The 72,089-nt window shown below is 42.9% G+C and overlaps 4 protein-coding genes across 4 annotated transcripts; 2 read left to right on the forward strand and 2 right to left on the reverse strand.

Annotated features, from left to right (window-relative positions):
- Positions 1–2,247: 2,247 nt before the first annotated feature.
- SCRN2 (secernin 2) lies at positions 2,248–15,229 on the forward strand. Its single transcript, XM_083147109.1, has 8 exons — positions 2,248–2,437; positions 3,051–3,222; positions 3,332–3,513; positions 7,328–7,522; positions 8,701–8,921; positions 10,351–10,516; positions 10,886–11,066; positions 12,966–15,229. Exons 2-8 carry the CDS (start codon positions 3,055–3,057, stop codon positions 13,134–13,136), a joined length of 1,284 nt encoding a protein of 427 aa, XP_083003235.1. The 5' UTR covers positions 2,248–2,437; positions 3,051–3,054; the 3' UTR covers positions 13,137–15,229.
- Positions 12,761–17,874, reverse strand: LRRC46 (leucine rich repeat containing 46). The gene is made up of 8 exons (XM_083147107.1): positions 17,634–17,874; positions 17,461–17,557; positions 16,291–16,399; positions 15,767–15,813; positions 15,047–15,156; positions 14,849–14,918; positions 14,591–14,736; positions 12,761–14,159 (listed from the first exon to the last, which is right to left on the reverse strand). Exons 1-8 carry the CDS (start codon positions 17,641–17,643, stop codon positions 13,474–13,476), a joined length of 1,275 nt encoding a protein of 424 aa, XP_083003233.1. The 5' UTR covers positions 17,644–17,874; the 3' UTR covers positions 12,761–13,473.
- MRPL10 (mitochondrial ribosomal protein L10) lies at positions 17,644–29,229 on the forward strand. Its single transcript, XM_083147108.1, has 5 exons — positions 17,644–17,800; positions 24,415–24,590; positions 26,839–27,003; positions 27,084–27,228; positions 28,952–29,229. Exons 1-5 carry the CDS (start codon positions 17,716–17,718, stop codon positions 29,152–29,154), a joined length of 774 nt encoding a protein of 257 aa, XP_083003234.1. The 5' UTR covers positions 17,644–17,715; the 3' UTR covers positions 29,155–29,229.
- A 14-nt stretch (positions 29,230–29,243) lies between these two features.
- TBX21 (T-box transcription factor 21) lies at positions 29,244–52,394 on the reverse strand. Its single transcript, XM_083147106.1, has 6 exons — positions 51,255–52,394; positions 35,710–35,864; positions 34,788–34,909; positions 33,557–33,703; positions 30,760–30,845; positions 29,244–29,919 (listed from the first exon to the last, which is right to left on the reverse strand). The coding sequence occupies exons 1-6, from the start codon at positions 51,905–51,907 to the stop codon at positions 29,418–29,420; spliced, it is 1,665 nt and encodes a 554-aa protein (XP_083003232.1). The 5' UTR covers positions 51,908–52,394; the 3' UTR covers positions 29,244–29,417.
- Positions 52,395–72,089: the final 19,695 nt, after the last annotated feature.

Consider the following 72,089-nt stretch of genomic DNA (forward strand, 5'->3'; position numbering starts at 1 on the left):
AAGGTATAGCTGGCATTGCTAGTGGCAGGGAGGTGTTAATAAAGGGGGCACAGCATTAGGGGGTGCCTGTGCACACCTAACACTCAATGTGCGCACACCAATGTTATGCACATTGTTTAACACTTAAGTTCACATTTATTATATTACAGTGCAGTCCCTGCGCTGTCTTCTGTGACCCAGCACTTAGCAGGAGATGAGCCAATAGAGAGAGAAGCATTGGTCTCCTAAGTAACGCTTAGCTTGAGTTCCATCCATTCAGCATCATGCATCCAGGGACGACTTCTGTTTGTAAGTCACTTCCTTTTTCTGTCAGTGGTGCCCAGATTAAGGGGGGGGGGGGGGCTCAGGGGGTCAGTACCCCTAGGTTCCACTATATCTAGGGGCCCCCTGTGGTTGGCATGTATTGTAAAAAAAAAAAAACAATTGTTTTTATTTATTTATTTTTACCAAAGGTTTTGTCCTTGATAGAGGGGTAGTGCTGCAGCTTCACTTATCTGCCAATGTGACAATGATTAATGGTGCTGTCCATTAGGAGCCAAGGCACACTGATTGCACAATTGTGCATTGCATTACTGGGAGTTGAGTAAGTCCCAGGAGACTTTGCACAAGAGGTCAGAGGATGAGAGGCTTGTGCTGAGGTCTACTTGTTGGAGGTCATTATATGTTTCTCTATAGAGGACAACAGCAGCAGCGGCCTCATCATGGGAGAGTTTTTAATCAGAGGCAGCGCAAGTGGGAGGGGGTTGCAATGTATGTGTGTGTTTGTTTGTGTGTGTGTGTGTGCCCGTGCCCAAACTGTGCTACTTCGGGCTTTCTCCAGTAGCTGCTGGTGGCACCACAGAGGTAAAGACCAGACAGCCATGTATTATTATTATTATGGTTATTTATATGACGCCACAAGTGTTCTGCAGCACCTTACAATACATAAATGAGTAAAAACAACGACTTAGGCAATTAAGTACAACTACATGGAAAGTAAAGACAGTTTCATCAGTGAACAGGATACTGAAGTAATTATTAGGTTGGCAGAGACCTAGGGTTAGGCTGTGCTGGACTGGCCCACAGGGGACAAACTACCCACTTGAATTATCACTTGTGAACCAATCGGAGCTCGCTGCCCAGCAGCCACGGTTATTGGCTGCTGGGCAGCGAGCTCCGATTGGCTCACAAGTTGTCACCATATTTCAAATGGTCGAAAGCTGCCAGAGGGGTGAGGGAAGCCTGCAGGGCTGCACTCTGTCTCATACTCTCAGCGGCAGCAACAAAAGAGGAGGCTGGCCCGGGACTACCGGGGAGAGTCATCACTACGGGGTACATTAAGCAGCCGCACTACAGTGGGCATGATTAAGCAGCACTACCAGAGGCATTATGAAGTGACACTACAGGGGGCTTTATGTAGTGGCTTTACAGGGGATATTATTTATTGGCACTACAGTGGGCATTATGAATAATCGGCACTGCAGGGGGAATTATACATGTAAGCGGCACCTCAGGGGGCATTATATGTGTAAGCGGCACCCCAAATGCATGGAGGGGTGCAAAATTTAAAATTCTGCCACTGCATCATGTTAAGCGTTACCCACCGGGAGAAGATGCAGAAAGCTGCATCTTTTGCCATGAAACCCCTAGCAGCGAGTAATTAAAAGTCTTACTGTGAGTCCTAATATTTAATGGGCATTAGGGTGTGTGGGCATAATGTGTAATTGGCATTACGGTGTGTGACATAATGTGTAATGGACATGCTGCTGTGTGGTATAATGTATAATGAGCATTACAGTGTGTGGCATAATGTGTAATGGGCATTATGGTGTGCGGTATAATATGTAATGAGCATTGTGGTGTGTGGCATAATATGTAATTGCTACTAAGGTGTGCGGCATAATGTGGTCACGCCCCTATCACCATGTAGTCAGTCCCCCAGTTTAGCATGACCACACCCCCTCACGACACGTGGTCATCACATTTCACTATCAGTACCACTAAGAAAAAATCTCTACTTGCACCACTGCACTGACCACATTCTGGCCTCAGAGCAGTTCTTGTTTGTTAATGCTGCAAAGAAGCCTACATTTTGGAGTTCGAAAACAGAACATACTAAATTAACATTAAGTTCTGTTTAATAATGCAAAAAGCCATTTACTAGAGGATGTTAAAATAAAATTATTACTAAATCAGTAAATGAGTTCTAAATGAACCATTGCACTTCCAGCTGTCGCCTCTGGGGGCACTAACTCCCAGTGCGGCCTTACTTGTCCTCTCTCTTCACAGGACAGCAGCAGCTGCAGACCCCAGAACAAGAGAGTTGGTGCTTGCTGTGCGGGGCAGTGCTGCAGACTGCAGCCTGCAGTATTGTGCTCGGTTCGGTTGTTATAAGGAGTAATCGCAGGACAGTGTCTGAAGTAACGACTTGATCTAATCTGCAAGGACTGTATATAACGTGAGTAGCGCTGTCAGCGCGTTTTATTTTATAAACTTATTGATCTAAAACACGCATAACAATTATTGTAATGTGCACGCATAACAATTATTGTAATGTGATCTAGTTTAGTAGTGTTCACTCACCTTAAAATGAGGAATCTGAAGAAAGAGATAGGGTTATGTATACATGAAACTAAACATGCATATGCTACAGTATATTGAAATAACGCTAAATACAGTTGAAAGTGTAGAAAGCAATCTGCTGTATGCATGTGGTGTTTAGAACGAGATAAACCTTAAGAATCTGTCGCTGACAAAGGGGCAAAGGTATAAAAGTGCAGGACGCACTAGTTGCAGGACTAGTTACTATGGATTTGGTTTTCCTGTTTATACTTTGACCAGAGTCAGCTAATCTTAAACTGGAAATGTTTGTTGTTCATTAATTAATTTAGCCTGATACAATACAGTAGTTTGCTAACTGGCACATATGCCGTAATTTATATTTGTTTGGTATTACCTGAAGGGTGTATATCTAGTGTTTCATACTGCTATGCCATTACATTTTTATCATTTAAGAAAAACAAAACATTAGTCCATAATGTGACATGAAACCTCCTTTTCTACATCTGCAGCAACATGTCTGTGCCATTGTACCCCAGCTCATGTGACTGCTTTGTGTCACTTCCCCCGGCCTCGTTGTCCCCTGTTGTTGTGTTTGCAAAGAATTCAGACCGACCTAGGATGGAGGTCCAGGAGGTTGTGTACTACACCGCCACCACACATCCACCAGGCTCAACAGTCATGGTAAGGACAGTGAGCCCTCAGCTAAGCTATTTTGTTGCATATTCCTAGTTCTGGTAGTATGTGATACACTGTTCTGTAAATGATGTTAGTTGCCTTATTCACTGCTTAGTGCACGTTTATGGAAGTTGAGCAGGCGCCAAAGACCCTCGCTGTACTGCTGAGTCGCCCAGCTTGGTTGTGGGGGGCAGAGATGGGAGCTAATGAGATGGGGGTTTGCATTGGGAATGAAGCTGTGTGGACCAAGGAACCAGTTGAAGAGTATGAAGCACTGCTGGGCATGGACCTAGTCAGGTAAGATGGGACCTCCGCAGTTCACACAACTGAGTACGTAAGTTACATTGGTATCTCATAACATATATATAATTAGGAATGCCAATCCCGAGGTTTTTTTTTAATACCGGGATTAGGAATTAAACATGCCTAGTTCTGGGATTGAGTTAGTCAATATAATGACAAATTTTAATCACCCCCTCCCAACCCAGTGTCACTTACCCAGTCGGGAGCTGGGTAGTGGTCGTGAGCCCAGCAGCGGTGGTTGGGTGCCGTGTGGTGATGTGGAGGGCCAGGCAGAATGCGCAATGTGACCAGACATCCGGTCATGCTGCGCACAGCCGTAGAGCAGCACTCTGTGGTCAGGAGCAGCTGGGCAGTGTCTGAGCAGGTTCCCAACGCTGCCCGGCATCAGATTTGCGCATTCGCAGGCCAATCCCGGAATTCCAGAATTGGAAGCTCCAAATCCTGGGATCCTGCCAATCCCGATACAGGTTGAGTATCCCGTATCCGTGCATCCCTCATCCGAAAAAAAAAATTTTTAACCCCCCCCCTAACCCTCTTTTCATACTTACCAAGTCCCAGGGCGTCCACAGCAGGCCTCTGGCATCTTCTCCAGGGTCTCCAGCGGTCCCAGGAATGCATTGCGCGAGTGTGCGCCGGTGACGTCACCGGTGCGCGCGCACACTCGCGCTATGCATTCCTGGGACCGCTGTGGATGCCCGGGGACTGCGTGGACGCCGAGGGACCACCGGCCATCAGGGGACAGGTAAGTATGGCTAAAAAAATTTATTCCAAAAACCGAAAAATTCCCCTATCCGGAATGCTCGTGGTCCCGAGCATTTCGGCTAGGGGATACTCAACCTGTATAATATATATATATATATATGTTATACGATTATATATAGGGTGGCCAATCGCGATTGGCCACCCTATATATAATCGTATAACATATATATATATATATTATACAGGTTGAGTATCCCTTATCCGAAATGCTCGGGACCACAAGCATTCCGGATAGGGGATTTTTCCTTTTTTTAGAATAATTTTTTTTAGGCTTGCTTACCTGTCCCCTGATGGTGTCCGGTGGTCCCTCGGCATCCACACAGTCCCCGGGCGTCCACAGCAGGCCTCCGGCATGTTCTCTGGGTCTCCAGCGGTCCCAGGAATGCATTGCACGGGTGTGGATTCCTGGGACCGCTGGAGGCCCTGGGGGTAAAAAAAAAATAATTCAAATTATTCCAAAAACCACGGTTTTTGGAATAATTTGGATAATGGATACGGGATACTCAACCTGTACATAATGTCATCTCTTTAATAAAGTTTTTTTCTTTACAGATGTTGTACAGTTTGCACAAAATATAACCATTGTAGTTTATGGAGTTGACCATATATAGAACAAGGGACATTCAACATTGGGATGCTCACCACTCATAATTCAATAATGTAAAAAACAAACAAACATGCCACTCGGACATTAGGCCCCATACACACTACAAGATTAGCGGCATAGCTACATAAAATGAGAGCGTGCATACACACTGAACGATACCAGCTAACGCTCAGTGATGTCACCGGGTCCCCCCTCTCCATGCATGCAGTTGCAGATGATATAGGGAGTATTCAATTATTCCTGTCTTATCACCTAGGCAAAAAATGTACTGTTTAATTAACTGCCTTTGTATTCAATTGCGAGTGCTTTCATCATTTGTTTAGCCATTTTTCGCCTATGCCTTTTTGTCCTTGTCTAAAAACTGGGTGAAAACACCCACAATTTCCGCTGAAAATAGGCGAACGCTTGTGGATTTGAAGCTTGTGGATTTACAAATTTTTTCCCTTGGTGAAAAATTGTCACTTCAATTGAATAGGCCGAATTCGAATTTTTGCTACCACATGAATACCCCCCCATAGTCCTATTGAGCTGCAGGCACAGACGACTAAAGGTGACCAGGAGCACGTATCATTAACAATATAGTTTTTTGTCACAATTTTTTTGTTTATTGAACCTTCAACAAGTGACAACATTATTGATAGAGATACACTGCTCATTAAAGCTATTGAGCATACACACTACACGTTTTTTTTTAAAGATATTGCTCAAAGGGGCCCTTCTGAGAGATACCTTTTAAAAATCGTGTAATGTGTATATGGGTATTAACACTTGCTCCAAAATAACTCCACATGCCCTGAGGGGATGCAGTTATAATCCCGGCGGTCGGAATCCCGACACTTTCTCCCTCTGTGGGTGTCCACGACACCCATAGAGGGAGAATAATTTGGTGGGCCGAGCGCAGCGAGGCACCAGGCCTGCTGCGTAGTGAGCCCACAAGGGGGGGGGGGGGCGATCCACACCCCGCCCCCCCCTTGTCGGGATTTTGGCGGTCAGGAATTTGAACGCCGGGATTCCGACCGCCGAGATTTCATATAAATCCCGCCGTGAGACCCCCACTTATCACAAATTTCAAATTGCTATATAATGCAAACATAAGCCCTGCATCCCACTAGCGCCTTGAAAATTCCTGGGATACGGTCATTAGGTCGACATGGATCTTGGTCGACACAAGCATTAGATCAGCATGGGCAAGGTTGACAGTCAGAAAGTCGACGTGGGGTTTTTCACTTGTTTTTTTGAGCCGGCATGTGCAGTATTTCATGCCCTACCCTCCACTAGGGCATGGTGGGAGAATAAAATAGCGTGCCGAGCGTAGCAGTCCATATTGACTGCGTCGACATTCGGGTTAAAAAACTGTGAAAAACCCCTATGTTGACCTTTTGACTGTCGACCTAATGCTTGTATCGACCTAAACCCATGTCTACCTACACCCATGTTGACCTTTCTGCATGTCGAACTAATGGTGTTGACCCAATGCATGTCGATCTAATGCTTAGAGACCTAATGATTATACCCAAATCCCCACATGACAGACCTGTCCGCATGGATATCTGAGGCCCATATGCTCCTCACACCTTGACCATGTAGCTAATCTGCCTACAGAATCTTCCTACATTAGCAGTTGTGGTCTCACTTGGTACTGGAGAGCAGCACAACCTGCGTGTCTACACAGGCACTCAGATTCTGCAACATAACGCGGTTTGCGACAATGGTAACGATGCATTAGAAATGATGCACTGTTGGATGCAAATAAAGAGACAGCAGTGGGCATCTCACACTCAGGTTAGCTTCTGTCCATATTAGCATATAATCGCCATTGCTCACGGCAAAATATAGCAACAGCAGTAGCAAGAACAACATCATCTGAATAAGGCCCATAGTGCAGAATGCAATACACTCTTGTCATACTCCTCCAATTGGGTGCAGATGTGAAATGATACACCCAAATTTGTCTGTGCTGGCCCCTCTGAAGATGATGCCATAAGCTATTGTTTATATACAGTCTCTAGTGTATACAGCTAATGGTTGCAGATAGGATATTCTATTTATTTGCTTTTATAACACCCTGAAAAGCAGACTCTCTTTTTCAAAACACAACTATTACTTCCTATTACTGTCACAGACTAAAGCTGTGTACACATGGTGCAATATATTGCTCAGTGTCCCATTTTCATCAGTAACCAGAGATGGTCGCTGATGAAAAGGAGACTCTGTGGGAGGAGCCACAGATGGAACAGATGGTCGCAGGAGGACCATTAGGGGGCTGAACACGGCAGAGTGCACCCAGTGATCTAGAAATATGGTAGCTCAGCCATGCATATTGCCAGTGATATTGCATCGTGTGTACACAGCTTAACTTTATATTATTTAATTGAAGCCACTGGTATACCTATGCTTTTTCTATTTTCACTTGGCTTATGTACCTCCCTGTCTCTGTAGGCTGGCTCTAGAGCGTGCACCTTCCGCTAAAGCTGCAGTGCAAGTTATTACTGAACTGTTGTCAAAGTACGGGCAAGGAGGCAGCTGCCGAGAAGACCCACAACCCTTCATGTACCACAACACGTTCCTGATATGTGACCGCCTAGAGGCATATGTGCTTGAGACAGCTGGACCATATTGGGCAGTTGAGAGAATCACCGGGAAGTTACAGTATATTGAAAAATATTCTGAAATTAAAAACAAAAAATTATGTATACAATAATGTGCAAAAAGTTTAGGCAGATGTGGAAAGAAATACTTTTTTTTTTTATTAATGAACAAAATGCTAAATGAATGAGCAGAAGAGAAATCTGAATCTACCAACAAGACTCAAGGTAGTTATACTGGATCAGCAAGGTCACTCTCAGGCAAAGATTTCAAAGCAGACTGGAGTTTCAAGATATGCGGTTTAAGTTTTTTTTTTTTTTAGGTAGCGCAAAGAAGCAGGCAACGTTGAAGACCATAGATGTAGTGGTTGGCAAAGGAAATGTTGCATCGCATGAAAGATAACAAGGTCAAGTGACTCAACTATGCAAGAAAGCATAGGAGCTGGGGTGTAGAAAAATGGCAGCAGGTACTCTGGATTGGGGACTAAAAATGTTTGGCTAGAAAACATTTGTTTTCTAGCCAAACAGTTTGATCACTGCAGGGCTAAAGAATGGTACAATAATGAGTGTATGCAGGTAACAGTGAAGCATGGTGGAGGCTCTGTACAAGTTTGGGACTACATTTCAGGGAATGGGGTTTTTGGTCAGGATTGTTGGTGTCCTCAATGATGAAAAATACAGGCATATATTTATCCAATTATGCAATACCATCAGGGAAGCATTGGATTGGCTCCAAAATTGTTTTGCAGCATAACAATGACCCCAGTGCCATAAAGAACGCTCTATAGTGTAAAGAAGAACAATGAGTCCTGGAAGTGACAATATGGCCCACAGAGACCGGATTTCAAAATTGTCGAGGCTCTCAGAGATTCCATCAAGATACAGAAGGATTTGAGCCAGATTACATCCATAGAAGATATGTGGCTATTTCTCCAATATGTTTGGAACAAGCTCTATGTTGAGTTCCTTTAAAAACTGTGTGCAAGTGTACCTATAAAAATGTATGCTGTTTTGGAGACAAAGGGTGGTCACACCAAATATTGATATCATTTAGATTTTACTTGCACTGTGTATTTTGTTGATAAAAATAAACTAACATTTCTATGTTTGAAAGCATTTTTCCCCACACCTGCCTAAAATTTTTACAGTTCTGTATTTTCTTAATTTAATTCTTTCTTCTGTATTTTCCTGTACTTGTCATAGAAACCTGTTACTCTTTCCTTCCTATACAGAGGGCGCACGGAACATCTCTAACCAACTGAGTGTTGGGACAGTTATATGGAAAGAGCACCCTGAGCTTCGCTCCCATGCCCTGGCAAAGGGTTGGTGGGATGGGGTAGAAGAGTTTAATTTCAGGGCTGTCTATTCTTTAGAAAAGCAGCCTGTGCGTATGGAGGCTGCAAAAGCAAGATACAGAGCTGGCCAGGAACTGCTGCAAGGACAAAAAGGTGGGGATGTATTCGTATATAATATATATTTAAAAAGAAATGGGGCTCAACATTCACCATAATAAATTAACTCACATTAATACACGCATAATGAAATAAATAGTGGGGTTTTAGTTAATAAATTAGTCAATACATTTATGCTTACAGCTCATCGCCAAGGAACCCCATTTCTCTGTAAGTCTTCTATGGGGCGGCGGGTGCAGGGAGGCTGAGCCACATGCTTAAGCGTGATCGCTCGGCACACATTGCAGTACACCCGCAATGCACACCGTGATCTGTGCAGAGTGGGGCATTGCCTATTGTTTCTAGGCAAAGCCCCACCATCTAGCAGGAATAACAGTGCAAGCACAGTCTTTCCCTGCAGGCCATAGCGACGCGCGGGCTATACACTATGCTCCATTTCTATGGCTTGATATCTAGTTAGAGTGCTTAGAAATGGGGTGTAAATTGCCCCGTGTGTATGCCCCTTTATGCTAACAACCAGTCTCATAAAGAACCTGGCAACTGCTGACACATTTTAGTTAGACTGAACATGCGCTTGTTTCCTGGTTTAAGGCTCATCTGCCAAACAACTTACGGCTTTTAAAGGTGAGACAATAACCAACACACCCTCCGAATTAGCACTAAATGATCAGCTTTCACAGATTTAGGATAAATGAGCTTTCCTGGGGTGCATGAGAAAGCTATGATCACAGAATGGTTCATTCAAAATTAACCTAAATACATACAGCAAACCACCGCACTCGCCATTCCCAAATATGAGGTGCAAACTGCACCTGCCATTTCCAGGTTGGGGTGCAGTGGCCTGTGACCACATGCTCAAATAAAGAAACAGGGGGATCAACACCTTAATTTACAAATAATCCAATAAATAATGGGGTTTTGATTCATGAATTGATCACTGCATTTAAGCGTGCAGCCCATCACAAAGGACACAATTTCCCTTTTATCTCTAACAACCAGTCTCATAAAGAACCTGGCATCCCTTGGTGATGGGCTTTATTCGAGCCTGTGGTCACAGGCCACTGCACCTCAACCTGGGAATGGCGGGTGTGGTGGTCTACTGTATGTGTGTGTGTGTGTGTGTGTGTGTGTGTGTGTATACCCTTTGAGTGCCAATGTTAGAGATGTGCAAAATATCTGCTAAAAATTCCAGCCTCGCTCACAGCGCCTGTTTTTTTTTTTCGGGTGCAATGTTTAACTAAACTTCAAATAATTGACTTCCGATCATTTTCCGGCAATATCTAAAGTTATTCATATTTCGACTATGCCCTGGCATTTTTAGCGGATATTCTGCACACCTCTTACAGCAACTTTGACACTCAAAGGGTTACTTTCAGAAGGAAATTAGAAAAAAAAAAAGGTCACAGGGTACATGGGAATGAGGATGTATAACTTTATTATTAAACTATATCCAATTGTGTCCTAGGGCACATTACAATAGAGTCAATCCTGCAGATACTGCGTGATAAGAACAGTGGCATTTGTATGGACTCTGGAGGCTTTCGTACTACATCAAGTATGGTGTCTGTGCTTCCTCGCTGTCAACATTTGCCTTGCATCCATCTAATGACTGCCACTCCTGACCCATCCAAGTGAGAGACCATTGCTGGGTGTATATCATGATTATTAAGGTGCCCACACACTAGAACGATTTTTTTGTCCGATTGCCCGATTTACGATAAATCGTCCGATGTTTACCGATAATCTGTCACAAATCGTCCGATTTCGGTCCGATGCGCGCTCCCGTGGATATATCTGCCTTCAGCACAGCTGAAGGCAGATATAACTACAGATATATTGCCACATCGTGCTGTGTGTATGGGCAATCTAGTAATATATAGATATAGATATAAATTAATGAGTCATTATTTTAGGTAATACATTTAAAAGGAGTACTGAGTAGTGTCTCTTTTCAATCATTGACTTTATCTGTGGTCTTGGCTGCCTATGTTTTGTTGCAGGTCTGTATTTAAACCTTTCCTGTTTGGTTCCCGAGTGACACAAGTGCCCTGGGTGTTGTCACCTGGTTTTGGAGATAATGACCCTGCCAGGCAGATTCCTCGCTTTCAGACTCAGGTGGACAGGAGACATGAGCTTTATAAGTACCACCAGGGGGCATTGGAGGCCTGTGAAGGCAATGAGGTATACAGATGATGATTATGTTACTGTGAAGGACTACATGCAAAGCATTTACAGTAAATAGCCAATATTGGGTGTGGTGACTTACAATATGCTTGTGGCGAAACAGTAAATTTGCTTAATTTATTGTGTGATTGGATTTTTCTTACGACTTAAAGGGACTGTAAAGATCAATCCTCTTTCCTCCTGTTAGTCTGCCCTATGTTACATATATTCAGGTATGAAACTCTGCCTCTATCCTATTATGCATTTCTGGAGTCCTCCTTCAGATACAGATACATTGTAACGAAGGGCCTTATTCTAGTTCACTCTTTCTGACAAAATCCTTCTTAGATGGACAAAACCATGTGCACTGCAGGTGGGGCAGATGTAAAATGTGCAGAGAGAATTACATTTGGGTGGGGTTTAACTTCAAACTGAGATCTATATTGCAGTGTAAAAATAAAGCAGTCAGTATTTACCCTGCCCAGAAACAAAATAACTCACCCAAATCTAATTCTCTCTGCACATTTTACATCTGCCCCCCTGCAGTGCACATGGTTTTGTCCATCTAAGAAGGTTTTTGTCAGAAAGAGTGAACTATAATAAGGCCCTAAGTACCAATCTAAAAGTACGTGTGTGCTTTCCGCTGAACAATGGTTAGCATTACTTCTAAAGGTGCCCATACACGGTACAATTATTGTATACAATATAGCATCTCATCGCATTGCGTAGGTTTTGCAGTGCAATGAGATGAGATCTAGTACAAAAAGTATATGCAGCACATACTTGTTGAGCTGTGCGATGAGATGTGTGACGGGAGTTCGCGTCTCATTGCACCCAGTAATTGTACCGCTTATGGGCACCTTTACAGTGATGGGTTCAGTTCTAACTAGGGCCCTGAAGACTATTGACTGGTTAAAGTCCAGTGTGTTTTTTCTAGAGTATGCACAGATGTGCATATTGCGGAAAATGTTAGAAGAGCAATGCAGACATTTCTTGCACCTTTATTGGCTACAGAGGAAATCAGTATTGTATGTGTATGCAAGTTGCTGGGGAAATCATCTGAATGCTGAAATCAATTGATTTGTCCATTTAATGTAACTTAAGCTCCACAAGGTCAGAGAGTAATGCAAACAATTAAATGTCGATAAAAGGCATAACATGGAGTCACTATGAAAAAAATGGGTACTTGTTTCCTAGCACGGCGCCCCCAATTTTGATCAAAGTGCATCTTATACAATCGCATCGCATGCAATATAGCAGCTTGCGATGCGATTCGATTCTTAATAGTACAAGCACCCTGATGGGTGCTTACAATGTTAAATGCACCCCCATTGTCAACACCACCCCCACTATCAACGCCAACCCGAAGCGTGGCGAGCGCAGCGGGGCGGCGGTACGCTTCCTCCGTCCTTTTCATACCCCCACTATCCACGTCGGCATGGAGTTGATTTTAGATAGTGTAGCGAGCCACCGAGCCCGAAGCGTGGCGAGCAGACACGGATTACTTTACATGTATTCCGCGTCCGCTCGCCACGCTTTGGGCTCCGTGGCTCGCCACACTATCTAAAATCAACTCCACGCCGGCGTGAATAGTGGGGGTATGAAAAGGTCGGAGTATGCTTACCGCTGCGCTCGCCACGCTTCGGGTTGCCGGTGATAGTGGGGGTGGTGTTGACAATGGGGGTGCATTTAACATTGTAAGCACCCATCAGGGTGCTTGTACAATTAAAATTCGCATCGCATGCAATGCTGTGCGTTATTTCATTGTACAAGCACTCCTGTTAATTTAACGGGAATATCGTATCGCATCGCATACCACTAAGTACGGTATGCGATGGTTGCCGTGCTAGGAAACAAGTACCAAAATTTTTTATTAAATATTATAGGTCAGAATAACTGTCCTTTTCCTTCGGGCAGGCTGCTCAACAGAGACTACAAGAAAAGCAAAGAAAAATGGAAACTGAAAACCTTCTGTTGGTCAATAGTATGTTGGATGGAACTGAGATCCCTGACCTAATGGACCAGTCTGATCTATTTCTGCTCTGTGTGGAGAAGGAACTTGCATTGTACAGAGAAGAAAACCATTGATAGCACAGTTCACTGTACCCTTTACTATGCTACTATCTGATTACAACATTGCCCTAAACCAGTGATGGCTAACCTTGACACTCCAGCTGTTGTTGAACTACACATTCCAGCAATGCCCTACATCAGTTTTAGCATGGTCAAATAGTAAAAATGTAGCAGGGCATGCTGGGATGTGTAGTTCAACAACAGCTGGAGTGTCAAGGTTAGCCATCACTGCCCTAAACTGTAACAACAATCATTTATATAATTTAATATACATGTTTCTTAAACATCACCAAACTTTTTGTACTAACTTAATTGTTCCTCTTCTCTTTAAACTGCCCTGTGCTCTGTATGTTTAGTGGTTGCTGTTTTTTTTTTGTTGAGAGGATCCATGCTGTAGTTTCCTGTAAAAAGGCGCAGACACAGTCTCTCGCGCATCATGGTTGTTTGAAGAAGAGACAGAGGTAGCAAGTGAGGTTTTTTTTGTGGGGACAGACAGTAATTTTGTGGTAGATGGAGCAGATCTAGTGTGTCTTTCACTCTGTGCAGATGTAGCTGTGCCACCTATTCTTCCTGAAGAATTGCTATTTGTTTGCAAAACTTTTGGATTCAGATCAGAAATTGGCATTTTTCTAGCAGAGCTCCTATTAAATGTTAATACTGACTTTCTAGAATCAGACTGGGTGGGTTGGACTGCCCCCTGTTTTTTAGGGATAGGTTTGGGGGTTAATACAGAGGTGCCAATGCTCCGGTTCGCACTAGTCTTTTTTTCAGTTGAAACAGGAGTCTGAGCATCTTTCTTAGAAATAATAGGGTTGACTGTCTTGCTCTTATAGGGGGGACGCTGTGGGATTATATCATGAGGAGAAGATCTGATAGAAAGTTCTGGGAGGTCTGCCTTGCAGGAATCATTCGTGGCTGAGGCAAGGGGCTGAGTGTCAGTATTACTCAGCTCCGATAGACGCTCTTCATGTTCTCTGAGTGCTCTGCTTCTCCTCTGATAAGACCTTTGGAGCATGTCCTGAGTTGTAGATGATAGACCTGACAAGAAGAGATTACATAATAAATACATGTATTCATTATGCTCAAATGGGAAATATTTTCAAATTTTATTAAACTAATATATATTTGTGGCATTTTATTCCTAGTCTAAACTGTATAGAAATATCAAGAAAAAAACCTTACTTCATGGAAAAACAGGCTTCTATATAGTTCATAATTATTTACTTAGACATGCCATTAAGCAGTTTTTCCTTACTGAACGATGGTTATCGACCATCAAATGAGCGTACACATACATTTGTATTCTGCTGTGTATATTCGCAGGCAGGGCCGTTCGTTCACCCGGCGGGTGGCATCAACACACTCACTAAGCACCGAGTGGCCACTGCTTAGCGAGCCAATGGGAATTAGACCCAATGATAGTAAATGTACCCTAGAAAGTGCTGAAGTCCAAACGCAGCACTCCCTACCTGAGTGATCAAATGATAAGCTGGTGTCATCACTATCATTGCCATCCTCCTCTTCGCTGTCACTGGGAAGCCCCTGGCTAGCAGCATCTCTCACAGCCTCTAAGTCCAGTTCCTGCAGGATGGGTAGGGCCTCCAACACTTGCTGCCTAAAGAAAAAGTAACCAACAAATGATTTTAAGACAAGTGAGCTGTCAAGTTTTCTGTCAGCTGCTTCAGGGCCTACTTTTAGGTGCATGTTTGTGAACCTTGGTATCTCACCTGTAACCTTGAGCTTTAGTGCATGGATTCCCAGTCAGATCCAAAATGAGGACTGTCTTAGGTAATTCTCCTGTCAATATACAAAGGACAACTAAGTGATAGTAAGGTCACGAATACACGTGTCATTTATAGGCTATTCATTGTTTCCATACAATTCTAGTATCCAAGGAACTGGTAAGATATTGGTGAGTAACTCACCTATATCCAATCTGTGAATTAAATTATGGGATAAATCCAAAAACTTAAGCTTCTGCAAATAGAGAAGGTTTTTGATTTCTTCAATTCGGTTCCCAGAAAGACTAAGGAACCTATGAGGTAAATATAAACAGAATTATTATGTATTAATAAAATATATAAAGTTTTTCATTGTGTAATATATAACCCAGAGTGCATTCATTTGTGTTGTAACGCAGGTGCTTTAATACCATTAGAACCACCTAGGAAGTATGAATGTCTTTGTGCAAGCTGCAAGTTCTATGCCATATGGTGCTCAAATGCTGCCAGTCAAATGCCAGGTGGCATTCATATTTCCAGATGCTGCCATTTATTTGTCAGGAAGCGCTCAGATCCTGTCAGGGTAGTGGCAAGCACCCCAGTCCTATGCAAGGTGCTGCTGAAATGCTACCAGATTAGTATCACATAGTGCTTATACTATCAAGACATGACATAGAAGCCACCAGCGTCTAATCTTATTCTTGTATCATGCAGTGTGTAACCCTGCCAATGTGGCAGAAAGCAGTACTTAGGTGGTTATGGGAAGAGAATGATACTATCTAACTAAGAAATAGGCATGTTTGTGGTGAGTACTGTCAGATAAATATCAGGTAATGCTATGTACTGGACAGGCTGGTATAGGCAGATAAGAATCACTAACCTATCTCGCACTACACGGACACTGAGGTTACCCATTTCACTCACCGCAGATTCTTAAGAATATCTAAGTTTTCAATCTTTTTTATTTGATTCTAAAAAAAATGAAAGGACAAATCAATTTTAAAGGCAAAACGTTCAATTTAATAATGTTACAGGTTAATACAATGCAACCTACAGTCTATATTACAATAAGTGTAAGTAGGCTTACTCAGCAGAAGAAAAAAACACACCATAGAACACATTATGGAAATTAGGACTTTTCCAACAATGTTTCTTTATATAAAATGATAGTAATACTTGGGCTGTGACCCAGGTACATATCTTACTGCAGTACGGGCTATAACTTGTATGTTGGCTTCTTAACTCCCACAAGCAATTGATGAGAACTTGGTACAGTATGTTATCTACTGTAGCTAAAAGTACATGGGTGTAAAAACAAAACAAAGGACTGAACCATGAGACCGTATCACTTGAACATCAGAAATCATACTGTAATATGGCACGATACAGCCTGGGCAGTAAGCATTTCCTATTGTTCAATATTCTTTTGTGTTAAAGTAATAGGTTACCTTTTGCAGATATAGACTGTGTATCTGATTTACCATCTCCAGATCCTTTAGGATTGTGATACCTTCTCTGTCCAGTCTCACAGTGCGCAGGTGGAGTAATGCCTGGGACCTGTGTGGGAAGAAATAATGACAGACACGCCTTTAGCCTAAGATCCATGAAAGATACCTACTGTATGACTTCATACAAACGTGTACTAACTTATTAGCCTCTCCGGTTCTTTTAGGACGCTTGGTATTTTCAACTATTATTCCTGTAGATGCCAAACACCCACTATTTAACTGTTAGGTTGATGCTGCTCATGCTTGCCAGAATGAAGTTGTGACTCAGGCTCTATGTTGCACATATGTGTAATGACATACAATGCCTTGCGAAAGTATTCACACCCTTGACATTTTCTGTATGAAATCTGCAAAAAAAACAGCCTCACAAAGTGGACATTGCCTTCTAGGAGACAGATGCTAGAGGTCCTACTCGACCTCTAGTGACTGGTAGGGAAAGGCAGCATGCCCAGCGATACCGGAAGTGCTGGTGCACTCTGAGCAGTAACCCCCCTGTCAACAAGCACATAAGTAAAAAAAATATCTATAATTAATGCAGGGTTAGGCGGCTACATCTGTATTAGCCTATGGTGTCTGGATCCCTTTATTAGGCCCTGGTCTGCGATTTCACTATGCACTATGTGTGAAATGAGCAGACCAATGTCATATATATCTGCATTGATGACTGTAACAGGTCGCAAAGTACTGAGTGGTACAATACAGCTCATTTTCATAAGAATCTTATGGGGGTCCATTCATTTTAAGAAGTCGAAGAGTCAGCATTGGGGGGAGGGGGGCAACATCTATCTTATCTCTGGGCAAAAGGCAAGAAACTGTGCCACTGCATGTTAATTGAGTCATAGTAGCCTTGTTTGGATGTTTTTGCATATACTGTGATTATTGCAATTATTATTTTCATACTGCAACCGCATGGTTTAAACAACTTAAATAATAGGATCAAGCCTCCTATCACATTTAAAACTGTAGTATGGCCTATGCTACAGGCATAGGTGTTGATTTTTCAATAGTAGATACGTTTAATTTGCCAATTATGATCTGATTAGGGAAAAAAAAGACATTATAAAGCAGAAAACAACACAGACACTGTCATTTTATCAACAATTTACTTACAATGACTCCTGTGTACTCCATTGTAAAGAAGGGTCTAAATTCCTCCTCACTATGGCAGCCTGTACGGATCCTGGGAGCGGGGTGTCCTCCTTGTCCCCTGCAGCACACGAACACAGAGTAAGACAAGTGGGACAGCATCTGCGCGAGGGCATTGATAATCGTGTCATACTCACCTCCTGCCATCTTCTTTACACAAGACAAGAGTTCTTCCACTTCTCTCCGCGTCACCTGGTTGCTAGGATACCACCGGTTCCCATGATGCTGCGCGGCGCCTCCAGTGTGACCTTCACTTCCGGGAGCATGACGGCGGCCCTGGTGAGAGGAGCTGCCCGGGAGCTAGGTGAGAGCATGTTGTAGCCTACCGGAACAACCCGGGAACACAGTGGCCAGAAACGCTGGCACAAGTATGGCTTCATATGTGACGGCCATGACAGTGCGGCTATGTGATGCAGCACATTGCGTTCACGGCAGCGATGTCATTTATTTGCGCTTCTAGAATCTCACAATGCGTCCACATTGTAGCTTACCGGTGCTGCACACACTGAACACCATAACAGCAGAACTGTAGTAGGGCAAGCTGGGATGAGTAGTACTACCGCAGCTGGAGTAGCACATATTGCCTGCTTCTGGGGTAGACTCACACATCAACTGCGATGGTGTATTTTTGGCAACGATTTGAAATATATACTCATTCGTGCTGATCAGAGGTCAGCAATGGTCTTCCTCAGACTTTATAGTGTTATGTGCTGCTCCAAGTTATAAATGTCCACCTGTGACATTGAAGCCATATCCTAGTAGTGTTCATTCTAGCACTCGCTATCTTTAAAAACCTATGCAGTTTCTCTTCCCTGCCTGGGGTGTTGCTGTCTGCTGTAGTGCTTCTAGCACAGGAGCAGATTTATTAAGCTCGGTGAAGTGACAAAGGGCGGTATTCAATTAGGCTGATTCGCCAGGTTTTTATGGCGATTTTGTGCTGCAAGGCGAATTTCTGACTAAAACGGTGAATCACCCTATTTAATGACCAGATGGCGAATACATTTCAAGGTTTTTTTCGCCATGATTCACCGAGTAGCAATCGCTATCTTTTTATGGTGAAGTGGAAGGTGAACTTTTAAAATTGGTGTAAAAAAATCTGGAATTTTATTCTGAGGAGGGGCATGCTATTTTTATTCATGTGCTGTAAGCACATGAATATATATTTAATTAAAAAAATTGTTTTTTTTTTTGTTTTTTTACACAGACCAGCCAGCAGGGGGCCGGAGCCGAGCCGCTCATTAGATATTCATATATTCACTTCACCCGATCATTACATATTCATGATCGGGTGTAGTGAATATGCCCGGTCCCCTGCTGGCACCCCCGGGGGGCAGCCTGTGCTGCCTGGCACCCGGGGAGCCCACCTCCCCCCCACAAACGTTCTGGGGCAGGCAGGGAGACTTCCATCTCCCTGTCTGCCACCGTCCTCAGGCTTTCTGCGGCGTTCGCCGCAGGAGCTCATATTCGCCGGTCAGGGGCAGCGAGCCCCTGACTCGTTGAATACCGGAGCCGGCGAGGCTCCGGAATGCGGCGACCAGTGGCGAATGTGCAGCGAATCCTAAACAGGATTCGCTGCACGTCGCCGGTATTCACATTGAATACCGCCCAAAGTGTGTGGTTTTTATCACCGGCCAATCCGCTCCTAAAGGCCCCCATACATTAGTCCAACGACCTGATTTCCCCTGCAGCTCCCCGGGAGGGGGAGACACACGATTAGGCACTTGATGTGCCAAGTTTTGCATATGATAAATTGCATGGATTTATCATTTGCAGTCCCCAGGGAGCTGTAAGAGGAGGGAGCCGGGTGGGGGATGCCGGCTAATAGAGAGCCAGGCAGGGGGAAGCTGGGCAGGAGGAAGCGGGAGCAGGGCGCCGGGCAGGGATAACTTGAAGACGCTGGCTGCTGGGCAGGGGCGGGAGCCTGGAGAAGCAGAGCACTTAAAAAAAAAAAAAAACAAACACTGCCCATACAGATGACTAGGAAGCCATTGATTGGCTGAGAACTCTCAGCCAATCAGCGATTCATCCGAATCGGGTGAAATCATGCCTAAATCGCATAGTGCAGGGGGACTTTTATCCGGCCCGTCTGGTTTGCCGCTGCCCAAGCGGCAATCACTCTCACTTGCTGGGAGGATGGACGCCGGGCAGGCTGGCTGGCAAATGGACGGGCGGGGGAGTGGCCTGGGACGTCTGGGAAAGCAGCAGTGTCTGCTGGTCCGTCCTGTCTCCCTGCATAAGCTTCTCCTATGCGTGTGACGTCATCACGTCACACGCTGCGGCTAGAGAGAGGAGAGTAGCTTACAGAATCCGGAGAGAGGAGCCGGACGAGAAGCCAGCAGGGAGGGAGCAGTGGCACTGACTGAGCAGACACTGACAGTGTCCCAGTCCGCACACAGTCTACTCTTGACTGTGTTCTTATTGTTAGAGGTGCGTTTTTTTTTTATACTAACATATTTAAAATTATATATTACAATTGTACACAGTAACGGCAGCCACCACAACAGACAGGGGCGGGGGATGTACAGTGCATGCTGCGCAGTGTATGTATGTATGTATGTATATATATATATATATTATTGATTCGATACAACCCTCCTGCGTTCGCCTTTCTGTTTGAAAAAAATGGCCATACACACCCAAGTCCGGCCCTCCAACAGTCTCAGGGACCCCTGGCATAGTGTATGGGGGCCCTTACTGGTAAGTTACAGGCTTGGTTTGAAAAATGACAGGTAGGAACAGATTTGCCGGTGATAAAAACCAGACACTTTATCACTTCACTGAGCTTAATAAATCTGCCCCTCTGTCACTTCACCGAGCTTAATAAATATACCTGACAGTGTGGTCTGTATATCAGCACTGATATGTAAACCAGACCTGTGCTATAAACACCACAGCAGACAGCGACACCCCAGGCAGGGAACAGGAACTGCATGGGTTTTCAAAGATGGCTGTTGCTAGATTGAACACTATCCTAGTGCATGATAGTGTTGGTGTACTTTACATTGAGATTTTCCATGGGTTGCTTTCTGTATCCATGCTTATGTTTTATTTCTTTTTGTATCTGCTTGCAGCTGAAGGTTCCGTAAACAGCTGTGCAATATCTACCCCTTTTTTTTTTCTGCCACCACTCCCCCCAAACAGTCCCTTACTGTCAATAACTATGCATTTAAATGATTACTGCAAGTGGTATCTCAGACCTACATTAGCTTTTGTATAGTTGATCAGGGGCGGATTGGCCTGCTGGGAATCCGGGCATTTTCCTGGTGGGCCGGCTCATTTAGGGTAAATTGTGGCCACTCACCCTCCCTACTGGGCTGCGGACCACCATCTACACGGTTAGCAGTTGCAGCACTAGGCCCTTTTTCGACATGGCCGCGGCCAGCCCCGGGTCGCCCAAACGTAAAATGCCCATGGGAGGGCTGGTGTGTATGCGCGGCTGCACACAGCTTCTCCTGCAGTACTTGGAGGAGGATGGATGATGCCGGCTGGTGGCTGCGCCTGGTCATGTGATCCCCCAGCAGGCAGCACGCAGCGCACTGGACTGGGCAGCTGGGGATCAATCGGATGGGTGGCAGAGAGTGAGCAGCAGCAGCAGCCTGGCCTGGGTTACAACAGTACAGTGAGTCAGTATTAAGCCAGGCTGGGCTGTGTGTCTATATGTGTACAGTGTATGTGTATATATATATATATATATATATATATATATATATATAAACACACATACGCCACCCTGCTTCCCCCCTCCTTACCTGAATCCTCCACCACCCCACATCCTATGCCACTCTGCGTCTCCCCTCTGTCACCCCACATCCTATGCCACCCTGCGTCCCCCCTCCCTGTATCCTCTGCCACCCTGCATCTCCCCTCCCTGCATCCTCCACCACTTTGCGACTCCCCTCCCTGCTTCCTCTGCCACTCTGCATTCCCCCTCCTACCCTGCATCCTGTGCCACCATGCCCCCCTCACACTCAGCCACCCTGCATCTCCCCTCCTATTATTCTACGCCACCCTGCATCCGCCCTCCCTCCCTGCATCCTCTGCCACTCTACTCTCATCCCTTGTCACCCCCTTTTCACCCTTCATCACCAACCCTCTCTCACCCTGTGTCTTCTCATTCCGTTGTATAATGTGAACTTTAGCTCATACTGTTTGGCATAATGTGATTTTTGTCTCATAGGGTGCTGCATAATGTTATTTATTTTAACTCATTCTGTGTGGCATTTTGTGAATTTTGGATCATTCCATGTGTCATAATGTGAATATTGGCTCAAACTGTGTGGCATAAGGTGTACAGGTTTTTCGATAGAAGAAAAGGCCCTCTTGTTATGGTGCATAATGAGTTTAATGGAGGTGTCCCATACTCCGTGTCCCACAGTGGTGGTGGGGGGTGCAGTTGGGAGACCCCCTGTCTCTATCTTCCCAGTTCCACAGGCTGCAGAATAGACAATGTGCGCCTGAGGGGCTGGGGACATAGCCAGCTGCTCAGAGAGCCAGTAGCCATGCCCCGAACAGGGACGAAAATGGGGCGTGGCCTTGTTAAAATAGGCCATGCCCCCATCTCGCTAGGCCACCCCCCCCCCCCCCCCCCCAAAAAAAAAAAATTGCACGCACAACAGGTCCACCCCCATTAGGGCTGCTTCAAGATATTTCCTGGCCTGGTTTTAATTCCCAATCCGCCCCTGCAGTTGATCATGGCTCCAGGGCATGCTACTGATAATCGTTCAGTTGCTTGAACATCGTCATTGAGGCCCTTATTCAGATCTGATCGAAGCACAAATTTGTTCTCAAAATGGACAAAACCATGTAAACTGCAGGTGTAACATGTGCAGAGAGAGTTATGGTCCATACACACTGGGCGACTATGCCCAGCGTGTATGGACAGCGATGATGACAATTATCACTGGGGGAGCGCTATGCAAAGCCGTCCTGAAAGCCGCTCATCTGCTGGTATAACCATATAAGGCATTACCGGCGATGTTGCGAGAGCACTCAGCATCGCTCATCGCCGTGCCATGCACACTGGGCGGCTTTGAGATGAAAACCGCTCAAACCTCCTGTTTTGAGCGACTTTCAGCTCAAAGTCACCCAGTGTGTATGGGCCTTTAGATTTGTGTGAGTTATTTTTTTCTGTGCAGGGTAAATATTGGCTGCATTATTTTTACAATGCAATTTAGATTTCAGTTTCAACACACCTCACCCAAATCTAACTTTATCTGCACATGTTACATCTGCCCCACCTGCAGTGCACATGGTTTTGCCCATTTTGAGAAAAAATTTCTACTGCGATCAGATCTGAATAATGGCCTGAGTACAAACATGAATTAGGCCCAGAGTGCTTGTTGCAAGGCCTCACACATGCTGGTGTGTTGGGTTATGATTTATTATTGAGTGGTAAAGTTTGCTATTGGCAGACTACACATAGGTTAGCACTGTGTTAGTGAAAAGCCACACACAGATAGGCATGGTGTGCAAGGAGTAGGCTGCACACCCAGGTTGATACAATTTGCTTGCTGAAGCAAACTGGGGGCCGCAGCCGGATGTTTATAAAGCACTTTAATGTTTAGTTAGTACATGGTTGCCTACCTGACCCACTCCTTCAGGGAGAAAATGCTCTGTTCCTGTCCTTCCCTGGTAATGTATGATTGTCATCACCTGTGGGGAGCTAGTACGTAATTGATAAGAAAGGTGTTTCACCACAGGTGAGGATAATCATACATTACCAGGGAAGTCCAGGAACAGAGAATTTTCTCCCTCATGGAGAGGGTCAGGTAGGCAACCATGGTTTAGTATATTGAGTAATGCTGGAAATTATTAGGTATAAAGTTATGTTTCTACTGAATTTAATGTGTTTGAGGGGGTCTATTTTTAGATGATTGCCATTCTGACTTTCATCTGTTATCTTTGCTTAGTGCAGCCAGCGATACAAGATGTTAATTTATTATTGTAGTAGTATTTTCCATTCTACAATTTGAAAATGCCACCTTTGCGGTGATGACACCATTCCTGATATTATATTTTTTTCCCAGATATCATTGCTTAATAATAAGACGCATTTTTCCTAGCACCTAAAACACTTCTGGATAATTCAGTTATGAGCCATGCACCATCAAACATCACTGTGACGTCCAGCTGCGTACATTAGTATTCAGTATCTTTGCTCATTTTCTGTCCACCTCTTTGCAGTCATGGCGATGAGCGATGATCATTTGAGTAGTACTCCACGTACATAACTCCACCTTCCTTCCATGTGGCACAGCAAATTGTTACTACAACCTTTCTGGTTACTAACCTGTAACTTTTAAATACATTATCCAGGGCTGCTGTGAGTATATCAGTGAAGAACAGCAGGTGGCGCTATATATTATCAAACTATTCAATTCTTAGACCTCTTTGTCTAGCTTTCATTTAACTTTTTTCTGTTCCATATGACCTTACTTTGTAATGTCTTTATTGTTATACTTGTCTTTTGCAACTCTACCATTTGTATTAGGGTCCATGTATTTTCTGTTTATATCTCTTCACTCTTTATTTACATTAGTACATTTATTTCGCACACTGGTTCTCATACTTGGTCCTCAGGACCCCACACAGTGCATGTTTTGCAGGTCTCCCCACAGAATCGCAAGTGAAATAATTAGCTCCATCTGTGGATCTTTCAAAATGTGTCAATGAGTAATGAGTGCACCTGCCAGGTGACCTGGAAAATGTGCACTGTGTGGGGTCCTGAGGGACGAGTTTGAGAACCGCTCATTTAGCAGTTACTCCATCAGTTCTGTTCCAACCATTATAATCCTTTGTTTAGCACACAGCTGAAACCCATTCCCTCTTGGTTGCCATTAGTAACCTTGCATAACGTGTACAGCATGATAGGTCTGTTGTGCCTCCCCTCATTGCTGTGCTGCTTATACCCTCTTTCAGCTTGGCTTCCATCTCTGCAATGTGTCCGTCATGGCTCCAAAGCTGTCACTCGTCACAAAAAGGCCATACACTTCGAGAGGCAAAAGATTTTGGCGCTCACAGAATACATTGCACCTAAACCAGCTTTTGATGAAGCCTGTTTGAAACCCAAGGCCCCAGCTGCTGACACAGAAAAGGTAACATTGATGGGATACGGTCGGTTGGTCAACCTAAAGATGGTCGACATACTGCAAGGTCGACATGGGACAAGGTTGACAGGTCATTAGGTCAACATGGTCTAGGTCGAGTCGACATGGGGTTCTTCACTATTTTTAGAGCTGACATGTGCCGACAGGCCGTATTTTATGCCCTACCATCCTCTAGGGCGTGGTGGGAGAGGGATGCACTTAAACCTGTGTCCATGTCGACCTAGACCATGACGACTTAATGCTTGTGTTGACCTAGTGACCTGTTGACCTTGTCGACCTAGACCCATGATATATACTCTCTAATAAGCTTCCCCAAGGTACTGCAAAGAGCTACAGTAGCTATCTCTGGGAACAAATGCAATAAAAATGGAATAAGTTAAATAATTTGCTTGTGCAAGTGGCTGATGCTTAACTGTATTCAATTAGTTGCTGGGGTTTGTACTTCGCTTCAGCTAGGAGGGGGAGAGGTATTGAGGGGTAGGCGGGGGTGGAGATGGGAAAGTGCTGCTGATTCTAGGGTTGTGCTAACCTCTTGGTGATATGTAGAAATTGATTTGAATAGCGCACTTGGTGAAAGGGCTGTGTGCCAGTTGGTGGTGTCTAAATGATTAGATGCAATGAGATGTCAAAAATCGAGTTAAACATAAAATGATGCTTTATTAATAATTGGGCGTTGTAATGGTGACAGAGGTGTCAGTTTTGTCCAGTTGCTGTCCTTGGATAACTTTCTCAACAGGAGGATCAGCACAGCGGGATGCTGCACAAGCACACTTTTAGGCCCAGAAACATACCAGGGTTTGTAAGAGACATTGACATTATCTGTACAACTTGAAATATTGACTTGCCACCACCCCTTACTGCAGCAAGGTCATCTGCAATTACCTGGAGGGGAGCATAAGTTCCAGGTTAGCAACCTTTGTTTAAGGGGATCCCTAAAGATCACCTTATGCCTAACAGAGGTCTCCACAGTGTAACACTGCCCTGACCCTCCTCTTTAGAAAGAGATTCAGTGATAGCAACTGGACCAAACTGACTATCGTAATTATCTGTGTGCAGAATCACTGAATTCCCCTCTTAGAGGATTGATACAAACTGTTGGCTGGAAATCAGAGAAGGAAATGTATTGCGGAGGCCATATACTGTAGCTATCATGGAAAGTTAAATCTGTACAGAACAGCTGCAGGCGGCCCCAAAGCCACCTGTTTTCCGCCACCCAGTAAAAGGATATAAACCAGAGCCAGTTACATAATGTATAACTAGTTTAAGAAACTGAGCTGAAACTGTGCCAGACAACAGTGGTACAAGTCTGTCATTGGCTAGCTTTGATATATGAGGAGGAGGAGGGAGGGGGGGGGGGATAGTGGGGACAGTGTATTTTTGCCATATATGTTAATAACTGATTTCTGATATAGTGTTCCTTCTTTATAGGGTCAGCTTGAAACATTTGTCAAAGCTGGTGTTATAGTGAGCGTGGCATTAGAAATCGGATGTATAATACATTTTGCCAATTATTTCCTCTTTTAATTGGCAAAATGTATTATACATCCGTAGTAAGTATTGCAGACTTTTCCCACAGTGATGAGTCAAAACTTCCCATGGATTTACAGAATGAGCAACATTCTAATATAGATGGATTGCTAGTTTAAATTATTGAGATGTTTTTGATCAAACATTGCATGTTCCAAAGTTGAATTTAACATTAATATGAAAAGATATTTCCTAATTTTAAGGGTTGGTCCAAAGTAGATTTCCCGAAGTAGAGAGACCCACTCACTACCTCTAAACCACCATATACTGGCTAAGGGTGAGAAGAGAGGTTTGGAGGAGCGCTCACTACCTGGCAGCTGGTGCGGGGGTTGTCAGCCCCAACTGGAAGTTAGTAGGAGAGGGTTCTACATTGGCCATCAGGCAATAGGCTCTGCGTTATACCTTGGCCACTATGGAGAGGTCTTTGCCCTGCACATTGGTCACCAGGCAGTGGGCCCCGCCTTACATACTGGTCACCAGGCAATGGGCCCCGCATTATACATTGGCCACTATGCAGAGGTCTTTGTCTTGCACATTGGTCACCTAGCATATTGTAAGGGACATGACATTGTGCCGAGATAATGTGTGAGGCGTGGGGTCACAGTTTGGTTTAGTTTGTAAAGGTACAGTACTACCTGTAATTGTCATGAACCATTATTTGTATTGTGTCCGTTTGAATGCTATAATTAAATGTTTTTGTAATTTTTAGGAAAACCTATTTGAGAGGTTCTTGTGTTCCCAGCTAAAGGATGTCCTCCAGAATAGTAAAATGGTGGCTGTGTTTCAGCGCAATTCGCTTCCAGCTGATGAGTTTCTTCTTCTGAAACACAGACTTTTTAAGCATGAGATCTACATTAAGTCCTTTTCTAACCAGGTACTAATGCTAGAAAAGTCATACTCAATACCAGGGCATAGAGAGAATCTGGAAATCATTTACTCTTTCTCTCTTTCCAGGTCATAAAAAAAACTCTGAACCAATCCCATCTTGAAGCCTTGCTTCCACTATTCACTGGACAGACCTTCCTAGTAGTAAGTCACCAGCCAAAGGCGAAGGAGATGTTACAGACAGTAAGGAACGTGTCACAGATAGTGCTACTAGGTGAGTCTCCTGTACATGAGGGGTCTAGTTGCACTCAAATACAGTTAAAGCAATGTTCAGCATATTCTAGACTTATTTGCACCTTCTGCAGGGTTGTACAGTACTGTGCACATGTTGTAGACAGGTAAGAAAGCTTAAAAAAATAGGAGTGTTAAGAGTTTATTTTATCACTTATGAACAGCAGAGACATCGAACTCGTATCCATGTTTGGTGTGAACACCCTTTAGGGCATATTCAATACCCGCCGCTGTTTCCGATAGGGGAATAGCTGCGGTCACCTATTTAATGCTGTCGTTTCCAACCACATTCAAGACAGAACTTGACAAAACAGATCCAACTTTCAAATCAGCCGGATCTGTTTTGCCGGAAATGGACTTGGATTGTCGAGTTCACGGCCGGATCTCGACAATCCGTGCCCCCTTTTTGGCACTCGACAAGTGGAACATTGAATTTTGCCTGCCGATAAACTGTCCAGCTGGCCAAAAACAAGGCAGGATTCCAACTGACGGGATGTTCTGAATACAGGATTTTATACCCCCCTTTTTCTTCAAAACAGTATAACTTCTTCTATGTACACCTGCATAAAGTCAGGGATTTTGTAGGAATACCAAACAGGTGATAATGAACATTATTACTTGAAACAAAAGCATCTGTGTAGGAGGGTTAAAATTGGGTGAGGAACAGCTGCTACAAAGGTGATGTTGTGGAAGACCATTTCTACAGTTTAAAGAACAAGGAGTTGTGGAAGTGATGATATGGCTGCCACAGGGCCTTGATCTCAACAACATCTAGTCTGTATGGGACTACATGAAGGATTTGTGCAAGCTACATCCACAGAAGATCTGCAGTTAGTTTTCCAAGATGTTTGGAACAACCTCTCTGCTGAGTTCCTTCAAAAACTGTATGCAAGAGTACATAGAACAGTGGTTCCCAACCCTGGTCCTCAAGTACCCCCAACAGTGCACGTTTTCCAGGTCACCCAGCAGGTGCACTCATTATTCAGTCACATTTGAAAAGATCCACAGGTGGAGCTAATTATGTCACTTGTGATTCTGTGTGGAGACCTGCAAAACATGCACTGTTGGGGGTACTTGAGGACCAGGGTTGGGAACCACTGACCTAGAAGAATTCATGTGATATTGAAGGCAAAGCGTGGTCACACCAACTACTGATTTGATTTCGATTTTCTCATCTATTCATTCACTTTGCATTTTGTTAATTGCTCAAAATAAACTGTAACACATCTATTTTTATGTTTTTAAGCATTCTTACTTCATAGCATTTTTCTACACATGCCCACAACTTTTGCACAGTACTGTAAATGCTAGCTTTGTGTATTCCCTTTGTGTGGACTTTTAATAAACTGAACTTTGGTGTCTGTCACCTCTTTTCCTGCCCTCTGTCACTTTTCGTCCTTTCTTTTAGTTAAATCTTTCAATAATGTCAAATGTAATTAGGTGAAAGCCTCTAGGTAGGCTGTTATATTAAAAAAGGATGGCTGCACCTTGAGAATATAGATAGTGAGGATTACGTAGAATACAAAGTTATAGCAACTGTACTGCGTTTTACTAACCTCACATAATTTAGCTAGCTCTTTATAATCACATTAGTAATTTACAATTTATATTAGACAACAAGTGGATGTTTAAAAACAAAACATAAAAACAACATTGTTCTTTTAATAAGTATCTGTGTGCCATTCTGAGTTTGCTCTTCTCTCCAGGAGCCTGTATTGAAAACAGACTGCTGAGCAGACAGGGAATTGTGAATTATTCCAGACTACCAAGCAAGGAGGCATTGCAGGGCCAGCTCGTAGGAGCCTTAACAATGATGACCTCACAAACGTCAAATCTCCTGACACATCATTCTGTACGGCTATGCAGCATGCTCAAGCAACACAGCGAGGAAGACGCAGAGAGTTCTTGAATAGACAATCTTACATCATTTCAGGAACATGCTACTAATCATTACATTTAATAAAAAAATATTGTGTTGTGAAAAGGTTGCGTAGAAAATATTTTATTCACATGACAATCGAGGGACATGAAGTAATTGTCAATTTTTACATAGAATGTGCTGTAATTTACATTGGGATCAGATGCAGTTCATCTGCTCATGGTCATTGTCCTGAGTTCACAGCTTCAATGCATGGGCTCATTAAATAAGTGTCACCATGTCTTTAATATGTGTCATTGGCTATAAAACCCACAGAATGGCATGTCTGTGTCCCTGTCACATGTGTTGGTGGATCCACCTGATCTGTAAGGTGACAATCTCCTCCGTTTACTGTCCTCCACATAGATCGCGGGTTCTCCCCAGGGATTGGATTCCTCCTCTTTTGCTCTGTTGTCAAAAAAGGGATGAAACCAGCTTGAGGGTGTAGGACTTTGTTTGGGATAGTACTGTGCTGGTCCTGCCCAGGATGAGCCCAAAGTATCTGAATAATATGCAAGTGGAGGAGACTGGGGATAACACTTCATTGCATATGCTGCAGCCATTTTGCCTGATGTGTCATAAGGGGTGTAGTCTCTGTGTGGGGCAATACCTTGTGAGGAAAGATACCAAGTTGGTGGTTCTTTCTGCTCCATTGAGTAGAGGCGGGTGGACTGTAGAGGATCCTGCAAGAAGGGTGGTGGGTAACGGACTGGTGGTGAGGGAGTAAGACGTTCTCCAGATGGCTGGACACATAACCTTCAAAAAGTGAAAAATAAAAATCACTTTATACAAGCTCATGAGTATACAACATCTTGATAACCCATATTCTGGTGGACCTGAGAAGCCCATATAAAATCAGCAAACAGAGAAAACCCAGCAACCCTTAGAGACAGGTGTATAAAGTGGAAGGTGATAACGCCCAAGCCAGTCAGCTTCTAACTGCCATTTTTCAAACCCAACTTCTATGTAAATTGACAGTTAGGCTTAAGTCACAAATAGTGGCTCATTGGTCCCGTTCAGCCTACGCACAGGCTCCTATGTGACCGTCCACACATATGCGGCGGGGCCGTAGTCCCTGGGTCCTACTGCAGCATGATGCTGTTGAAACGGACATAGGGATGACAGGATTTCAGGGAGAACACATACATTTCAACTTATGTGTTCTTGCAGTTTGGCCGGATCCTGTTCTGCAGGATCTGAGATAACGATGTGTGTGACCCAACACAGTCTCCTTGCGGCCAAGTGGGTTCTGCTTGACCACTATGATTCGCAGCAGCCAAATCAGCTCCTAGCTGTCATTTTTTAACCCCAGGCTGTAACATGACAGTTAGGATCGAATTGGCTGGTGCGTTATCACCTTCCACTGTATATTTCACCAGTCTTAATACGTCTGCCCCTCAATGTGGTGCAACAGCAAAAAGTTCTAGTTTCTAGTGAATACATAAAATGCATTTTCATTAGTATTTGCTGAGTCCTCCACATTGCTCACTTCCCTTTATCTTGGAGATGGGTATACTTTGAAAAGAGATGGGAGCATATTATTGTTAAGTCCTTTCCAGCCATCGGCAAATATAATATCTTAACAACTGTACTGACCCCATCATCACACTGGATACTTGTGAGTCACAGTGATCCCGGAATCCTTTAGCAAATGGATTGTGATCAATTTTCAACTGTGTGATCTGCAATACAATAGTTAAAGTGAGTATTCCTTCTCTGTCAGAAACCTTAATCCTACCCTTCCCTCTTGTGCCACCCCTTGCAGCCTAACCCTAACTTTACCTAATGCCTAACCCTTATGAAAACACTTCACATATCTAAGAATGGTCAGCATTGTCAATTGAAAATTTACATTCATTTTACAGAGAAAAAAGTTTTACACATTTACCTTGTTTTTTATTATTAGGGGTGTTCTGTAATGGATATCTGGTCCATGGGTCGACAGTGACTAGGTCGACCACTAATGGTTTACAGTGACTAGGGTGACGCCTATAAATTGTGGACACAAGCAAAATGTCAACATTGACATGGTCGACACTGAAAAGGTTTGACACAAATTTTTCCTGTCTTTTTGGTTTAGGCTGACTTGGTTCATACTTTACTATCCAAGTAAGCATTTATTTACAATAGGAGACAGTGATACAACAAACTGTGTATCTACAGACCATCAATGGTATGAGGGCCCTGCTCGCAAGTTTATAATCTATAGTCACAGAGCCAGATTATAATAGCGGGCCAAGCGCAGCATGGCACAGTGTGTAACCCAGATGCAGCAAGAGGACGCGGTAAATCTATACAGTGTCTATGTCGACATAGTCACAAAAATGAAAAAATTGTTGTCCTTTTCAGTGTTGACCTGTTGCTTGTGTCAATTTAGCATATGTCAACCATTTATAGATGTCAACCTAGTCACTGTAGACCATTAGTGGAGGACCTAATGATTGTCGACCCACTATACCATAAACCCTATAATGTTTGGAGAACAGTAGCATTTGATTTTTTGCACCACCAGCTCAGATGGGGGATAACTGGGTTCCGCCTTTTGTTTAATAGGAGATATTCAGCATCTTCCAGTTACACTTTGGGGGGAGAATTAGGTGAAATTACATGTAATTCAAAATATCACCGATTTTATAAATAGGAACTCTTAGGGCCCGTACACATGGGCCCTGCTTCTGATTCACTCGCAAACGCTCTCTCTAATGGACAAAACCATGTGCACTGCAGGTGGGGCAGATGTAACGTGCAGACAGGGTTACATTTGGATGTTATTTTGTTTCTGTGCAGGGTAAATACTGACTGCTTTATTTTGACACTGAAATACAGATATCATTTTGAAGTACAAATCCCACCGGAATCTAACTCTGCACATATTACATCTACCCCACCTGCAGTGCACATGGTTTTGTCCATTAAAGAGAGAATTTGCTTTTGCGAGTGAACCAGACTCCGGGCCATGGGGCTATTTTCTAAGCCATCTGACCAGATTGCTTAGAAAGTAAGCCCACATCACTCCGTGAGTACAAGGTATGACGATGCACAGTCCCTTCATGCTGCCCTCGCCCGCAGAGATAGACAGCGCATGCACTGACATCATAGGTGTGCAGCGATGTATGCTGAGTGATCCGTGCTTGAGCACGTCATGTAATGGTGGTTCTGTGTTATTGCATGTGCTTTGTCACGTAACACTTTTTACTAAGTTTGTTATATATGGACACTGACGTTTGCACATACATATATTTATTTATAGCTCTTAACCCCTTCCAGACATTTGACGTACATTTACATCATGGTCGGGATGTACTTCCCGACACATGACGTAAATGTACGTCATGACTTCAAAGTGTCACCGCGTCTAGGGACGCGGTGACAGAGGGACGATGTCTGCTGTCCCTGACACATCTTCCCTCATTGCCCAGGGGGGGCAGCGATGCCCCCCCGCCATGGGCGATCGCTGCGATTGGCTGTTCAAACGTGAACAGCCAAAAGCAGCGTTTACTGTGTAATGTGTAAAATTTAGACTCTGCTGCCCCCTAGCGTCCAAAAAAAATAATAAAAGAAAGTTGAAATAATGATGTACTAATAAAGTTTAGATATGGTCTATGTTAGTTATTAACTATTTTGAGTGGTATGATTATTTGTCTCACAAGCAGAAAATGTAACATTTTGCAAATTGCAAAATGTTCATTTTTTTTACGACATTTTGGTATTTTTCACAAAAAAAAAAAACTGTATCGACCAAAATGTATCACTAACTTAAAGTACAATGTGTCACGAGAAAACAATCTCAAAATCACTGGGATAAGTAAAAGCAAAAAAAAGTTATCCCCACTTAAGTGATACCTGTCAGATTTGAAAAAAAGGCCTCTGTCAGGAAGGCAAAAACATGCTGCGTCGGTAAGGGGTTAAATAATTGATGATGTTTACGGTCCAGGAATGATCTTTGTTCTGTCTAATGGCTGCACACAGGCCACCATTATTTTTTTTTTATGTATTCTGTTTTTATTGAAAATAGTCAGCAAAATACAGATTTGTTGCAGAGGAAAAATATTATGGTACTACTCAACAACAAAAAAGCACAAGAGGTGGTGGTAATAACAGCTTGATACAAATCTGTATACAACAAAAAACATTTAACAATTTGAGGGGAAATTGAGATAAAGAGAGAAGAAGGGGATGGAGAATGGGTGTAGGAACATGGGATGTAATATATTTATGGAGGGTGAGTGTAGGTCGTCATATTCAGGAGTTATCTGAGTCATCTGGCACTTTAAGAGAAGACGTATACGTTTTCAGGGTTCCAATAGCAGCCAGGCATCTCCAACATGAGCCAGAGGAGGATGGAAACACACAGGCCACGATTGTTGCGCATGACCTGGTAACCTATACTTACATCAGCATTCTGATAAGCAGTAACTGCTATAAATTGCGTCTCTGCAAAGGTGAATGTGTGACTGGGAGTCTCGGGGCCTCCCGAATCTGGAATGCGTGTCACATGTAGTCGCGGCTGGTACTTGTGAAGCGACTGCAGAACCACCATCTGTGAGAGCAAGGGGGAAATGTAACTGTTCATCTAGAATTTTGATTCTTCTATTGTATATATTATTATTCAGTGCGGTAACACAAATTATATAAATGAACAGAACAAAATGCATATTTTATGCAGATTCGTTAGAGCCAGGGCTGCCTAAAGCCAATTCAAGCAGGTTGCTGTCTAGGAGGCTTGCTACTTTGTCATATATTATGCAGGTATAAGCTGAGGTAAATCAGTGATCCTACCAATGAGGATTCATGTCTTATAAATGTCAACACTGTGCACAGATGCTCTATGGCAGGCATGTCCAAACTGTAGCCCTCCAGCTGTTTTGAAACTACACATCCCAGCATGCCTTGCCATAGTTTTAGCATTTCCTAATAGCAAAGCTGTGGCAAGGCATGACGGGACTTATATTTTCACAACAGCTAGAGGGACATACCTGATCTATGGCCACTCCCAACCCCATGGACTGATCCCTCCTATGACCAGTAAGTGGCTGTCGCAGCAATTATTTTGGGATTTCTCAATGGGCTGGTAGCTCATGGTCTATAGCACTATATAATACATTTCTATACAAAAATCCTATTTTTCTGCCTGTGAGATCCCTGCTGTGTTCTTGTCACCAATAGATTAAAAGTCTCCCTTAAATGTGTCTCTTGGATGTCTTGAAATGAGCTACACACCACAAAAAAAAACGATTTTCCAGTTGTCGGTGAAGGAGCCAGGTGATGGTGGCGATTACTCTCCTCCTTTATATTAATAATATGATTACTTGCGTGGGTTTCCTCTCACAATCCAAAAATATACTGGTAGGTTAATTGGCTCCCAACAAAATATTAACCCTAGAATGTCTGTGTGTGCGTGTACATGTGGTAGGGAATATCGATTGTAACCGCCACTGGGGCAGAGACTAATGTGAATGTTCAAATATTCTCTGTAAAGCTCTGCGGAATATGTATGCGCTATATAAGAAACTGTTAATAAATAAATAAATGAATACCCAGGATACAAATCTTCATGTACTTGTGGCTGATTTGTAACCTGGAAAGATAATTCTAGTTAAGATACATGTAGCATCATTGTATACCTGTGTTATGTTGCTAGATGCCCCTTTGTTGTTAGTCAGTTTGAGTTTGCTGAAAGTCACCTCCTGTCGCATCCAGTGAGCACCAGTATTGGGGGAATCAGGATGTTGGTAAATTCGGTTTCCTGAGAGAGACAGTATATAAACCATGGAATATATGTAAGGGTATCTAATAGGAAGGGGGGCATTTTCAGGAGCAGAAAATACATATTTTTTTGTTGAGTAATACATTTTTTTATGGTAGAATGTAAAGCCCCATAACATTTTTTTTTTTAAAGATATCACTCAGAAGGGCCCGATGTAGGCACTGCGCATGCGCAAATGGGAAATCTGCTTGTCAGCCTGCAGAAAGGTGTCCTGGAAGGAGGGAACACCTCCCAATGGGACTGCTTGGGTGACTGGGAGCTTGGACTTCCAATAGCAAGATACTGCCAGTCACAGTGAAGCCAGTGTAGTCTCACAGACTGCATCTGGCTTCACTTAGGCAGAGCACAGTGGTGGGTTTTACCTGCAGGGTTGCAGCAGTCCTGCAGCCTATAGTTAGAACAGGGTTGCCTACCCTCCTGGAATGTCCGGGAGGGTCCCGAAAATCGGGTCCTCCTCCCAGTTTCTGGAGGCCCCTGTTCTGGATACCTCAACCCTGCCCGTGCCGTTTAAATAACCGGAACAGGTGATCTCTGGTGAGGGGGTGGGGCTAAAGTGTCATTTTAGCCCGTCCCCTCGGCGGAGATCTGCAAATCGGGTCACTTACATCATGGGGGCGGGGCTTAATTACATCACACTGAAGCCCCGCCCCCGAACTCCAGCGGAAAGTCTCCTCTCCGGGCTTCTCCCGGAGAGGATATTTAAAAAGTCGGCAAGCCTGAGTTAGAACTGCCACTGCACATCATAGAGGCTCTATTGAATGCTTTTCTGCAGTTGGTACCTGGCATGTTGCCCTCAGCCTTGCCACATTGGATCCATTTTCCTCCTTGGAACCTCCAGTGATTCTGATCTGCTAGGACCACATCGACATGCAGAGTGTATTGAGCCAGAGGATCCAGGCCTGACAAACGGTAACTGAGGAACGGGAACATGCGCCTATGAGAGAAAGTATACAGTCACCCAAATTTAGAATAAAAATTAGTGAATAGTAAAACAACTGTCACATCAGAATAATTTTTAGCATTGTGCAGTAAGTGTGTATGATTTGCTAATTGTCTACTGAAATCTTATCATTTAAAACAGGTTTATAAAGATTACATTATTTTTCACATCATTTTTTGTTTAAACAAAATGTTTTGTTAAATTATTCAATGAAAAAAATAATATATAGCATTAGGGTGTTTAGCAGGCGTAGGCAAACTGGATCTCCAGATGTTGTGAAACTATAATTCCCAGCATGCTGTGCCACAGTTTTAGCACTAATATAATAACATGACAGCCAGCCACATTCATTTGTGGGTCCCTTGATTGGGGGAGGGGCTAAAATGATGCAAAATTATGTGATTCATGTCATTATAGCCCCACCCCTGCCCACAGACCTGCAAAATTCAGGACTTTATATACCATGGGGAAGGGGGGGGGGGCATGGGCTGCGGCAGTGATGCGGGAGACTTTGCCACCTTTCGGGATTCTGGGAGGGAGCACGATTTGCGGCACCCTCCCAGCCATTCTGGAAGTGTAAGTATGCCTGGACATAAGCATAAGCCCAACTGCAGATTCTTATTCAGCAATCCATCCAGACTAAAGCCTCATACACACTACATGATTATTTTAAAGGTATTGCTCAGAATTGCACTTCTGTATGCACAATACAGTTAATGATGAGCACTCCCACGCATCATTAATGACCCCCTCCCCCACTTCATCTACGAATGCAGCTCAATCTGATTATATCGACAGCAACCGCATGCACTACCGCAAACCCAGTGACCTCACTGGGCGATATCGGTAACCAATATTGTTCAGTGTGTATGCACTATCTTGTTTCTCTAGCAGCACCACCACCGATATTGTTGAGAGAGAAGGGGATTTATCTTGCTTCCAGTATTTGGCTATAGCTGACTTTGTAACCTAAGGAGTTAAGAGTTATCTCGCTACGCTCGCAGGCTTTGGGCACGGGGGCTCGCTTTGCCACAGATTTATATTGCCCCTCCAGGTATACGTGGACCCAGGGCATGATGGGAAAAACTGAAGGGGATCTAGACACTACCATACTTGGGAGTGCTGGAGTTGCTGCCTAGATGTGTCAGACCCAGGGGTGAGCTGGGGGCAGGATGGCATCTGCTTCTCTGGATAGTAACCTTTTATAGGGAGGCGGTCAAAATCCCGACGGCGAAATCCCGAAACTTTCTCCCTCCGTGGGTGTCCACGACACCCATAGAGGGAGAATAAATTAGAGTGCCGAGCATAGCGAGGCACCGGGCCCGCTGCGTGGCGAGCCAGCAAAGGGGGGGGGGGGGGATCCACGTACCCCCCCTTGTCGGGATTTTGGCGGTTGGGATTTTGACCGCCGGGATTCCATACCGAATCCTTTTTATATTCCAGGGCCATTCAATGCCCGCTGCTCAGCAGCTATGAAGGAGATCTAGCTGAGCAGCAGATGTCTGCCCCAAAGCAGTCTACACAAAGATGGCCACTGTCGACAAATGGGAAGACAAGTTTTCTTTCCTAGGAACCCAAGGAGTTGGAAAGTGGAAAAAAAGGGGGTGGGATCTATAAGGCTGTCCCTGGGGGAAGAGGAGCTGCTTAACATTGATGTTATAAGGTGCCATGGAGGAGAGAGAAAGCAAGTGCAGAGGTGAGGTGCACTCCAGAGTGAAGGAGAGGCCATGCAGTCCCAAGATTGTTGCTGTAGCCGAGAAAGTGTGTTGGAGAAACCCTGTGATGAACTTAGAGAGGAAGAATCTTATGAATATGGAACAACAGGTCCCAGCATGCCTGTAAACTGAGACTGTATTCTTTCGGTCTGCCTTTGTGGAAATAGAGTCCCAGCCAGCTTGTCAAATACTGACTAGTATTTGACTAGTTAGAAGCTGTTAGTCCCCTAGGAAAGACTGATAAAAGTGCAGGTCTGCCCCTTATCCTGTAATTATGCTGCAGAAGGCATTTCAACAATAAGGGTACATCTGGATGCACCTAAAAAGGAAAAAGTATAGCAGCGCTCAAACAATGAAAATATGAATTTAAAAAATATGAAAATATATTTATTATAAGAAAATACACTTGCTAAAATATAGTTTGGACAGCCAGCAAACAATAAAAACAAATAAAATAGCACACTGGAATTGTGTATTAATGTAATTCCTCACTAACCAAAGAATTTGATGAGTCCTGGAGAGTCCTGTATTATGGGCCCATAAGTTGGTGGAAGAGTTCCCCAAACGGTCATCCAGAGGGAGAATCACTTGTTGCAGATCTTGGGCTCGGAGTGGCCCAGAGTGGCGCAAATAACCAACTCCTGCTGCAAAGTTGTTTTGTTGTGGAAGATGGAAAGTATCTCAACCTTCAATGGATGACCCAACAGTTTGTATCCACTTTAGGGAGGGGGCAATTCGTGGTCCAAAATGGGGAAATCAGGACTGCAATCCACAGACACTTGGTGGGGAGGCTGCAATGGTCTCCTTACGCGTTTCACTACGCCAGGTAGCTTTATCTGGATGCACCTGACTGATTGTCCAAAGCTACGGGCGCTGACCAGTTAAGTTACCATGTGATTGATCCTGAAGACTGTAATTTTACCAAAACTCTCCATAGTTCATATTATGATTTTTATTATTAAACATTATTTATACTGTCACATATAGGAGGAGGCTGAAGTTCATGATCAAGCTTCTTACTCAGAAAATATTAATATGAAAACAATAAAATTAAGCAGGATCATTAAATTATTATTGTACAAACAAAAAACTATCCATGACACAAATATCAATTGTATTTTGCCTGTGTCAATGCAATTTTAATCATGAAATAGGCTGGCAAAGGGGCAGAGGTCCCAGATTTCATAATTTTGTATAAGAAGCCGGCGTCCTGCAAGGGTTAAAAAATGGACAGAAATAGGGCAATAAAATTGGCATAGGTACCATTGAGATGTTTTTATATATTCATATGGCAACTAAAATTGGTAAATTAAAAATGGACTAAAATCATATATACATATATATTATAATATATATATATATATATATATATATATATATATATATATATATATATATATATATATATATATATATATATATATATATATATATATATATATATATATATATAGGAAACAGTATTACCCGGCACTCTGCTTGTGATACAAATATCTTGCTGCGGTGCCTTCCAGGGAGCTCTAGGATCCAAAATAACCAGCAGGAAGAAAGGCGGCACTCTCACAGACTTGTAGTGAAGTTTAAAAGTCCATAGTCCAAAAGTCCAAGGACTTTTAAACTTTACTACAAGTCTGTGAGAGTGCCGCCTTACTTCCTGCTGGATATATATATATATATATCTATCAACTTCAGCAGCAGCACCACGGATTTGAGTATAACAAACTTTCAGGCTTTATTCAGCCATTCATCAGGCAACACATGGTTATTTTAATATTGCCTCTGCAGGGGTACTATAGGTGCCAGCAACCCCTTAATGCCCCACATGCTGCTATTTTTGGTTCTCCAAGTACCAGCATGCAGGACAGGCTTTCTGGAACTTGTAGTAAAATGTCAAGGACAATATAACCTGCCAGTGGAGCCTGGTGCTGGTTCTTAAAATATGGGGGGGACCCTACTAATTTTCCTGCCTGTGCTTTTAGAACCAGTGCCAGTTCTAAGAGTCCTGGGCTGGTTATGCATGGGGTTGGACCCCCATACATTTTTATCTGTAATTTCTATCTATACCATATGTTGCTAGCCCTTAACCTCTCCTAACCTTTATTTTCACTCACATAAAGAGTTAATGTAGTCCTATTACACAAAGGTGGACGTAAGGAAGAGGCATGCAAATACCAAAAAGTGAGCCTTACATCATTAGCATTCTGCCCCTTTGCAGGGGCAAACGCAGGATTTTCTGAAGGGGGTTTCCAGAGGGGCAGAGCAAAGCACGGAGATGGACACTTAGGTGACCCAGTATATGTCGGGTCAGTTAAAGTATTATAGATAGACCAAATGTATATAAATAATAATAATAATTATATATATATATAGAGATATATATCTATATATACACATACACACACACACACACACACACACATATACAGGGGCGTCAACAGCAGTGTAGACCCCTGGGCATAGCAATGTATTGGGGCCCCAACCGATCCTCCAGCGGTAGGGGTGGGGGAAGATTTGATGTCCTGCGGTTGGTAGGGGGTATTATATCAACGGCTCAGCATGTAGGGACTGGATCTGTAATTTCCACTAATTAACCCGTTACTGCACAGATGGTGGGAGATGAAGTGGGAGAAGGGGGCATTGGGCTGAATGAAGGGGCCCTGATACATAACTTCCAGGGTGGTAGAGGATGTTTAATATGCAGAGGAGGGGTGTATAGTGGAGTGGGCTTATTATTCATAATTTTCTGGTGGGAGGACAGCTTGCTTGACTGCAGATATCTCCAGTTCCCGGAAATAGATGATCTTAGACTTCAATGGAATTAAAAACTAGAGAATCCCACCTACCAAATGGTATTAGGGACTAGGGGATCAGAGTTCATGAGGCAGAGCAATCTGCCAACGAGTATATAAAACTACATACCAGGTGTGTGGAGCTGGAGCAGTAACTAGCTGCTCGAAGGCTGATATCTCTGGTTCTGGGAACAGTAGAGACAAGCTGCTTATGTCCTTCAAAGGGGGAGAGTCCCAGCTTTTGGAATATACCCTCAGAAAAACTCTCCGTCAGACAGAACCTGAAATATCGGACTGGGAAGAGCAATTAACAGGCTTGGATGTGGACCACTGCTTTGATGTCAGATAGCTCCGGTTTCCAAGGGCCGATTTTTTTAATTCTTGTACCCATGGAAAGAGGGGACCCTCAGCTTTCACTCCTTAGACTCCTGGGGGGGGGGGTTGTTTCTGGGTACTCAGAAACCCCCCCCTGCGTGCGCCACTGCTTTGCAAGTGCCAGCATCTGACAGTCCTCTACAGGTGACAGAGTTTGGTGAAGAAAAATGACAACAATAATGCTAAGATAGAGCAGGAAAAGGAAGGAGGGGCATTGTATGGGCATTGGTGGTCACTGCAATGCCCTGTATGATACGGCAGGCTTTGCAATGACCTGCCACACCCCTTAAATCAGCTGGCCACACCTCTTCTAATTTACACTGCCTCTCTTCAGTGATCCCCACCACTGAATTCTCACAGTGGGCCCTCCATGTCCCAGATACCACACTGGATCAGGGGTTAAAGTGAGGGGGAACAGGGTGGAACTGCGTTCCGCCACCTCTAATGGTGAGATGGAACATTTTAACCTCCACATTGGCCCTGCACAGTAATTCTCACAGAAAAGCATTGTAGTTTGCAGGGGGATGCCAAAATCCCTACCACTGGCCCTGTCTCTGCCTAATGGGGGGAGGGGGGTAATTAGGTGGCATATAGAAATGAGTTCCCCCACCTCTGCATGATCACTTTAAAGGTGCCCCATACACGCACCGATTCTGCCATGCGTTTTGTGCTAAATTAGCATCACATCGCATTGCATGCGTTGTGCATGCGATGCGATAAAAAGACAGTACAAAAGGTTTGTGCAGCACATACTTTTTGTACTGTGCAATGAGACGCCGTGGGACCGCGCATCTCATTGCACACATCACATCGGCAGAATCGGTACGTGTATGGGCACTGGATACCAATTATCTACTCAACATTGTAGAGCCAGATTTTTTTTTGGGCCAAGTGAATGCATGTGGTTCCTCATGAATTCATATGACACATTCTCATGAACATATACAATGCCAACACATTGATTATTATTATTACATTTTTATTTAAAAGGCACCACAAGTGGTATGCAGCGCTGTACAAAAAGCAGACATTAGGACAGTACAGAGTACACAAATAAACATAACAGCAACAGAACTAAAACAGAGCACAAGTTACAATTAGCAGCACATTTCGTAATACACAATACAGCTGAGATGTAGGGAAGGGAGTGAGAAGCAATGTGGGTATAGTTAGTAGGTAAGTGAGCTGTAATTCAAATGCAATAAGAGTGCTGTGAGAAAAGGAGCTTACAGTCTAGAGGGAGGGGGAGACACACAGGTGGGGAGACAGACAGGTGAGGAGACCTGAGGCAAGAAGTGAGCATGGCGATCCCGACAGTCATTTACCCGATGTCGGGATCCTGACTGTCAAAACGCCGACAGACAGGTGCTCGACTGCCACCTGCTATTTTCCCTCGTGGGGGGCCACGACCCCCATAGAGGGAGAATAGAATAGGTGGCGAGCGCAGCGAGCCACCGTGCCCGTAGCATGGCGAGCACAGCGAGCCCGCAAGGGGCTTTGTTGCGCTCACCATGCTGTCTGAGTCCGGGCAGTCGGGATCCCGATGTCAGGCTAATGACTGTTGGGATCCCGACTGTCGGACCCCTATACCACACCCGCTCAGGACATGAGGCAGCAGGTAGAGAGAGTGGACGGACAACGTTGTTATCTCCCTCCTCCTATCCTCCTCTCCCCCTTCCACCTGCACCCTTGAACCCTAACAGCCCTGCACTTTGGTCCATGCCACAACACACTCTGCTAGGGGGCAGAAAGCATGCAGAGGGAATAGGTATAGCACAGGATCGAGGAACCATGGCTCTGGTACAACAGTGTAGCTCAGAGAGATAATGTCAAAATGGAGAGAAGAAAAATAAAGACAGTTAGGGTGAGATGCAGAGTGTAGAGTGTAGAGGGACATATACAGTGAAAAAGAGAAATGTGGGGTGGTTGCGCTAAGCAGTTAAGTTCAATAATACATGGTTTAAAACATGGGTTTTTATTACAATAAAAATAGAAAAATAAAATAAAATATTAAAAAGTATACAGTTTACACAAGATTTTGTTGGTGCACACTTATTATGCCTACGGCTTAAAAATAGTAATTTAAAGAGTATGATTGCATACTAATAACATGTAAAAACGACAAGAGATTGGTGCTGCTGTATTTTGTAAATGGGGATGAAAGTCCCAAAAAAGTCACCTCAATTCAGTTGTGTCTTGTCCACTTTTGGGCCCAAAAGGAAATGGTACCTTACTGTTGGATTGGTGGTGGAATCGGATTGATATTCCACTGTATTGGCTCCGTGATGGTTTTGAAACGGAGTCTCCCAAAAGATGGTTTAGGATGTGGGGTCCTGGTTCGGCAATATTAGAGAGGTGGCGTTCCTCCACAAAGGTGTTGTTGCCCGTCCTAGGGTCCCGCACTCCAGATGGTATTTTTGTGGTAGTTCCAGTAAGGATAAGGTTTTGGAATCTGTGTTGGTCGACACAAACTGAGGGTGACGGTAGAGTTGGCAAGCAGCTGAATGGGTGTACCAAATGTCCAACGCGTTTCGCTGCCCTTGCAGCTTTTTCAAGGTGTTTGCTAGGTACAGAGTCTGGGTATAAATACCCTCAGTGATTGTGGTATTGTGCACATCTGTGTTAATTCAATCAAATTGTCGGTTTCACAAAACATATTAAAAGTTAAGGCAGCATGAGTAGGAGATAGCTCTAGACATTTAGATACTTATAAAGTTAAAAAAACGAGTATTCCAAACAATAAAAACTCACTTTTTGTCTAATATTGAAATGAGGTATTGCAGTTGCGTTTCCGGACTTCCGGTGACGTACTTCAGGCTCAGGTGGAACGCAGGTGACCCGCACATTAGTGAAAACGGAGTGTTAAACGCTCATTCGCAGCTGATTGTAGTATGCTACGGCATCTGTGGCTTATATATATTTCTTTTATGCCACATTAACGTAATTGTTATTCTTCTGTGTGTTTAGCACAAGGTTAAACTACGTGGTAACTTCCTGGTCACATGACCAAGAGGAGGATGTGTATAACCTTGCGTTCCATTGAGCAGGAAGCTCTACTAAATCTCTAGTGTTTTGTGCGTTTCACGAGACGCATGATATTTACACATAGCAGACAGAAAATATATAAGAAAATTATAAGAAAAATATATAGAGAAAATACATAGAAAAAATACATTTTGCAGTGTGTATCTCATTGTATTAATACACATGTTACACTGCATGCAGAACAGTATTGAGGTTATATAGAGGAGATTTCAATTGACTCAAGGGTATTGAAGCATCATGGAAACAGTATATTTCAGATGGGTATAATACTAGAGGTATATACAAATAAAAATTATATATAAATATAAACATATATACTATTGAGAGAGAGTACATAATCAATAAGTATAGATATAAATATGGATACATTTCCCCATAGGGTTCATAGTAAATTCCTTGTTATATAAAATACATATATGTGAATGCTTGTCTTCTAAATCTTTTCACGAAAGCAGGAGTAATAAAGAAACAAGGTAATAGATATAAAGAAATGAGAGTGGGAATGTGAATGAATGAATGAATAGAGTAGGTTAAATAAATAGATACCTAGAAAATAATGAAATAAGAAAATATACTAATATATAGAAAAATAATTGAAAAGGAGAATGCGAGAGTGTGAGGGGGGATGCATTTATATATGAGAGGAGATGATTCAAAATTATGGTCGTTCAAATGACTGTATTCAGTTCTACCGCTTCATTGAGGCCATCTGGATGGATGGTATTCATCTGAAACGTCCAGAATACCTCTTGTCTGCAAAGTTTCTTGTATCTATAACCCCCCCCCCCCCCCCCCCCCGTGTTGTTGCTGGTATATGTTCAAGGGCCATTAGGCTGAGGCCTTCTGGTTTTCCTCCATGTGCCTCGGAGAAGTGTCTTGGTACACTGTGGTTTGCTAGTTGTTTACTAACATTCCTCCGATGTTCTAAAAAGCGGGTTTTGATCTTTCTGGTAGTTCTACCGATGTATTGGAGATTGCAGGGACAACATAGCATATAAATTACGTACTCAGTGTTACAGTTTATAAATGTATTGATTTTTTGTTTTTTACCTTCGTTATTATAAACATGGTAGAGTGCAGAGAGAACTGATTTGGATCCCAGTGCTTTCTGTAGATACCCTTCAAGTAGGCACAAGTTCTCACCCATCTTTAATAGACAGCTTTGATCATGTTTGCTAGAGCACTGCTGATTTTAGCAGAGATGATTGTGACAAAAGTGTGAACAGTGATTGTATTCTGTGCACAAGGCCACTATAGTTGCAAATGAAACACTCCCTTGAGGGCTTATTCACACTTGAGACTGTGCTATGATTCTGTTTTATTTAGACAGAAAACCCGATGACAGGGACATGTGGTTTGTTAATCTATACAAGCCACAAAGTATTTCCTGTTGTGTGCCAAATGCAGTAAAGCAGTTATGGAAATCCTAGTAAGTAATCATGTTCACACAGAATATCCAATAGAATGTGGTCTGAAAATATATTGAATAATTAATGCTCACTTAAAATGCTAAATATGCACATTTGGGCTCAGTTGTTGCAAAGGTAACTGAGGTGAGCGTGGTTTACAGATTTCCTTTAAGTAGTGATGGCCTTCGTAGGCTGTTCCATCACCTGTACAGAAGCACTATTGATTAATCCATCAGTAACGGAGTACTATGCATGCAGCCTTTGGGCCGCTGCTGATCTGTTAACATCACTCGTTATCATTTGTGCTGCATCAGTGGTGTGGAGAAAAAACATTTCCTGTTGGTTATAGACTGTTCATGGTTGTAAGCTATCAATGGCCACCCCCATTATCCCCTTATTTACTTATTGCCACATTGTTCATTTTCAAGACTGTGTAAGGCAGGCATGTCCAAACTTTGGCCCTCCAAATGTTCTGAAAGTACAAGTCCCATCATCTTTGAACCACACATGTGCGGTCCAACGACCGATGCCCAGCGTTCCAAAAGCCGGAAATGTATCATGACCGACCGGGGTAGCTCACATATGTGCGGTCCAACGACCGATGCCCGACGTTCCAAAAGCCGGAAATGCATCATAACCGGCCAGGGGAGCTCACACAAATGCTTTCCAAAGACCGGATGCCCAGCGTTCCAAAAGCCAGAAATGCGTCATGACTGTCCTGGCACCCGGAAATAAACCGGAAGTCTTAACTTCCGAATTTATGGATGAATTTTGTCCAATTTTAGAAGCCTCTGCCTTCACAGAATCAAAATATCTCACCCAAATCTAAAGGACCCCATACATTAGTCCTACTTGTCCTAGGGAGAAGTCAGACCTGATTTCCCCTGCAGCTCCCCGGGAGGGGTCACACAAGTTTTGCATAGGATAAATCGCATATGCCCGCATCTCCCCCTGCCCGGCTCTCCGCTGCACCCCGCCCGCTGCCTATTTGACAGCTTTTCCTGTCCAGCTCTCCCCCTGCAGCTCCCCAGTTTGGTCCCCCCCCTGACCCTGCCTGCCTCTCCCCCTGCCCAGCTCTTGCCCTGCCCAGCACAGGCCTCGCAGTGTCCCCCGCCTGGAGGCTGCACATAAGATTTAGGAAATCTTATGTGCAGCCGGTCCGACTGTGATCCGATGTGCACGGGACTGCGCATCAGGTCGGACGAGATGGCTAAACATGCAATTTGGGCCGATATCCCACCCTGATTCATCTGAATCGGGTGAAATCTGGCCCAAATCGCATAGTGTATGGGGGCCTTAATTCTCTCGGCACAGATGCAACATTCCATATCTGAGCAATAACGGCATTTGACACATTCCTGCATTGTATATTTGTTTACTTACGTTTTGTTCTCTTAAAATGTTATTTAATTATTTTTTGCAGTATGTCAAGTAGGTAAAATAATTATTTTTTAATTTCCGTCCAGCATTTACAATTGTTATTCTACTACTTTGTATATCATATCATGTGTTCCGTACAACTCTTAGGGGTATATTTATTAAAGTGAAGTTTTTTTGTGTTTTTTTTAAATAATACTTTTTATTTTTCATATATAACATACAAAATCACAAAGAAAAGGGAAAAAACGGGGGGGGGGGGGGCAAAAAGTTCTGAAAGACTAAACGGGGTAGACAAAGGGGATGCCAGATGCAATGCATACAATGAATCACACAGTTCACAAAAGTCAATGAACAGATCCTAATATGCCGTTAGATAACATCTAGACAAGAGATGGAAATATCAGAAGAATTGGTAGGCAAGGTATAATATACAGCAAGGGTTAGGAGTTTGAGCCAGGATATTGCAGAGTTGTTAAAGTTAACAGGGGCACTGTACATAGTGGAATGTCGCTGCTTCTCTCTGTGGGCCTGATTCTGTTTTGCTCGGTAACCTGCAAAGCTATGGCACAGCCCCGGCAAATCCCAGCCCCCCGCCGTCGTATCCCCTCACAACTATGCGAGGGCATGTGTTATGAAAATACATCCTCTTGCATGTGTCCGCAGCAGGAGAAATCATTCGACGGTCAACGACCATTGAATGATTTCACCTGCCCTGGCAGAAATAAGTCAGTGGAGACTGACTTATATTTGCCTGCAGCGGGACGGAGACAGGGCAGGCTGCAAAAATAAGTTGGTACTAAGTTGGTGTTAGTTGGGCGCCCACTATAGTTAGTACGATCATACCCCCACTATTCATGTCCGCGTGGAGATGATTTTATATAGTGTGGTGAGCGCAGCGAGCCACCGAGCCCGAAGCGTGGCTCATGGTTGCACATGGTTTTGCCCATTTTGAGAAAAAATTTGTACTGCGATCAGATCTGAATAAGGGTCAATGTTCACACAATCTATCCATGACCCCTCAAAATTGACCGTTCGGGCCTGTAAGGTGTATGGCCAGCTTGAGGGTAAGCTTCTTTACTAGGTGATCTAGGAGAATAACTCCTCAACTAATGACGTAATTGCAAATATTTATATAAATCCTGCTTAGGAATATTGTAACACAATCGAAGATATGAAAAGGGAGCCAACGCTTCTGCTAAATAATAAAGCACTAGTTTATAGAAATGGAGATGTTGCCCGATCAGATCACTTATCATTTACCTAGCACTTTCTAGAACATAATAGCTAGAATCTGGTTGCTTTGGGCAACATCACCACTTCTACTAAGCTTTGGAGAGTGGTAGAGTGGTGAGAGATAGAATACAGCCAATCAGCTCCTAACTGTCATGTTACAGGCATATGATTAAAAACCTGAACCTGTTATAAGACTAGTAGTAAAAGATAATACATGTCCTATCCTATTGCAAGTTACAAAAATGGGCTAATATCATTGATACTAACGATCTCAATGTTGTTAGGATAGTATTATCCTATTGTGTAACCTGTTTTTGCTGTGCAGTAAACTACCGCTATCAGCCGATACCACCTGAGGCTGGGATAAATTCCTGGACACAAGTGTTACCGCTGCAGAAATAAGTCTCCATCACCTGTTTATCGGTGATCAGGCTTTGTGTGTCGGTGCATAAACACTTAACATCAGCTCTACTATTCTGGAGGAGAGGTAAAGCAATGTACAAATCTGATTGCTGGAAGTCAATATTTTATTTGACATATTTTTTTAATGTTCTTATGTTCTCTTATCATATGTTTAAGAAAATATCAAACTTTTCTCCACACTCCAGACAGTGGTGATGTGATAAAGGAGTTACTAGTTGATCTTATTTTTACTTCGCAGACGAGTGCTGGAACAGGTGTAATCACAAATCATTATTTAATCCACCAGGAAGCACGAATGCCAAGTTATGCAGAGGAACTTGGGAGCTTTGCTAATGATTTCTCCTGTGAGCTAAAACACCAGCTACGTACAGTGTGGAAATGAAACTTCTAATGTACGGGTCAAAAAATACAATAAAAGTCGCTAATGTTGAAATGTTACAAAATCCTTAAAAAAACATTTTTGTGGGATAATGAGGACATTCATTCAGTCTACATTCAGTAATGTTAGATCATCTATATTGTATATTGTATTATATTCCCATATCATTTAATAACAACTTCTAAAATAAACTAGTATAACCTCAAAAAGAACGGTGCTAAGAGAATAACCGTTAACAAGAACGTTATTAACACCATATTAGAAACAGAAGGATACAAAGGAAATGACAACACTATTTTTATTAACTGCATATAAATAAAGATGCACTTACACTGTAATGCAAAATGTAACCTTAGTAACTAAATACACCACGGGAGGTGATTCTGGTTGACCCGCAAAGCTGCAAAATTCACAGCTTTGTGGGTCCTCTAAAGGCCGCCCGGCGCCCGCACGAACGCCTGCCCTCAACGCACGCTTTCCCTGCACGCATGCGAATGGATGTTTAGCATCAACAAACATCCATTCGAAGCCTTGCGAGCGGGGGCCGAAATCATCTGATGGTTGCCGATCATTGAATGATTTCTAAAGCGATCACAGATCTAAGATGCAGACCCGAAGTGCCGACACAAAGCTACGTCGGTTGCAAATGCCTGAAGGCAAATGGATGATGATGAGCACTTACTAGCTTATTCTGATTGGCTGATTTGGTGAAATCACCTTTGGTCCTTACTTTATAAAGTTTAAAAAAAAAAAAAAGTTCACACGAAAGTGTTCTCTGCTTTCTGCATTGTGTTGGTTATGTTTTTTATTCCCACCTAGTAGTAAATGCATATTTTACCATCATATTTTACGATAAAGCTTGCGCATATTAGATATATAAATGACATGACAAAAACCTGGTGCATGTGCAAATGCTACTAGTGCACATTTCGCCCACGCATGCTATTACGCCTCTACAGTAGACATATTACATCTGCATATTGGTACACAAACTCAGCAGGCCCCTGATCTCTAAAGAGATCTTTATATTGTATTTGGGCAGTAGCTGCAATACTGCGAACAGAGGGGAAAACCATTTGAAGATTCGCAGCCCAGTGATCAGGTCTGAATCGGACCCATAGTACGGTTTTAAAGATCTCTCCCAGTCATCTCCCTCTTTTTCATATTTTGCCTTCTGCACTATACAATTCCTCTTAGTCTTTACAATACACAATTGTTTTCTTGTAATCTCTCCTTGCTCTAAGTACATTGCATGTATTAAAAAAGGAAAACGTTAAATGCACACAATCAACTATTGAATACCTAGAATGTGTTCTCTTTGTCCAATCACTAAACTATGTGAAAGTTCAACAAATGCAAAAAAGGTGTTAGATTTTACTGTTATATATATATAAAATTAGTCAGTTACCAGTGTTTCTTGTATTTCACTTTCTCTTTTGTGCTTTTTTAGTAACTATTAAAGGCAGTTGCTAGTTTACGAAGATAGCAGGGGGTCATACATAAGTTCACATTTACTGCAGGATTTGAAGTATTTTTCTTTTCATCCATACAAAAAGTTGGAATAGTCAAAATGAAATGGAACTGCAACAAATGTGTTTTGATATTTTACATTGTTCATGAAAGACAAATAGTTTTGTGATTCCAGATCTCTCCCTCACTCTTTTTATAAATTATATTAATTAAAGAATATATGAGACTGAAGAAATAACAATTGTACGCAAATTAACCTAATTATAAAAGGTAATAACCTCATTTACTTATTTAAAGTGATAATTGTGCTTAATATTCTCAGAATATTTTTTCTTGTACAGTAAATTGGCAGAAGTCCTACATGCATACTGTAAGCCAAACTATATTTGTGTATTGCATAAACTTTTCATTCAGTTGCTGTGTCTATTGCTGTTTGGGCTGACCATTTTCATTTCTATTCAGCATCTGTTTAAATGCTTTATACATTTTTAATTGTGATATTCCCTATTGCATCCAAAATGAATCAATTCACCTATTAAAATACAGTATGCATATATTGAAAAATATATATATAATAATTATATTTTTCATCTGCCAGAATACTTCTCCAAACTTAATCTGTTTATCCCAGTGGTTCTCATACTTGGTCCTCGGGACCCCACACAGTTCACGTTTTCCAGATCACCCGACAGGTGTACTCATTACTCACTGACACATTTTAAAAGATCCACAAAAGATGCACAGTGTGGGGTCCTGAGGACCGACTGTGAGAAAATGTGATCAAACCTAACAGGATCTACCTTCTAGTTGAGCTGACCACAGGTTATAATCTATCAGTAGACTAACTATACTATCCATATAAACCTGGACACTCATGATTTACAACATAAAAATCAGGTGCAATGCAGGCTTGCATTAAGCCAACCACAGAACCTGTGTAATTCATAAGTGTCCCAATACTGTATGTTGTATATGCAAATGTGCCGATGTAATCTGTTTATCGTCATGTAATTATTAATTTGTGTGAGGGTATACATTCCAGTATGTAGAATGTTTTGCATATCTAATGGAAGTGCTACTACAGTTGGCACATTGTGAAGGGTTATGAGTTCTATAAAATAAACATATAACCATTTCTTAGTCAAAAGGAGTCATTTGACACTTACCTGCCTTGCTTTGTGATGATCATCTCTGTCTGATGCTTGTGAAATTTGCCCCACAAGTGGTAGTTAGCTAGGTTGACCTGCACCTTCTCTGAGTTTTGGCACCCTGGACTAGGTGTGCGAGTAAAGGAGTGTGGTAGGTTTATGGGATACGACAAATGTCCATCGTCTTGGGGGTAATTTTCTGCATCTTCAGCCACAGGCGAATATTCTTGACTATAGGAGCAGTTGGTGTGGGGTATGTGGCGGGCTCCATGTGAGTATGGGTAGTCTGGGGGTAAATTCTCATCTGTAGAATCAACATGATCATATTTATGCTGCTGCGCCATGGGCAAGCTCTGCATGTCCGCTCTGCTTTGCAATTGATCAGTGCTTTGCATTTGTTTTTCACTTTCAGTCGCCACAGTGCTCCTTTTTCTAATTGTGCTCAGCATATTTGGTTCACTTTGGATCCTTGCTCCGCTTCGCATCTCCTCTGAGCGCTGCATGTCCGCTGAGCTCTGCATACCTGTTATTCCCTGAATGCCTATTATGTCCTGCAGGCCTGTGCTCTGCACCCTTAGTGTACTTGGCATTTTCAATGTGCTCTGTAGCTCTGCTGTGCCCTGTATGTGGTGTTCTGCTGATAGACTGTGCACTCGAATTTCTCTATGCATTCTGACACGTAATGCTCCGCTGCACCCATGGAAGTATCTTGGAACTACTCCTCCAGTGTCAGTGTTACACTTAGGTGGATGTCGCACAAGGGTCACATGTGTATTGTATATATGTGTGCATTTGTATATGTGTTAGTGTATTTACAGCCCCTTCCCCAGCAACAGACAGGTGCTATCACTTCAGTACTTGCTTCTCAGTACCCTAATCCAAAATCAACTTACAGACATTCTTCTCTTCCCTGAGTGTGATTCTGCACCCAGATACAGTATTTCTTTTTCCCCTGATCTTGTCACACCCCTCAAAATCCTTGGCTTGAAAGATTCCCCTTCCTTTTGTCTGTCACTAGCTGTCTGCACCCTTCATTCTGCATACTCTAGTGTGTCATCCTGCCTCGGTCTGTTTTACAGTCACTTGTTCTGTATCTTGGTGATGTCCCCGTCTGACTTTGTGAGGGTGTCAGTCACTCTTCTCTGTCACTGCCTGTCATATGGCTTCTGTGTCTCTGCTTCTCTGTATCTGTCACACACATTGTGCTTTTATCATAGGGAAATTAACTGATCACTGATTGGGTAATGTCACCCCCTCAATACTGCCTACAGTGTGACCTGTGAGGTTGCTGTCACTTAAAGTCACATTGCCACGAACACTGGGTGCTACAAGAGTACAGTCATACAGACAAATAGAACCCTCAAAGGATGTTATATTACATATTGAGTTGTATCTAATATTTTGCTTATTATATTTATTGTATTTAGTTTATGTTGGTGTACATTTATCTACACATTAAAAAGCAGATAAAACATTATACAAGTATTGGCATAAGCATATTTACTATGCAGCGCTAAACACAATAAATGTACAGCTGTGACAGGAATCTTGACCACAGTGATCTACATTGCCCTGTGTTAGAGAAGGCAGTTGCTAATCTAATTACTGCACTATGATGAGTACTGTGGTAATGAAGTGTCTTCACCCGATAAGCATATTTATTTAGAAGTATGTGTGTTTGTGATGCAGTGTGCTCTGTGTTCTGCAGCGAGCGCAGGAAGTAACTCCTCGGGTTACCGGCAGCTCTGGGAATCTGCCGGTAATATGAGCAGCGACAGGAGGGTCAGTATATAAATATATACACGCATTAAGTATTAAACATAAAAAGGCAACGTGTGGATAAAAGTTATATGTACCCCATCCTATATTTTCATTTTTTTTTTAATAGTAATAGCATTAATGTGCCCTACTGAATGCACGCTCTGTTTTCAACAAATTAACATCCATCCATAACTTCTACATCACTCACAACTTCAGCCTGCTGGCTATTACAGAAACCTGGCTCACACAATCAGACACGGCCTCGCCTGCAGCACTGTCACATGGTGGTTTGCACTTTACTCACACCTCCAGGTTTGGTAACTGTAAAGGAGGTGTGGTAGTATATTACTGTCCCAATCCTAAACACACTCTGTTCTACCACCAGTTCCTTCACTCTATTATGATTTTTCCCCTTTCTCGCTGCGTGTTGCTGCCATCTATTGCCCACCTGGGCTTCACAAACCTCAATTTCTGGAAGATTTCTCTACCTGGCTCCCCCACTTCTTATCCTCTGACATCTCCACCATCATCCTGTGTGACTTCAATATTGCTATTGACAGTCCACCATCTTTGCATGCTTCCAAACTCCTCTCTATAACCTCCTCTCTCGGCCTCTCTCAGTGGTCTGACTCCTCTACTCATGAGGAAGACCACTGTCTTGACCTTGTTTTCACAAGGCTGTGCTAAGACTCTGATTTTACTAACACTCCCTTCCCTCTCTCTGATCACAATCTCATTACCCTCTCGCTCTTCTCCATTCCCCCAAGCTCACTGACATTGAAATCATGCAAGCCTACTCTAACCCGCAGAAATACTAATATTATTAACTTTCCACAACTTTACAGCTCTCTGCAAAAACAGCTCTCACTAATTTCTACATTTACTTAGTTCTCCTGACTCTGCTGTTTCCCACCTGTACCAAACTCTTGAAACAGCCTTTGATGAAGTGGCTACCCAGCTACCCATTACACCCCACACAGGCTTAAATGCCAGCCGTTGCACTCCAAAATAACAAGACAACTACGAAATTGGTCACGTAAAGTAGAACGCCAATGACATAAATCTCGTAATCTGACTGATTTCCTCAGTCATAAGTCTTTCTACCACTCCTACTGCAATGCTTTGGACACTGCCAAACACTTCCAATCTATCATCTTTTTTCATGCCACCAAACCTAAGCGATTTTTTTAACACATTTAAGTCTCTTCTCTACCCTCCCCCTCCTCCCCCACTGGCTACTACCAGTGCACAAGAACTTGCCTTCTGCTTTAAGGACAAGATTGATAACATCATAGATGAAATTGTATGCTTTCCCCAACCTCTAAACCACTTTCTTCCCCACCTGAACCCACAAATGAAAAGGAATTATCCACACTCCTATCCTTCTACTCCACTAACTCTCCTCTTGATCCTATACCTGCACGTCATTAAAACTCTATCTCCTGTGCTTATACCAACCTTAACTAAAATCTGCAATCTCTCTCTTGCTACTGGTACTTTTCCATCTCTGTTCAAACATGCAGTGATTACTCTCATTCTCAAAAAATAAATAAAAAAAACACAATTCTGACCCTAACTCCCTCTCTAACTACCGTCAGCTCCCATGCCTCTCCAAGCTACTCGAGAGACTTTTCTACTCTCGCCTCACACACTTTCTTAACTCTCACACCCTATTAGACCCACTTTAGTCAGGCTTTCATTCACAACACTCCACTGAGACAGCACTGACTAAAGTGTTGAATGATCTGGTAACTGAAAGTCTAAAGGCCATTACACATTACTTATACTTCTAGAGCTTTCTGCTTCATTTGACACTGTTGATCACACTCTACTCATACACTGCACTCCTAGGTCTTAATGATACAGCCCTTTCCTGGTTTTTATCTTACCTATCTGATCGCTCTTTCAGTGTTCGCTTCTCTGACTCTACCTCCTCTTTACTACCTCTGTCAGTTGGAATTCCGCAAGGCTCAGTTTTAGATCCTTTGCTTTTCTCAATCTATACCTCATCTCTTGGCAAACTAATCAGCTCTTTCAGATTTCAGTATCACTTGTATGCGGTCGATACTCAAATCTATCAACCCCAGAGTTGTCACCAGTGGTCTTGGGCCGAGTCTCTGAATGCCTTTCTGTCATCTCATCCTTAATGTCTTCTCGACACCTTAAACTCAATATTTTCAAAACCAAATTATTTATATACCTACAAGCCAAGAACAGTTACCATCCTGATCTCTCCATAACTGTTTACAACTCAACAATCTACCCTACCCCACAAGCTTGTTGCCTAGGGGTCATCCTTGACTTTGAACTGTCCTTTGTTCCCCACATTCAATCTGTCTCCAAATCATGTTACATGCATCTGAAAAACATATCCAAAATACGACCCTATCTCACACAAGACACTACTAAATATCTTATCCATGCACTCATTATCCCGCATTGATTATTGCAATAGTCTCCTAACTGGTCTTCCCAAGAACAGACTCACGCCACTGCAATCTATTTTAAATGCTGTTGCTAGGCTGATCTTCCTAGCAAGATGCTCACCGTCTGCTGATCCGCTCTGCCAGTCCCTCCATTGGTTGCCTGTATTTTACTGTATTCAATAGAAAATACTTCTACTCACATATAAAGCTATTAACCATACTGCACCAGCATATATCTCTATACTTATCACAAAATATCTCCTATCACGACCACTCAGCTATGCACAAGACCTCCAGCTCCAATTCACTATTACAGGACTTTCATCGGGCTGCTCCTACTCTATGGAATGCCCTTCCACGCACAATAAGACTCTCTACTAGCCTCCAAACTTTCAAGCGTTCCCTGAAAACTCACCTCTTCAGGCAAGCCTATCATATTTAAGTACCACATTCATAACCCTCTGAGGCTATTTGCTATTTAGCTATGTGAAACTGTTGCAGGGCATGCTGGGATGCATAGTTCTACAACAGCTGGAGGGCCGAAGGTTCCCCATCCCTGCAGTAGGGGATTAGCATAGGATTAAGTCCGACAGCTCTGGCTCAATTAATCCTATTAAAGGGCTAGATGAGGATGGCTCTATCTGTTTACATACACACACAAACAAATGCACTCAGCATACATACACAACACACAGCATAAATACACACACACACACATACATACATACACAGCATGTATGAATGCATATATATTTACACATGGGCGAAGTAACAGCATATACTGTGCAGGTAATAGCATACACTGGGGAGTGGGTCAGGTAATATCATAGACTGGGGGGGGGGCAGGTAATGGCATAGACTGGGGGGGGGGGCAGGTAATGGTATACACTGGGGGGGGGCAGGTAATAGCATACACTGGGGGGGGTGCAGGTAATTGCATACACTGGAGTGGGGCAGGTAATAATAACATACACTAGGGAGGGGAGCAGTTAATAGCATATACTGGGTTGAGCAGGTAACAGCGTACACTGGGGGGCACAGTTAATAGCATACACTGGGGGGAGCAGGTAATAGCATACATGGGGGGAGGCAGGTTATAACATACACTGGGGGGAGCAGGTAATAGCATACACTGGGGGAGCAGATAATAGCATACACTGGGGGGAGCAGGTAACAGCATACACTGGGGAAGCAGGTAGTAGCATAAACTGGGGGAGCAGATAATACGGTAGCATACACTGGGAGAGCAGATAATAGCATACACTGGGGGAGCAGATAATAGCATACACTGGGGGGGGGGGGGGGAGCAGGTAACAGCATACACTGGGGGAGCAGGTTATAGCATACACTGGGGGAGGCAGATTATAGCATACACTGGGGGGAGCAGGTAATAGCATACACTGGGGGGAGCAGGTAATAGCATACACTGGGGGGGGGGCAGTTAATAGCATATATTGGGGAGGCAGGTATCAACATACCCGGGGGGGGGGGGGGGAGCAGGTAATAGCATACACTGGGGGGGGGGGCGGCGCAGTTAATAGCATATACTGGGGAGCAGGTAACAACATGCACTGGGGGGGGGCAGGTAATAGCATACAGTGGGGGGGGGGAGCAGGTGATAGCATACAGTGGGGGGAGCAGTTAATACACATACAATGCAATACACATACAGCATACATACATACATACAAACAAACAAACAAACAAACAAACACCCACAGCATACATTCGCAGACAGCATACATACAAAAACACACACAGAGTTTACACACACACACACACACACACACACACACACACTACAGCACTAACCACAAGAGAGGTGGAAAGGAGGAGATCCAGAGTCTGCTTCTGCTGGGGCTCCATGTAGGGATGGCCATCGACGATTCAAAATCATCGATGGTTCATGGCCAATGTCGAATACTTTTGCCATAGATGGTTTCCCTCCATCAATGTAAAAGCAAAACGATGTTTTGATTTTTTTTTTTTTTTCAAAGTGCTGGGACACTGAGCAATTCTGCAACTGGACATCAATAGTGTTTGTATTTGATTGATTGGCCTGTGGCGGAGCGCCCCCGACACCCACGAAGCCCCGCCCCCTGTGTTTTGATTGGCCCACAGGCCAATCAATCAAATACAAACACTATTGATGTCCAGTTGCAGAATTGCCATCGATGGCAATGGCAACGATGGCCATCCCTAGCTCCATGTGCTCCCGCTATTGCTGCCAGAGAGCTCTGTTGGCCATGGAGCCCTGTATGAGCAATAGCTGCCGTGCTCCCTTTGTGCCGCGCAGGAGGCCCTGCAGAGATGGAGACATCCACATGTCTTAGTTTGCAGGGATAGGGGGCCCCTAAGAGATGGGGGGCCTGGGGTTAGGTACCCCCTGGCACCCCTACTTAATCCGACACAATTGGTACAGTTTTTACCTACATAATTACTTTAGGTTAGCGGTGGGGTAGACAGAGAGACACCTTTTCTCTGCTGTTTTTACAATATTGATATTTCATTTTATTCTTTATTGTAATATGATTCAGCTGATTGGTTCATTACTTTATTGCCTAGATGAAGCTATGCTTCCCATGTATTACACCATCGACTGTAATCTTTGTTGTCTGTTAAGGCCCCCATACACTAGGGTGATTCGCATGCAATTTGGTCTCTTTTCATGTGATTGTGGTGAGCAATCACATGAAAAGCTTTCAAAGTGCATGTGATTGACAGCAGATGCAATGTGCGGTCACATGCTCATCGCACCTGCTACAGAAGCAATCTGTTGTAGTTCTTCTGAGCCCGGCAGGCTTTGCTGGGATTGCATGTGACATATAGCATACAAAAGGACCACATGCAATATATCACATGCAATCCTGCACGGCTCAGGGGCGGATCGCGGGCTACATCGCCGAAGTTGCCCTAATGTATGCCCAGCTTAATAATCACACCATAGTTCTATACAATGTATGTATGTGACACTTGATTCCTAAATAAAGATTGTTTGTAAAAAAAAAAAAAAAAAAAGCTTTTGCATGTGAGATAGGTGACATGATTTTTTTGCATGATTACTAGTGTTACAAAACTCTACACCAAAACAAATGGGTTCCTGACCTGACCGATCAATCTCATTATTGCCAACAATCAGTAAATTTACTGACAGGCAATAACAATTATGTAAAGGTTTAGCCTGTACATAAGGACAAAAAAATAGCATATTGGATAAAAATAACTAGAAACTCATTTCAATTCACACATGGCAATAACCACAACAACTGTTTGGGGACTTACTAGGGTATAAGGATTGATACATCTGACTGTGGACATTTTTGGACAATTGCTCTTGTTCCACTTGCTAGGAAGATCCTGCTCAAGATGAAGACATCAATTACAGTATATATGAATTATGAATCACCTATAATACAAGCAGGGAACAAAAATTAAAGATTCAAAAGAGACATTATAGCAAATAGCAGACTGTTTGAGAAGACCAAAAACTTTAAAACTATTCTCTACATGTGTTTCAAAGTGACATGTCATTTATGTAATGCTCTGGAACACATTAAGAAATATGGACATATCGAGTATCTCATTATCTTTATACAGAATCTTTACATAGGTGGTTATTCAGATCTGATTGCTAAGCTGCTACTTTGTAGAGCCCTGTGCGATTTGTATGCATGCACAGTCATTTGATTATCGCTCGGCCTGTGAATTCGCAGCTGTACTAATAGGCCTGAATAGCCCTCATAGATCAGGAAGCTTTAGTGATGATAGATGAGGGAGGAAAAAAATGGTTTAAAATTGGTAAAGGTGTATGACAAGTCATCTCACCATATCTGTTCAACCTGTATGCAGAGCAGACCATCAGAGATTCAGGGCTGTACGGAGAAAATCGGGGTGCAAGGAAAATTGGTGAAAAACGTATCAATTATACTGGTGATACCATATTTTGTTATGCTGGTACAGGTTGAGTATCCCGTATCCAAAATGCTCGGGACCAGGAGAATTTTGGATATCGGATTATTCCGTATTTCGGAATATTTTAATATTTCAATGATGTATTTTGAAGTATCTTGCATTTATGCTGTATAAACACATAATATACACACAAATATATTTTATTACCACATAAAATACACACAAACATATTTTAATTGTTCAAAAAACAAGGTTTCAAAACGTGAAACAAAATTTGTGTACTATCTCAGATATTGAATTTGAATGCCAAGCAATCATTGTCTTGCACATATATAGTGCCAGTTACATATCATGTCCCCAGTGATGCTGTTACATATGTCCCCAGTGAGTTTTTAGCAAAAAAAAAAAATTTTTTCACTTTCTGGAATGTCCGTATTTCGGAATAATTCGGATAACGGATATTCGGATACGGGATACTCGACCTGTAATACCATATTGCTAGCAGAAAATGAGGAAGATCTGAAAAAACTAATTAATATAAAAAATCTAGCCTAAAAATCTAAATGCATCTTAACAACTGGCTACCATAGTAAACTTCACCAAAATAGAGAAATTGAAATAGCACATGGTAAAACGGCCATGAGGAATCTTAATAAGTTATTCAAGTGCAAAGATGTGTCTTCACAAACAAAGATACGACTCTTTCATGCAGTGGCGTAACTATTCAATTTGCCCCCCCCCCCCCCTCTGCCACAATTCGGGCAATTCCCCCTCCCCTCTTTAGGGTTACCTCTCCGTGCAGCCGGTACCTCCTGCCGCCGGAACTTCTGTCAGGTCCCGGCTCTCAGTCTCCCGACTCCTGCAGCAGCATATAAAAAGTGACACTCAGAAATGGCCCCCATAATGCAGACAGTTTTTGAGGATGCTAGAGTAGGCGGCGGCCTCCTCTAGCAACCTTAAAAACAGTCTGCTGTATGGGGGCAGCCATTTTCTGTTGGAGGTACCGGCCGGCAGCAAGGGCAGGGGCAGAAGGCAGCGGGTAACTTTAGCCCCACAGACCCCCCCTGGTGCCCACACCTTCTCAGCGCCTCCTTGCCACCGCGGGGGCTGCGGGACTATAGTTACGCCACTGCTTTCAGGTTATGGTGTTTTAAGTAACATTGTGTGGGTGTAAAACCAAGACAGTCAAAAAGCATGATAATAATTTGATTGATACATTTAAATTATGGTGCTAGAGACAAATATTATCGATACCATGGACTTCACTTAACGATATCGGTACGAGAATGGTATTAGATGAGATGAAACCTAAGGTCTTCCTTGAAGTAGATATGACAAGCCAGCACCTTATATCAAGCTTGAGGAATTCTGTGCTAAGAGCAGTAACGAAGATAACAGAAAAATCAGGTGCAAAATAAATTTACTCACATATAAAAAAAAATATCACACACTGAGATGAATTAATATTAATATCGGCTGCTCCCGATAGTAATCTGGAAAATTACTTCAGTGAACAAATTAGAGAATGTATTTAAGAAAGCAAAACATTTAGTAATTAGTTTAATTTTAATGTTAGTAAACATATTTAGAAATAAAAAATAAACATATTGCACTGATTAGAATTATAGCAGTAAAAGTATAATTTAACAGATAAAATCCATCTTTCACATCCCTCAATAATTAAATGTCCAGAATTTGAGCGCTATGCTCAACCTCCTAAAAAGTCAATTGATCTGTATTTTTCAGTAAGATATAACAGTTCTCATATCACACTTACTGCTCGTGAAAGTGCAGTCAGAGCTGATGTTCTTTGTAAGAAGTAGACTATCCAAATAACTGCACAGAAAAACACAGCTGCTGGACATCTTCTGAGGAAACTGCTGTACCCTAATATTGGAGGAACGCATAAAGAGATGGAATGTGAGTGCTGAGGTAAATCCAAGGCACTGAAATAGAACAAGAAGAGATAAACAAAACAAAAAAAAAAAACAGCTTAACACATGTACAGTAAAAAAAGAACAATAAAATGCAAATATGTTCCTTCTCATTTGGCATATTCCCGATTGCAGGACAATTTTTTTTCAAAATGGGCAAAACCATGTGCACTAGAGGAGGGGCAGATGTAACATGTGCAGAGAGAGTTCTAACCCTTTCACACTGCAGCTCTTAAACGGTAAATTGTCATTAAAGCCCCTTTCACATTGCAGTTTTAACACGGCATATTGCAGACTTTTAACTGCTTTAAAACGGTACCAGCTGCAATATGAAAGCTCCACAATCATTTTACCGGTTACAAAATACCAGTATTTTGAAACATGTTAAAAGCAGGATCCTACACGTTTCAGAGCTGTTTTTCCTGCAGTCTGAACAGCTCAGAAACGGTATTTGCTACAAATGATAACCACACTTGATCCCCGCCCACAAGCAGGAAAAAAACATTTACAATTACATTGCATGGCTTTCTATGGGTGAAACGGGTTGAATCTGAAGGTACAAAAACAGTATTGAAACTGCAATATACCTTTACATTATGCAATATGAAAGGGATTTAACTGGCTTTTGACCCGTTTTAAGACATGTTTGCAAAAAAGGGTTGAAAGCAGGTTTTTGCAATGTGAAACCAGCTTTATTTAGCCTTTTAAAACAGGTAGAGCTGCAGTGTGAAAGCTCCAGGGTGCTTTAACCGTTGAACAAATACCAGTATTTGTTCAATGGTTAAAAAGCAGTATCCTACCGTTTCAGAGCCATTTTTTGGCAGTGTGAACGACTCTAATGCTATGGCTTTAACCGTGTATCTTGGGGGTTAAATGTGTGAATGGTATTACATGCTATTTAAAACGGTTTTCACCTGCAATGTGAAAGGGGTTTAGTGGCTCAGACCCGTTTTAAATACCGTTTTGAAATACTGGGTCTTAAATGTTTAGGTAATGTGAAAGCAGCATTAGATTTTAGTGAGTTGTTTGTTTCTGTGCAGGGTAAATACTGGCTGCTTTATTCTTACACTGCAATTTAGATTTCAGTTTCAACACACTCCACCCAATACAAATTCTCTCTGCACATGTTACATCTGCCCCACCTGTAGTACACATGGTTTTGGCCATTTTGAGAACAAATTTGTCCTACAATCAGGTTTGAATTAGACCCAGTGGGTGAAATTTAATAGGATTAGAGAATCAGAAAGTGAAAGACTTGATAAGAAACTTCCATTTATTTATTTATTTAAAGTGGCAATCATTTACACTGCAAAATCAAACTGGTTCTGCAGTGTAAATGATTGCCACTTTAAAAAACTGGAGATTTCTTCACCAAATCTCTCACTTTCTGAATCTCTCATCCTATTAGTTTTGTAATTTTTACCTGCACTTAATTTGTGTTAGGAATACACCTTCTACACAGAAATGCAATGCCATTGTGTATGTAGCCTATGACCTAAACTATTTTGAATTAGTTATTAAGTGTTGTGGTGTGACACGTATGCCTCAACTTTTAGGCATGACCCAGTTTCTACCCACAATACACCCACATGTAAAACAAATACAAAAAATAATTCACTATATCACGCAGCACCGACTGCTTTTAGCGGAGATTCCCTTGACACACGGAACCAGTCAGCTTGAGACATCATTGGAGTTTTCAGTAGAATCAAGCAAATTCTCTCTTCATTAATGTTGGGCAAGGACAGTGATTTGCTGCATTTCTTTAGTTTACGCTTATGCGTGCACTAAAATAAGTTTTAATCATTATTAATGGTATAATGCTCAATAACAGGTGTCTTAAAGGATATTTGCCTTATAAAGTAAATGTTAGTTAGTAATGACCTCCCTGAAGCTAGAAGTACTGTCCTCAGTCCAGGCAGTCACACCCAACTACTGTATCAAGTTTTTGACAATAGTGGAAAAGGCAATGCAAAGAGCAATGTGTTTATTTATAATATAGATACCTTACATAGATTACTATGGTGTGGTCAGCAGACCACACATGCACAGCCGCTTTGCGGAGGTACAAAATGATGCAAGGATTCTGAAGTTACAGACAATTCAACTGATTTTTCAGACTCCTTGGATCACTGGCTGAGAGATCAGAGAAGCCTGTCGGTCAGCGACCCCTCGCTGAATGATCGCGATTCACTTTAGGGTCAGAATCCACAGTTTAAGAATCACTGCACTATATATATTAATATAGAAGTGTGTCAATTCAAGTATATTATCACTCTCTTTGTAAAGTAAAGCTGTCAGTTGTGCACATTTATCCAGTTGATGGACCTGATGTCCATGTCTACATCTTTTGCTGGTTGCACACCTGTGACTTTATGCACAAGACCTTCCCTGGTGTACATATGTGCATCTGAATGTGCAAGGAGGGAGACTCCCACTTTGAGCGCCTTTAAACACTCAAATACCAACCAAAATGGACTCAACTGTCACTCGCACCAACAAAACTGGCACCAACCTCACGTACACATGGTTCATCAAAGTATTGCTAAAATTTGAAACATCTGAGTTTGCAACCACTTCATTAACACACTTGTGGCTCTCCCATAACATATGCCAACATAGTTACCTCCCAGTCATTGGCCAGGAATACACAATGCAGTTTCAAGATATTTCTGAGACCGTGCAGCCCAATCACAACTGCTAAACTGCTACTATTTTCTCATGGATTCATGCGCGGTGCTACTTAAATTCATGAGCAAAAGAGAAAAAAACTCTTAACTGTGTTCATTGGTCATGCGATCAACTTAGAATGAGGTTCACAGTCTGGATTCCTTACAAATAATGCTGTAGGATTACAAGCTGCATGCCACTGTGGTATTTTACAATGGACATGATGTTCCACTTTTCATACACACCACAGCTGACAAATAATTTTGACATTCCATGTGACATCTCACTTGTTGGACTCTGTTAGATCTATCCTCTGTCCCAGAACCAATCAGCAATATTTGTACGATATAGCTACATATTGGTAGCCAAAATGAACGTTGGTCAATTTGATTTTCTACTTCTAACATCAACTCTGCACATACTGTTGAATCTCTCCTGGATGTAGGTTGCAGAGTGTCCAAAGCTGTAGATCACCTGCATGAACATTGCCCATCTGAGTAAAACTCAGCTTACAGTACGTACTTTTCGGGCTGCCAGGGCCAGTGAAACTGCATCCAAGGACTCATGTACTGCCTTCAGCACGCCTAAATAATGGGGCTGATGCTCCCACCTTTTGTGGAAGCTGTCTGTTCCTGCCCCCAAAATACCCCAGAATGTCCCCAGGGGGCACTGCAATCGTTGTCATGGAAAGAAATCTACACATGTGCATTACAGATCTAAAAACATCAGAGATGTAAGCAAACCATCTTTGAAACAACCTCTTAGACAGTCACTATTGTATATAGCTTTTTTATATTGCTAACTAAGGTTTAGGTAGATTCCATCTTTATCAGCAATTGAAACCTCGAATAGAATCAAAACTTTTTTTCATTTTTTTTAAATGTTACAGGTAGGTAAGTTTTAAAGCAAGGTAGTATCCTTGAGGAAGATGTCACATGATGTCACAAGATCTCACATTAGAAGTGGCAAGCAGTCCAGTTTTATTATTTTAAGTGCAGACAATATTTAAAATTATCATTTTGATATGATTGTAACGGCAACTTGTCCCCCTCGCATGTAATGGGATTGACCATTAATGGGGGGTATAAAATTAAGTGCCAAAAATGGCACTAATTCACCACAATGATATTCAATTGTGGCCATTTTTCGCCTGTTTTTGAGTGGTTTATCACCTATGCATTTTCACTGTTTAGGGGGGCGGGGTGTGGGAATCACATGGGTGAAAACGGACTCAAAATCATTTAAAAACACCTGCAAATGCAACCAAAAGTGGTACAAAAATTAGCTGGATTAGCTGCGAATTTGATCAGTCAAAAAATAGCCACGGCATCAAATAGGGCACATTCATGCCCTAAAAATTTCAGCTGCCGAAAAATCCAGCAGTAATTGAATACCCCCTAAGTCTTTATTCTGATTTCTAAGTGTTTATATACAGGGGTGGAGGTATTAATTTGAGCTATTTTTCAATTTATGAGAAAAAAATGTTTCTAGTTCACAGAATCTTACAGTCTTGAAGGCTGACATTTTACTCATCTGACTACACATATTTGTGAATGGGGGAGAGGGAGCATTGTGCTCAGATGTACTCTGCACTGCTGTGATGGCTGTTACTATATTACATGCCCCCCATCCTACATCTTACCACCCTCAGAAATCAAACAGTAACTGTGTCAACCCGAGAGTGGCCTGACTCATAGAAGGAGCCGCATATATCAGACCACAGGCCATGCACAATTAACCCCAACATGTGTGAGCACTAATGCTGAACTGGATTAACCCCAGTGTGTGTTTTTAATCCATACTTCCAAATTGGACACTTCTATACCTCCACCAATTCTCTTCAATCAACACCTCACCCTATACTCTTGTCTGGGGTAAATTTACTAAGATGGGCGTTCAATTGAAGATGGGATGTTGCCCAGGACAACCAATCAGATTCCACTTACTAATTATTTAGCACTTTCTAGAAGATAATAGATAATATCTGATTGGTTGCTATGGGACTTTTTTTAAGTATATAAGTGAAGGAGAAAATCTAAAAATGGATTAATAGGACTAAAGACAGAGTTGAAGTCTTCTTGAGTGAGACAATGTACTAGCAGATCATATTAATAATTATTTCTGCTCGGTATTCACTGATGAAAGAGAGGGGAAGGGGCCACAGTTAAGTTGCAAGTATAGTCAGAAAAGGAAGGAAAACTAAATACGTTTAGACAGAGGAGAAAATCCTAACACAACTCTCAAAACTGAAAGTGGATAAATCAGTGGGGCCAGATGGGATACATCCAAGGATACTAAAGAGCAGAATTATTCAACCAGTCACTAGCTACGGGAGTAATCCCACAGGACTGTAAAATAGTGAATGTAGTCCCACTGCACAAAAGTGGAAGCAAGGAAGTGGTAAGCAACTACCAACCAGTGAGTCTTACATCACTAGTAGGGACATTGATGGAAAGACTCCTAAAACAGAGATGTAGAATTTCTCAAAACCAGCAACTTACAGGATACTAAAGAGCATGGGTTTACTAGGGTGAGATCACGTCAAACAAATCGTATTGACTTTTTTGACTGGGTGACTAAAGTAATAGATCGAGGGGGGGGCGTAGATGTACCTTATCTAGACTTTAGTAAGGCTTTTGACACTGTCCCACTTCACAGACTGTTTAATAAACTTGAAAAATTGGGATTGTATTCTAAGATGGTTGAATGGATATCTTGGTTGCAGGATAACAAAACAGAGAGTTGTAGTAAATGGAGTGCAGTCACAGGAGAAAAAAGTTACCAGTGGAGTAGCCCAAGGATCTCTACTTGGACCAGTGTTTTTTAATATCTGTATTGGTGACATTTCAAATGGAATTGAGGGTAAAATATGCCTTTTTGCAGAGGACACAAAGATATGCAACAGGGTATACACACCAGGAGGGGCAAAACAAATGATTTATGATCTAGGTAGATTAGAGGAGTGGTCAAGAGCATGGCAATTACAGTTTAATGCAAAAAATGCACTTGGGTCTCAAAAATCCAAAGACCAAATATAGTATAAATGGCACTATAATGGAAACTACTGAGGAAGAGAGGGATCTAGGTTTCAATATTTCAGGTGATTTAAAGGCAGGTAGGCAATGTAACAAAGCAATGAGGAAGGCAAGTCAGATGCTTGGTTGCATAGGGAGAGGTATAAGCAGTAGAAATAGAGAAGTAATAATGCCACTGTATAGGTCATTGGTAAAGCCTCATCTAGAGTATTGTGTTCAGTTCTGGATCTCCAGAAGGATATAAATACATTATAGACTGTACAAAGAAGTGCAACTAAAATGGTGCATGGCCAATATCACAAAATTTACCCAGAAAGGCTAAAAGATCTTAATATGTATATTTTGAACAGAGAAGGGAACACCTGTGGAATATTTGTAAGTGTCTATCATGTCCCCCCTGACATGATAGAAACTTACAAATAGATCACAGGTTTTAACACGGTATAGGAGGGAGACCTCCTTCACAGGAAGAGGAGCAGCAGAACACGATGACATGCACTAAAATTAGACAGAGGAAGATTCAGGGGAAATGTGAGGAAAATTACTTAACAGAAAGGGTAGTGGATAAGTGGAATAACCCCCCATCAGGTATGGGTTCTAGGGTTAACAGCACTAAGGTCGACATGCATTGGCTCGACCACTGAAGCCACAAGAGCCAAGGTGGACACATGGGAAGGTCAACATGTCATTAGGTTGACATAAGCATTATGTCGACATGGGCTACTTTTTTGCCCAAATGTTTTTGAGGTCTAGCAGCGAGGCCACCGCCCAGGACTTTTGGTCGCCACCCATGTATACACCCCCCGGTTGCTGCCCAGTTTTGCCCACTTTTGTCACTGCGCCCTTCAACACACCCACATTAAGCCCACACTGCCCGACCATGCTCGGAGGGGAATTTCTGTTCGCTGCATCCCGTGCAAGCGCAGTGGTCAGCCCTTGCACATGAGCATAGTGTACAGTACACATGCACAGTTGGCAAAAAAAACGCTCTCCGAGCGTAGTTGTATCCGAGCGAGTCAATCTGGTTAAGGGCCATGGAATGCTATATAAATTATTAAGTTATTATGTGGTCTTCCTCGTGTATCAGATCATTGATTGTGCGTTACAGACTTGTTATTTGTGCCTCTCCCTCCCTGGGTATGGGTCATTAGGTCGACAGTTAAACAGTTGACCAATCGACAGTCAAACGGTCGAAACACGAAAAAGCACCAAGCCTAAAATTTTTTGGAATCCGTGGCTTGGATGTGGTGGTCAACACCATCTTCGGATCGACGTTGCCCTATAGTGCCTCCCTGCTGCGAGGGGTCCAATTGAGTACCCCCCTCTCTGTTTGGCGGTCACATGAGGCATGCGCAAATAGATGTATGTAAGAAGCTGGGGTGGGGTGTGTCAGTGTAGACAGGGGCAGTTTTGTGTAGCTTTGCGTAGGGTACCTAGATGCCTTGCACCTACCATGATTAATGCATGCACAGTATATATCTTTAATGTATTATGGATGTACGTATCTGAATTCTAACATTACAAAATGATTATATGGCCATGTCATTTCATTTGGACATGAACTTTTCTGAGAAGCATTGCACAAAGTTCCCCTCCCCATCGCACTCTCTCTTGCTGTGGGGAGAAACTAAGCTTAGTAACAGTCGATACTGATAACATCTCCTCCCACGGTGGAAGCTTAAAAACCACACGACCCCCCGAGATGAGTAAGAAGTCCGAGCCACATTTCATGATTATCACGTGATTTCAACACCAGGCACAGTAAATAGGAGAGAGCTGATGTCACACAATGAAGATCCCACTCTTGCTACTACTTCTGGAACTGCCAGCTGGGGAAATACTAGGGAAGGAACTGGCGTGCTTTACTCCCACACACCTTGCAGATTCTAATATATGAAACCTTTCATCCATTTCAGTAACACTTAGCCCAATAAATGTATAAATAAGCTCATTCATTATAGGTATCCTGAGAAATTATTGCTTTTTAACTAGCTACATTTATTATCTTTTATTTAAAAGGCACTGTAAGGGTTCCTTAGAGCTGTACAGGGTGAGAAAACTGACAGCAAGAATTACAGACACTTTATAAATTAATATACAGGGTGTATTAAAAAGAAAGAAAGAAAAAAAAAAAAGTAACTGAAACCTTGCCCATTACATGCCCGGCACAGACCTGATTGCGGGTGTGCAATTGTACAAAGCACTGCGATCAGATAGACACCTCCGCCAGAATGAAAACCCGCCAAGTGCAAGTCTGCGAATGGCTTGCGAAAATATTGGCAACCGGTGGCCAGCTGCAAATCCATACGCAACTCACCCACGATCAAATAATTTTTTCAGTATGTGCAGTCTGTGCATAACCCTGACCCTTCCACTGCGGTGCGATAAAAACAGGCTGATGGAGGCTGGTGCTATTGTCACAAGCCCTCCTTGGAAAGGCCTGCATTTTTTCTGACACTCCCAGAAAATGGCTGGTTGGTAACCACAAACAGCATCTTCCTGTCAGTCAGCTAACAGAGCGGCTGGCGAATATAGTAACTGCGCACTACAGTTGAAACCAGTCACCGTGTGAATTCACACAACAGCCATCAGGTCAAAATAACCCCCATTGTCGTAGCTCGTGGTGCTGCAGGAGCTGCAGTTTCTACCCAAGACAAGATAGCTTTGTTTGGTGGTGCAGGTCTCTGGAAATTGTCCTAAAAGCCCAGTTGTCACAGATGCCAGGTAATGCCTGCCATTATGTCACGGCGGAGCTATGTTTTGCAGCGGCGCATGCCCAGATTTATTTCTGCTCATGTGCAGACATAGGGTGCATGCGGCCATGGCGAACAGGGTGTTCGCCGGGTGCACGCACCCAGGGTTGCGGGTGGTGGGGCGTGCGGCAGGCAATTTCACCATGGGAATGACCAGCATTTCATGGGCATTCTGTTGCAAATCACATGGTGACATGGTTGGAGGGGGTGGGCAGCTGATATCACCATGTCAGCTGCCTTCCCACTTCCTCCTGAAGGTGCACGCATATCTAAGTCACTTAGATATGTGTGCACCTTCGCCATTATTCAATGGTCAGCTACCATTGAATGAAGGGGTAGCCTGCGAATGGATTTTAACCCCCATGCACATTCCTGGATGCTGCACTGTGGCATACCGACTCTCACACATTGTAATTTGTATGTGTATCTTTTGTGTTACAGCAGAGAATTTACTCCACTTGACTGGTCCCTCTGCGCAATGCGCCTACCAATCAGTCCAGGCACGTCTGCGTTGTCTGGACCGCTCCCACAACAGTCCTTCATTGCCCCCCCCCCCATAGAATCCTTGCTGCCCCTTCACTGAAACTGCGATCTCCTGTGTATTTTTCATTCCATTCACAAGCATACCAGATGAGGCAGCGATGTCAGTTGCACTATGAAGGTTACACTGTGACCATACAAGGGCCCAATGCATATATGAGGTCATGGGTTAGATTCCCACCATGGCTCTAACTGTGCGGAGTTTGTATATTCTCCCCGTACTTGCGTGGGTTTCCTCCGGGTACTCCGGTTTCCTCCCACAATCCCAAAATATACTGGTAGGTTAATTGGCTCCCAAAAAAATTTACCCTAGAATGTCTGTGTGTGCGTGTACATGTGGTAGGTAATTATAGATTGTAAGCTCCACTGGGGCAGGGACTGATGTGAATGGTCAAATATTCTCTGTAAAGCGCTGCGGAATCTGTGTGCGCTATATAAGAAACTGCTAATAAATAAATAAATAAATGGCAATCCTGACACTTGATATACCCTGTAAGTATATATCTACAAGAATCACATCCTGCCAGCAGAGGAACCATTCGAGGCAGCCATCTAGGCTGCACTGCGTAGGTCACTGCTGGCAGGGTGTGCAATCAGTGGAGGTACACATTAAAGGGGATACGGTCCTATTGTCGACAGCACTTAGGTCGACAGTCATTAGGTTGACAGGTGGCAAGGTCGATAGGGTTCTAGGTCGACATGGGTGAAGGTCCACAGGTGTCTAGGTCAACATGGGACAAGGTCGACATGGGTTTAGGTTGGCACATGCCTTAGGTCGACATGAATTGGGTCGACATGGGTTTTTTTCTCTGTTTTTTTTCAGCCTACATGTGCCGACAGGTGGTATTTCATGCCCTACCATCCACTATGGCATGGTGTGAGAATAAAATAGAGTGCCGAGCGCAGGGAGTTCACTTCCAACTGTGTCCATGTGGACTGTGTCGACATTCGGGTAAAAAAAAGTAAATATACCCATGTCGACCTAGCGGCCTGTCAACCTAATGCATGTGTCAACCTAAACCCATGTCGACCTAGCCACCTGTCGACCTAAGTGTGGTCGATAAAACGATCCACACCCCATTAAGGGAATAGCACACTGTGGCGTGGAAGTATGCTGTTTGGAAAAAAAAAACCAATGCACGGTAAGAAAACATTTGCAGGGATATCATTATGTTCATAATATAAATGTTCTGTTTACATGGGAGCAGTACAGGTGGGTGTGAGAAAGTGGGCAGCACACTGGAGTCAGAAGGAAATGTACCTGCTGAGCCTTATCTTGGTACTCTTCCCCCACAGCTAACTTCTCACCTTAAAGGTAGGCTGTGGAGCAGCCCTGATGTTCTAAGCCAGGCATGTCCAAACTGTGTCCCTCCAGCTGTTGTGGAACTACACATCCCAGCATGCATTGCCATAGTTTAAGCATTCCACCATAGCAAAACTGTGGAAAGGCATGCTGGGACTTGTAGTTTCACAACAGCTGGAGGGCCATAGTTTGGAGATGCCTGTTCTAAGCCAAAGGGTAGGTAGGCCGGGTCCTGGTGTTCTCACCGGAGAGAAGAGAGGCCTCATAATGATCCAGAGTTTTGTGATTGTAACGCAGTCCTACTTTAGTCATGTTGGTTTGTTGCTTTTATGTTCCTTAAGTTTAACGTCAGTACTGTATCATGCTGCTTTTGGTTTTAAGTTTACAGGTGCCCATACACGGTCCGTTTAACGGATCCGTTCAGCACTTAATTAGCACGCATCGCATCGGATCGCATCCCTAGTGCATGCCTTGTGCATGCACTATGATCCGATGCGATGTGTACCTAGTACAAAAAGC

Source organism: Crinia signifera, chromosome 6 (genome assembly GCF_055691185.1).
Source record: "Crinia signifera chromosome 6, ASM5569118v1, whole genome shotgun sequence".
NCBI classification, from domain to species: domain Eukaryota; kingdom Metazoa; phylum Chordata; class Amphibia; order Anura; family Myobatrachidae; genus Crinia; species Crinia signifera.

Excerpts from the sequence above, each read along its gene's own strand:
- TBX21 (XM_083147106.1), bottom strand. The coding sequence starts at position 51,907 with ATGCATAGAGAAATTCGAGTGCACAGTCTATCAGCAGAACACCACATA. Across the intron at positions 35,865-51,254 it reads ATCATCACAAAGCAAGGCAG|GCGCATGTTCCCGTTCCTCA; the intron begins GTAAGTGTCAAA and ends TTTCTCTCATAG. Across the intron at positions 33,704-34,787 it reads CATCTAGCAACATAACACAG|ATGGTGGTTCTGCAGTCGCT; the intron begins GTATACAATGAT and ends TTGCTCTCACAG.
- LRRC46 (XM_083147107.1), bottom strand. Across the intron at positions 14,737-14,848 it reads ACTAAAGCTCAAGGTTACAG|GCAGCAAGTGTTGGAGGCCC; the intron begins GTGAGATACCAA and ends CTTTTTCTTTAG. Across the intron at positions 14,160-14,590 it reads CTTATCATTTGATCACTCAG|GTCTATCATCTACAACTCAG; the intron begins GTAGGGAGTGCT and ends TCTTCTTGTCAG.
- MRPL10 (XM_083147108.1), top strand. The coding sequence starts at position 17,716 with ATGATGCTGCGCGGCGCCTCCAGTGTGACCTTCACTTCCGGGAGCATG. Across the intron at positions 24,591-26,838 it reads CAGCTGCTGACACAGAAAAG|GAAAACCTATTTGAGAGGTT; the intron begins GTAACATTGATG and ends TGTAATTTTTAG. Across the intron at positions 27,229-28,951 it reads GTCACAGATAGTGCTACTAG|GAGCCTGTATTGAAAACAGA; the intron begins GTGAGTCTCCTG and ends TCTTCTCTCCAG.
- SCRN2 (XM_083147109.1), top strand. The coding sequence starts at position 3,055 with ATGTCTGTGCCATTGTACCCCAGCTCATGTGACTGCTTTGTGTCACTT. Across the intron at positions 7,523-8,700 it reads TATTGGGCAGTTGAGAGAAT|TACAGAGGGCGCACGGAACA; the intron begins CACCGGGAAGTT and ends CTTTCCTTCCTA. Across the intron at positions 10,517-10,885 it reads GCCACTCCTGACCCATCCAA|GTCTGTATTTAAACCTTTCC; the intron begins GTGAGAGACCAT and ends GTTTTGTTGCAG.